The sequence below is a fragment of the Ptiloglossa arizonensis genome, chromosome 3 (genome assembly GCF_051014685.1).
Source record: "Ptiloglossa arizonensis isolate GNS036 chromosome 3, iyPtiAriz1_principal, whole genome shotgun sequence".
NCBI lineage: Eukaryota > Metazoa > Arthropoda > Insecta > Hymenoptera > Colletidae > Ptiloglossa > Ptiloglossa arizonensis.
This window is the reverse complement of record NC_135050.1, coordinates 19,572,604-19,644,692: the sequence shown is the minus strand read 5'-3', so window position 1 is coordinate 19,644,692 and position 72,089 is coordinate 19,572,604.

The following is a 72,089-nucleotide window of genomic DNA, read 5'->3' as shown; positions in this document are numbered from 1 at the left end:
CGTTCGTTTCGAAAAAAAAAAAACAAAAAAAAAAACACACAATTTTCCGCCTCGTAGCGCTTCGAATTTTATTCCGAGGGGAGAAAGTTGCTTCGTAGGTTTGGGTGTTCGAGTAACGCGTGTTCCTCGCGTACGTGTATTTCTTGTAAAATATATCGAAGACGATCGTTGTACGGTTTCGCAAGTATACGTGTATACGTGACGCACATGCACGAGTGTACGTGCGCATCGTGGATTGCAAAATTGTTTTAGAATATCCTTACGAATGTTATTCGATTATCGTTGCGTAACGGCGATACCGTTAAACAACGTTCGGTGTTCAGAGAATGGAAACTATAACGGAAATACCGATGTATCCCGATCAACGAACGTGTCTTTTCGCTGCGAAACGGCTTCATCGGCGCTCGTTTCTAGGAAGTATCTCGCGCCTCTACCTGGCCACCTGTGTAAAAACATGACCATGAATAAACGAAGCAGCAGTCTTGGATCGATAATTATACGCACTGTTGTTCCGTTCGACTTCTGTTCGAAAGACTCTCCGTTTCCTTGTCGCGCCAGTTTCGAAGAATATCAAAATCGAGCCTAACCAACAAGTATAGAGATACACCACCGAATTAACCGATACTCTGTTCTCGAGTAAAATAAGTATCATCGTTTTACGAGGATAGGTTCGAATACGAAAGAATACGAAAAATTTCATCAGTTGTCGATGCAATGTTCACGTTATTAATTCGTATTTACCACGAAACGGAAAAAGTGATCGGTATATCCATCTTCTCGCTTGTAACTGTGCAAAAAGATCAACTCGATTTCGATCATCGATGGAATATCCCTCCTTGCGATGCAAGGTAACGCGAAACGGAGAAAGTGGTCCGTGTTTCCGTCTTCTTCGTTACTTTCGAGCCGTACGAAAATATCGACGCGATATTCCCGTCGATCGAATATCTCTCCTCGTGGGAGAGTTCCACTCGCGATTCGAGATTCGTACGCAGTCCCTGCAACGCGATATGTGGGTCGAGCGTCCCGTGGGTCACCGTGTTCGTAGATCTCGATCGGTATCACCGTATCGTTTCGAGTCGACGCGAGTATCGCGAGCAGCTCGCGAAAAGACGAGGACGGACGACCGAGTTCGGTGTGTCGTCGCGAACGATAAATCGATCGAATCCACGAGAGGCCGAAGCCTCGTGCTCGATTAATCAATTTGCAAAGTGTCAGCCGTCCCGGGGTTCACGTTTTACGATCGACGCGCGACGATCATCGAAGTGTCGGAGCGTTACATTTACGACGCGGCTTATATCGCGCGATTAAGAGGCGAGCACGAGCGAGCGAGCGAGCGCGAGTTGTCGGTGTTATCGTCGCGAGGCCGCGAACGGTCATTACAGCTGGCAGGGAGCAATAAAGATCTACGAGAACGGCAACGTCAGTCCCCTGCATTACGTCGCATTGTGAACGTTGCTTCGTTCATGCGCTACTTATGCCGTGGCCTCGATGCACTTAATCCTTTCGCTGGCCAGATTCTCACCGACTTTTCTCCCGGTTTTGCGCCAGTTTCGTCGCAACTTCGTCGCAACCTCGTCGCAACCTCGTCGCGCGCGGACCGCGATGATTTATCGCGCGATGGATCGATACCGCGCCAAACGACGAACAAACACCGTTGCGCGTGTCACGGGACCGTATCGGAGCGACGAACAAAAATATAAACACTAGAGTTTCTTTCACTTACGCACTAAAATGCACGGGATCGCAACAGAACTACTTAAATGAAAACGGCTTAACTAATTCTTTACTCCGTAGAATAATTGAACAGATACCGAAATTCACTGCTTCAGGCGAATATCTCCGTAGAGAATATGCGACTGGCGAAAGTGGCTGCTTTAACGAAATACTTCCGTAGAATGTATAACGGCGACCCGGCGTAATAATTAAAAGGTGCGTAGCGGGTGACGGACAGAGATTCACGCTCGACTAAGGTGGAACGATCGATGCTAATTTATTCAGAGGGCGGCGGCTTGTATACACGATTTTTGGTTATCGGTGATCCCGGTGTTTAGGCTTCGTGGCGGTCTTATCGGCGTGCTAGGTGGTCCTCGCAACAACGTAGATTATCGGGAGATTCGAAGAGCTTCGAGACTTTCTTTCCGAGTATCGAGATCGCGCGCGGCCATTGTCGTTTCGCGGAGATCCATCGAACGATGGATCGATACGGAAACGACGGACGCGTTGGTACATTACCGAAAAGAATATTTTCATTTGTGTTCGAAATTTTTCTCCCGACGATGCCCCATCGTATCGCTTCTTTTCGACTTTATCGTAGTGTTTCTAACGTTACGATACAACTCGAAAGCGATACAGCTCGTCCAACAGTAACCGTAACGACTGTTTTAATCGCGGGAAAAAGTTCACGTATCTCGAAAAAAGACACAACCGCGATAAATCCAATCGATTTACCATCGCGCGATCCACACGGAAAATCGTTTCTCGCTAAGGTAACCAACACGTACGATCGTACGTTTCGATCTAGATTCAACGTCGTTTCCCTCCGCGAGATCACCGAGGAAAAATTGAAACGCGATCTCCTGGAACGTGTCGCGCGTGCGTCCCCAACTCCCCCGATATTTACCATTGTGTCGAGGAACACGGATCGCCGGACACGTGTGTAAAATAACGATATTTTTGTCGGTGTAAAGGCAAACTACGGCTCGCGCCACGGTACCGTCTAATCTTAGAATATCGTTCGAGCAGTCGAGGACACGCGGAGCTCGCGCGGCTCGGCGCGGCGGTATTTCAAAAAGAGCAACATTCGAATTGGCGACGATCTAACCGCGCGCGAAACTGTACCCCGTTGTCCCCCTCTATCTCACTCTCTCTCTTCTCTCTCTCTCTCTCCCACTCTGTCTCTCTTTCTCTCTTTCTTTCTCCGTAGCTCGGGTTCCGCTCTGCACGAGTGCATGCGTCGAAACAACCGGCGCGCGCTACCACGAGCGAGTAGACGCTGCAACGAGACAGGCGACGGTGTCGGTGGTAGTGGTAGTGGTAACGCGCTACTTTAGGGTCAACGCATTGCCAAGGTGGCGGCCATGTGGCACGTTCTGGCGCATGGCAGAGCGCTTGCGTGCACACTCGACCCGGCTTATCCTCGATTGGCCGCCTCTGTGCATACATCGCACCAGCGTGCTGCGGTTCTGCACTCACCGCTATTATTAATCCCGTTCCGGGGGCGACAAGCGATCCTGAAATCGACCAGAAACGGTTCTCCTCTTACCAAGGAGCCGTTCGGAAGTGTTACGACAGATTCGGTGATATCATCCGGGTATTTTCGAAACGACGATCCGGTGGCCCGCGATCGATATACCATCGTGGAGAGCTTTCGTCCGACCGGCGAACAAATACGAAAAGTACCGACAGGACTCTCGCTACAATTTTGGAAACGATTCTCTCGAGACGCGCCGTGTCGGTGGAATTGTTCGCTATTTCCGAATATGGGAGGAAAATAACCAATGATCCTTTCCGATGAAACGCGTATAAAAAGTACGAGATCCTGCTCAAGTTTTTCGGACGATTTTGTTCGAGAGGAATGTCGAAAGTGAAAGTATCGAAGATCAGAGAGAAAGAAATACGCGAATGGAATATTGTTTGTATCGATAACTATGACGATTCCACGATTGTATTAACGGAGTTTGTCGAAACGCGCCGAGCGGTGACAAAGTTCTCGTAACTGTCGCAAAATATCGCGATTCTCGTAACGCAATTTCCAGCGTTCCTTACACTTTCGAAAAGTTTTGCATCGTCTCGGTAACGTTTCTCGCGAAAATTTTTAAGCGATGTACCATTCGAGTCGACGGTATCGCGCGACAAAAAGATAAAGGAAACTGGATCGGCGTTTAACGCGTTAACGAGCTTTTAAAATTTCGCGCGACGAGAACAATCGTCTCGCGCCTCGAGAAAGAGACGTTCAGCCACCGATCGACGCTGAATCGCAATCCGTACGAAATTGTCGAGACATCGAACGTTTACGAGAGAAGGAGGAAAAATTGATCGAACGGCGTCCGATAAAAGAAAGAACGAAAGGAATATCTTTATTCTTACCAGGTGTAGGAATGCAGTTCAGACAGGAGCTTACCAGAGCTACAAACGCGCAGTGATTCGAACGATTCTGTTCTCCTGTTATCGCTACGGCCGATCCATCGGATCGATCGTCCTTTATCAATTCCCGATACGTAGCTGAACGATTTAAAACGATCTATTTCGTAACTCCGTAAGATCTTTCCGCGTAAGACGCAATTTCGATATCGTTCCCCGACTCAAGTTTCCCCCTACGCGTCGTTGGAAAAAAAGGTTCGCTCCTACCATTGAACACCGTGAACGAACAAAAATCTTATCACACTCGGAACGTCGAAATTTGTTTCAACGTTACGGATTTCCTTTTCCCGCGAAACGTAATTCCACTTTCTTCGCAAACGCCCTCTTTTACATCGTCCGGATGGGACATTTATTTCTACCGTTAAATACAGCGAACTAAAAGAACCGTGTCGCGCAAGGGATACCGCAATTTTTTCACCGTAAATCCCGGTTTCTTCGCCGACACGACTCCCTCTTTCGCATCGTTGAGAGAAGAATTTATCTCTATCGTTGAACATACTCAAGGATACAAAGAAACCGTGTTAACGAAACCTTTTCGAGTAGCGTTACGGATAGTATCGGATCGTAAGGGTGGTTTCTTAGCCGTGATAACGATACGCGAGGTCGAAGGACGAATCGGTACGACCTCGAGCGACGGGTCCCCGACTCGGAACAATACTATTCGGCACGCTTCGTTCGTGCTATCGAACCCGGGAATCGAATCGGCCCCGTCCGTCCGCTCGTGAACAAGGTATGCACGAATACCTGCTATTCGTGTACCTGGAAGTCGGGGCGAGTAGCGCCGGCGAGAGAAACGTGCGAGAAGAAGGCACGGGACAAGAGAGAGAGAGAGAGAGAGAGAGAGAGAGGGGGCAGCTTGGGGAAGCGAGAGAAACACAGACAAGGTTGGGCGAAGGAATACACGGAGAGAGGGGAACCACCTGTAACCGCTTATCCGGCGGTACTTATCTCTCGGTGTTTACAGATCGGGGATAAGATTACACGTTCGAGATAACGCGCCGAGAACGAACGCATTACCGAAGTATCGCCGCGCGTTTCCGACCGCACGCAGATTCGAACGCGGCTGTCGTCGTCGTCCTCGTCATCGTCGTCGTTTCGTTCTCGATCTTATCCGCGCCAAATTCCACCGCGAGGAGAAATTACTTTCGAACGCGAAACCGTGTCGACTCTCGTTTTCCGATCAAGACAATTCTTCCGCACCCTCAAATTCGTGGACGATTTATCCCGCGCGATTCAATTCAACGCGAGCTTCGAAAGAAAGCGACGAATTAGCGAAAGAGTAATTCTACGTTCTTTGGATCGAGTGGAAATACATCGAGGGACGACGAGATCCTGGAAAGAAATCGTCTTCGGCGAAGATTCGACGCGTTTCGAGATTTCGAAACGGTAACGTTTCAACGGGTGAAAAGAAAAGTCTCGAGATAAATATTTCTTCTCATTTTTCTATCCGACTCGATCGGTACTCCGAACGGAACGTTACGCGTTGCATCGGTTCGTACGGGAAATTTTACAATGTTCTCTCACGACGTTTAGGTAGATCGCGAAGAAAAATAGTAGCCCACAATTTCCACTCTTTTCACCGCGAAAGGACCCCCGCGCGTATCGTATATTAGAAAATAACAACGGCGGAGGTTGTATTTCCCGGCGTCGAGTTTTACAACGGACGTTGTCGACCAAGGCGAACACGCCGTACGACAGGTTGCACGACAACCCTGTACTTATCGACCATAGTTGGTACAACTTATCGTACGATGAATCGTTACGCGCTCCCCGGTGTCGATGGGACGCGGTCTTTTGTTTGCCAGCGCCCGATCCCCGTGGCTGACGTCAAATTTCCAAACGTATCGAAACCTCGAGAAACCTCCGTTCCGTCGTCCACGCTTTTGTTCAACCTCCCGCCTTTGTTCCTTCCGGTATTCGTTGCGGTTTTCGAAGGCAAACATTTTCCCTCGCGACCACCCAAAGCGGAACACGAGCTCCGTGCGTTTTAAATTCCACGGTTCCGCGTCGCCTCGCGCGTTATTATAATATCGCGCGGTACACTCTTACGGGCCCGTCTGCCTCCCGTTGCCGGTGCACGGAATCGCGAACGAAAATCGATACACCGAATTCGGTTTTCTCTCGCGTTCGTCGGCCGAAAACTGCGCGAAAAACCATCGCGATTGTGTAAAGTTAACGTCCGGCACGGGGAAAATTAAAATCTCGCGCGTTTCATTTTTCCCCATTGTATCGGCGTTCCGATACAATTGGCGACCGTTTTTCCGTAGATTGAACGGGCAAAGGTACACAAAGGCAGGCGCGCGCAACGAACCGACGACGACGGAGGGCGCACGAGCGAGCGAGCGAGCGAGCGAGCGAACGAGCAAGCGAACGAGCTAGCCAGCCAGCCAGCGAGCCAGCGAACGCGTTTCACCATCCCCCACCATCGCGAGTCTACGTCGCCGAACCCCCACCACATTACCGGAAGCTCCAGCCAGAGAGGAATTTCGAACCGTTTCACGCGTCAACGAGAACCTACTAAACTGTGCACCTTGCAACCGATCGCTCCCGGTACAAATATCTTACTGTTCTTATCGCTGACACAAATCTGAGAACGCGATCTCCCCTCCTCTATCGGTGAACGATAAAGGTTTTCCGTTCCGATGAAACGTTACGGCTTCCCCTCCCCGTTCCCCGTACCTCTCGTTCTTCCCCCACCGGCGCGATCGGTCGATTGCCGGAACGTACGAAAAATCGCGTTTCGCGCGGCCCGAGACGTGGAAACCAGTTCCCCTTGAAATATTAGATAGCGGGCGCCGCGCGGTACCGCAAAAGGACGCGATATTTTTACCGCGTTCTCCCGGCTGAAAAACGAGCGAGCTCGCGCGAGCCCGCGGAGGTCCCGCGGACCTTTCTACGAAGTCGATAACGAACGAAGTCGTTGACTCTCGCGCGGCGTCGTCCTTCGCGGCCCACGCACGGGGCCCCGCGAGGCGCGCGCCTCGTTGTTTCTTCGCGCGAGCGATCACGACCGACCGATCTCGGTGAAGTAACGCGCACGCGCACGCGCACGGCCACCGGCCGCGCACCCGGTGTCCCGGACGACGATCGGGCCGTGAATGAGCGTGTACAGTCGCGTGCAGGTGGGTGGCGCGCGCTGCCCGCTCGTATAATTACCGCGTGCTTGCGATAAACCGCGACAAAACGGGCTTCGCGTACCGCGCCTCCGGACCGCGCCGAATCGCCGTACTTGTTCGTTTCTCGGCGAAACTGGAACCCGATTACGACCGTGCCCATCCGCGGGGACTCTAAACGCGACCGATTTCGCTCGAGGGTGGTCCGTGCGATCAAATTTTTCATAATCGACGCGAATCGAGCTGTCTCGTGTAAATTTCGACCATCCGTTCTTCCCGCTGGTCGGAGACTCGAGTCGAGATTGATCCTACTAAGAAAGACGATGAATAGGTACACCAAGGACAGCGACGGTTCATACGGATCGTACGATTGCAAAAATTTCGATCTAAAAATTTGTCTTCGCACGATGGTGTCGATTGGGTTCTTCCGACTGAAACGTAGTCCAAATTTTTTAAATATATTGAAGAAATTCTACCACTGTTATTTTCGCTGTCCAGGATGAAGTCAAAAATTAAGAAAAAGAGTGAACGATTTTAATATTTGTAATTCGACGGTTTTTTGTACCGTTGTGATATCGCTCGTACCAGATGTTCCTTCGAAAGATTACGATCGTTGATCGTCTCGCTAACGGGGAACTCGGTGCGACATTGAAACGAATAAAGAGAGTATAAAACGTCGTAAGCAAAACGTTAGAACCGTAACACCAGCGACACGTGCACTCTGCTCTCTTGGGCCGAGCGACGGTCACAGTCTCCGCGATCATGGTCGTTAGACTTCCGAGAAAAGGAGCCATAAATAATCTCCGCGCGTCTTGTGGTCATCCGATATCGTTGCTCTTCAACTTGTACGTATGTACGTAGCTACCGTTGACCGGAAACCTTCTGTACTTTGTACACTGGTACGTACCGTATTCGTTGAATAAAGTAGGTCGGGAAAAGGAAAGTGTTGCTCGTGAAATCGTCGAGGAGGCCCTATGGCGTGTTTATCATCGAGCGATAACGTTTCCACGACGTTCGCGAGTTTCTTGCACATTATGGATGTCGCGTTTCCTTGTGTTCTTCTCGATTCTCTCTCTCTCTCTCTCTCTTTATCGAGGATGAAAAGAAACCGAAGCGCGTTCTTTTCGAAATAAGCAAACGACCGTCCCCGAAATTTATCCTCGAAGAAAAAACCGCATCGCTCGAGGGACAACTGTATAGTTTAAAAACCGTGTCGGACGACTATTTACCTCGACTCGGTTGTTTTTCTCAACGTTTCGAACGCTTTCTCTTCCGTGTCACCGTCGGGGCAACGGCCCGAAGCGTTATCCCTTGTGGCCGAGTCATCGACCTCTCCCTTGGCTAAAACTTGAGTAGCATTCCCTGCGCAAGATGACATCGATACTCGGTTCACGTTCGAAGTGCCAGAAATATTTCGTACGACGTTCAAAAATTGTTTCGACGCGTCGTTAAGTTCCGATTCGAATCGAAATTATCGTCGATTCGATCTACCTGTATCTTCTTACGGTCGTCCGACAACTCGTTCGCGAGTACACGCGTAATTGAATCAGTTTTATTTTCGTTACGAAGATTGTACTACGATCCGTTCGACGAGTCGAGTCACGAGCTATAAACAAACGCACGTGGCGGCATCCGAACAGAACGGTGACGAACTCGTCAGATACCGTAACGTTGTGTCGCGTTTCTATGTTTGCTACTGTATTTCGTAGAATTATCCGAACGCGAATACGAATCGAGCGACAAACGGAGCAAGTTACGAACGATTGGCACACTTTTGTACGAAATTCGATTCCGTGCTCGATTTCGCATCACCGTCGATGTCGCTGTTACATATTTACATTCGCGATCGAAGATTCGCTAATTCTTTCGATAACGCGACGCAATTGTCGATATTTGTTTTCAAACTTCGAGTTTTTCACCAACGAGTCGTGAAACAAACGTGTCGGCAAATTTGAACGCAAGTGCGTTTCTCGGTGGAACGCGGCACTTCGGTATTTTTCAGTTTCGTTATCCAGTTTATCGCGCGAGATGGTGCGCAGTTACGAAGACGACCCTGGGATTAACAAATGACTAATGTTCGATAACTGGTTGCAGCCAATACTCGTGACCGTTGTTTCTCGTTCGCGTCTCAACACGTGTATGTTTTATTTATATCTACCGACTCCGCTCGTTGAACGAACTACCGTAGATCGAATTCGCCGCGATGCGTTCGAGTTTCACTTCTCACCTCTCCCTCGGGTCTTTCTCGACCCATCGCAATTTATCCTTCTATCCTCGAAGCCGTTCATCGAACGATCCTGTACATTCGTGGTCCTTTCGCAGCATTGTTCGAGAACAAACTCTTCGCGCATTTAGTCCAAATTTTCACCCGAAGCATCGACCAGCGTGCAATCCAACGAAAGAAAGCTTCAAGGTTGATCCGTGGCAAGCACGCAACTCGCTCGTAGAATTTCGAACACTCGTAGCTCACGTACGTTCCTGGAAACTATCGGACGCAGCGAGAAATCGATTCTAAACAGTCGCACGATCCCCTTCCGTATTGACATAAACGTTCTGCGTTCACAGCCGACGCGCGAGAGCATGAACGCGATAAGAGTCTTTCACGAGCACCGGGCGTTCGAAGGTTTATTTCGGTACCTTGGCTTCGATTGGCTCCGCGAAGTCGAACACCGACTTCGATTCTCAACTTTCCGAGAAGTTAACCCGGGTTAACTCGACTAACATCGCGCGTAAAATTTCCCTCGTCCCGGAGCTAACTCGGTTCTTTTGTAGCGGTTCGGTCGAATTTATACGAAACCGAGTACCGGTGGACGTTAGTTTTTCTTTTTTGTTCACAACTCGTAGTAAAATCGTTGGCGTACTTTGTCTTTTGGGTTAAACGAAACAAACGCATCGTACGTGTGTACGAATAACGTGATACTATTAATAATATAACACCGCCGTATTTGTTTCGCGTTAAAGCGTTACAGAGACACGGCTACTGCTTATACGTCTCTCTTAATTAACACGTTGAACGAAGAAAGTTACGTTCTCCTCGAAATGGAATAAACGTTGAATTTATATCTCGCAATTTCCCCGTTTCGTTATACTTCGTACGAGCTTAACTCGATGGAGGGATCGTGCGATTTTCGGGTACACGATATTTTTCAAAATACCATCGTTTCTGTAATTTTAATCACGATACGGGCAATAATGATCGGTTACCGAATCGATGATAAAAAAATTCGGGGATTTTTCACCGACTTTTGTACAATAAATTTAGCTTCGATGTAATCGTTTGGTTTTATTCGACCGGTGAAAGAGGCGGGCAACCGGGAATGGAGCAACGTTTTAACGAAATTAAATTTTCAATATTAGTTACGGCTCGTATATTCTTGCTCGCGATTCGAACTCACGGAGCGTTTAATTGGCTATTCGACGCGACGTGCGTTCACGCGTTGCGTTAGTTTCTCGACTCGGTTGCTCCATTGGGTCTTTACCGACCCGTCGCGTTATTTTTCTCTCTCGCGATCGAAGCTATCGCGACGGATGCTGACTCGACGTTACCCGTATTCTCCGACCCCTCTCGTATCGTACGATAAAGTTACGAACGCGAGTCGCATTTTCGATCTAAAAAAAAACTTTGAATGTATAGTCGAACGGAGGAACGCATTAAGGTTAAACAATGCCTTATCGGTCTCTACGAAGTAAATACGTGCGCAATGGGTGGTAAGAGAACGAGACGGGATTCTTCGCACGAATGTTACATTGTCCGTTGAAACGCGCCGAAGCGTGTGTCGAAACGAATGGCAGATGGAACGCGTGGTGCGAACAAAGATGACACTCGATTGGAAGAAACGCTCCACGCTTGGTTGCTTTCGGCGAATCGTACCTCCGCTTGGGAACTTTGTGGCCACTTTGTACGCGTCGTACCGTGCACAAACGAAACGGATTTACAAGGGAGAAATTGTTCGCGTTGTAATTGAATCGACGAGCCGGAGAACGGTACCTGTACGACGTTTTTTTCCCATTATTCTGTACAGTTTACGTACAGTTAATTCAGAGATTGTTCAAAAATGCCCAATTTCGGACTCGATTCACGAATAGATTCGCTCGATGGAACGGAATTTCTTTTTTTTTTTTTTACGCCTGGTTTTAACCTCGACGAAGAACACGGCGAAATAAATAGAAAACGAAACGCCGTAACGGTGGAAAAAATATGCGCGCCGATCGAAACATTTGTGAAATTCAGAAGCAACGCAACTCGTTCGCGTTGGAATTCTTTTTCACGCTAGAATTCTTTTACGCTAGAATTTTTTTGCCATTGCCGAGAAACTCGCGCGATTACTTAAATCGTTGTCACTCGAGTGTATCTCGAGAAATTCGCTGTACGGGGTGTTCCGAAACAAGCTGGCTAAACTTCGATACGGTGTTCCAATCTCTCAAAAGATTGAAGAAAATTGCTTTCTTCGAACGCAAAATTACGCTTATCGATATCATCGAGCAATAACCCGACACTCGTTCTGCTATTACGTTAACGAATTTAAATACGAAACAATTCAAGAACCGAGAATTTTCCTTTCAACCGTCACGATCGAAAAACGATCGTGCTTCGTGCGCAAGCTCGTCGAACGTTCGTTTCTCTCTTTCGTTCGAAAGCATCGACGAACGAGTCGAAAGCTCCGTAACTCGATTTCGGGTCTCGAGTTATCGGGATTGGACCGTATCGTTAACGCAAACCGAACTTTTAACGTTGATTTTCCGGATTCGTTCACCGAAGACACGGTACTTTGATTCCACCGAGGGTTTTAATAACGCAACGCGAGACTCGTGCCGCGATGAAACTCGAGCGTCGTTCGAGAGCTTCGGCTCCAGACGCGCTCGCTCGCTCGTCTCGTTATCTCTATCTCTGATATGGTACACCGCTCAGCTGATTCGAGTGCCTCGCGATAAGTCGCCCCGATCCCGATCGAGTTTGCGTATGCATGACTAGCGTAACCTTGAAACTAATTACCCAACGACTCGTAAACAGCGAAACACTCGTGACGGCGAGCGTGCTGCAGGTTTTGCATCGATCGGCTCGTGCGCGCGCTCGGGGCGCGATGGCGGGCGCCGATAGCGCGGGCCTGAGCGAGCGAGCGCGCGTGCGCGTGCGCGTGCGCGTGGTGCACGCTAGCGAGTGAGTCGGCGCATTCGGATGGAAGTTATCGCGGTGGAGCGAACGAGCGCGGGCTGCGCGCGCAAAGATTCCACGGTTTTCGCTCGCGAGAATGTTGACCCGCGGAGAGAGAGCCGGTTAACTCGCGCGCGAGCCAATCGCACGACAAAGATAACCAGACCGAACGAAACACCGATCAATTTGCGTAACGTCGACGTCGGGATCCCCCCAACCGCGTCGCCACCGCGTCGCCACCGCGTTTACGCGTGCTCTTCGAACCACGATTTCTTTCTTTTGTTTACCAGCTGCGTCGTCGCGTCGTTTCACGGAGCTGAGATATATATTCCTACCAACGTTCAGACCGGACAATTTAACGCCGAATGTCATCGAACGTACTGTAACAAGGATTTTTTTTCTAATTAAGCGGTAGAAATGGTACTAGTTCGAAAGTTCGTTCGTTAAAGTTTACCAAGATCTCGAGGCTCTTCTGGATCGTACTATTTGAGAAAAATCGGTCGAAAGTTTTCGAATTTTCTTATCATCGATTCCGGTAACCGATTATTGAGCACGTATTGCGATTGAAATTACAGAGAGCGTTCTAGATAACAAAAATAACACGTACGATGTACTGTAGTACTTTAGTCAGAAACGAATGGTATTACATTTTGGTAGAGTTACGAAGTTTTACTATAGGCGAATAGAAAAGAACAACGTCCATTCGTATCGGTATGGTCGGTTTCGTGTAAATTCAACCGATACACGGTTGATTCGGGATTTACAAAATGTTGCGTACATTTGAAATGGAGTAAACTCGGATACGGCCCTTGAGGGATTAATGCGTGGAGTTCTATTCAAAGTCGTCCCACTCCGGAGAATGCGGAGGATGTCGCGTAACTCGAAGCTAGAGTACGAGCGTGTTGGACTCGCAGCACGTGTATATCGCGCTACTTCACGTTGAGTATAGATCACGTGCGTGAAGAAACGATTTCGTAAGCGCGATTCGTTTCGTGCGAGTACTTTGTACCTCGATAAACATTTTATATCTACGTAACGAAATTTCGAATTAACACGATACAAAATCGAATAAAGCGACGATAACCTTTCCTTTTTTTCTTTTGCACGTTTTTGATAGAAATATCGGTTCGTTCGGAAAGTCGTTTCGTTTTCCAAAATGGAGAATATATAATGTAATAAAATGTTTACACACTCTACAAAAATCCTGTTTCATTTTCACCAAAAAAAAAAACGAAACGACTTTCCGAACAACCAAATATTTATCTCCGCAGAAAATGTCGAACAAAAATTCTTTTGTATTCGGTGTTTCCATTCTTAAGACACTCTGTCTTATATCGCGACGTTCACTGGCCCTAGATCGACAAGTTCTCGGTGTTTGTCCCCCCGAAGAATCTCAATATGTATTTACACTTCCCACTCCGTACCGATGAAGTCATCGAACGATCGAAATGGTCATTTCGTAGTCCCCGAGCACCGTGCCCACCGTAGCGAACGAATAACGCGAGCCTGCCTCGCCGAGCATTAAAGTCCCTTAAATAAGTAATCTTTTCGTTGCTTGGCGCAACTAGCTGCGATCACTCTGACCCTGCACCCCGTGCCGCGAACTACGCGTGCTCAAAATCACGGAACACAATCGTACAGAGTTCGATGTCGTTCGTACAGAGTACAAATGTAAATCACGAAATCGTAGATTTCTCCTTTAATAACGGCGAAACGGATACGCTGGAATTTCCTGGCACAAACGTCGCGTCGAACGGAACCCGTAGCTCCGGTTGAATTTTCACACAATAACCGAGAGATTTCAACCTCGTATTTTCATCAACTAAAAATACAGGGGCTATTAATACGTTCGATCCCGTTGCCAGCAGCGAATTCCATTACCACGGCGAAACTATTTTTATTATTTCGCGGCTGCCAAAAAATCGAGCTCCCCCTGTGGTTGTGTTCACTGTGCGTCGAAGAGCTCGTGTACCGAGCGAACTTCGCGCGAATCCGGTCGCGTCATCGTGTAATCGGACTCCCCGCTATCAGCGGATTATCGCGTTTCGTGCTGGAACACAGTGATATCGCGAGACGTTAACACGTACAGCGATCTTACGAACCGTACAAGTGGCTTCGCTAGTTTCTTTGTAGCTTGGCAACAGATTACAGCTTGCATGAAATGATAATGACGTCAATGTTGATAGCATCCGAACGACGATAACAACGGAGCCACCGCCGTTTCCCGTTAACGTCTCGCTTACCTCGTTACCGCCGATGCAATTTTTACCCGCGGCGTTACACAATATTCGAAAACGTTTCGCGATGTCCGGAATTTACCATCGTTCGACTCCCGGCGGCCATCGGTCTCTGTCGTATTTTCCCCCGTAGCAAGAGCAATATTTATTTACGTTCCCGTTCGATATCGAGAATAAGCAACACGGTTGTTTCGTAAATCCTAGATACTGAATTTTTTTGTTTTACAACCGCGTTTCCAACGATACTCGAAAGTAGACCCGCTCGATTCAACTTTTCCGACGCTCGCTCGGAAATTTTACAACACTTTACGAAACACGGGAATCTCGCAGAAGTATCGGAGAAGAACGAAAATATACGTTAATTTCTATCGCGAGGAAGTCAATTTTTGTTCGATCTATCCACACATTTGGGCTGAAATTTATTTTCCACGTTCGCAAAGTACTTCTCTGTCGTAACGTGCAAGGAATCTCGCGACCCGTGAAAAGAGAGACTCGATTTAATCCGAAACTGTACGACGCCACCGCGAAGATCGATCGGTATCGAAACGTTGTCGATTAACCGCGAACGTGGATCGTTTTTGAACGAAATCGAAACACGGTGCTTAAAAATCATCGTTTAAAAAACGACTCGGGGAGTATCGAGCGAATCGTACAGAAATATACAGATACGTTAATCGGTGGAACGGAGATAAATTTGTTCGTTTCGTTACTCGGCGGGGAATTAATTTATCGTTGAAAGTTGAATCTCTTTCGGTGGATTTTTTTTCTCCCGTTCGGATATATGTAGAAATTCGTTACACGAAAACGGTTTCGAAATGCTCCGCTCGAAATAAAACGCAACGCTCGTAACATCGTTAAAGCGTCGAAACTTTCCTCGCGCCATTGCGCTCGCTCAGATACGATTTAAAGGTCTAAGGTCAAACGCGACAATGAACGAATCGGTAATGAAAACTCGAAGACCGTGACGAGAAACGGTCGAAAACCATGTTTCAACGCAACTCGATCGATCAGTTTTATTTACGGGCTCGCGCTTTCTTCGAATCTATTTAACCAATCTCGTTCCCGACTTTTAGAACTTTGGTCCACTTTTATCTCGACAGGGAGGAATATCTCGCGAGTGAACGACGGGTATCGAAAAAATCTTCTTACGAGTGTTACACAATACGAAGAGAATCAGAAGAATTATTTACACGTCCGATCGTCCCGCGGTTAATTTGTGTCGCGTTGAAATCGTGTTTAGCGAAACTTAAACAATGCGTTGAAAACGCGCTACACGAGCATCGTCGAAGTATTATGAAAAGATCGTTGCAATTTTTGCGCTATATTGATATCGAAACCGTGTTTTCAGGGTACAGTGTTATAAAAGGTGTACGTAGAATGTAACGTATTCGTAAGGAACAATTTTTTTTTAAAAAACTTATTTTCGATACTTTCGGTTCTTCGCGAAACATTCCACCGTATCGAGATACAACAGACATCCTGTATATTGCATTCGCTGACCCAAAATTTCGAATCGTAACCGAAAGAGTTCCTCGTCCCGTAACAGAATAGACCGAGACAAATTTAAATTCGATAGAAAATGAGCGAATATCGTTCCGTCGATATCGTTACGAGTTCGTTCTAGCATCCAGCAATACGGTTACACGCATCGATGTATCGACATCGTTCCACCGTTGCATCGATACCGTTACGGCGATATAACGATCTCGTTAAATTATTTACCAATATCGATTATACCGGTCGGTAATAAAATATCAATTTAACGATACCGATACGACGACTCCGTTACATCATTCGCCGATACCGCTGCACGGATTTTCATTCGTCGACGTTTGCGATGCGTGTACATCGGTATCGGTACACGCGCATATTCGCGTTACTGTATCGTTGAATTATGTTTACAACATCGACGATACATCGACGGGACGCGCGAATATTTCAACGTATCGCTGTATCGATATCTTCGCATCGATTTTGAGAAATCGTTTATCAAGTGGCCGATATCGCTGTACGCACCGATACCGATGCATTTGTTTCGTAATGTACCTAAACCAACGTCAACTTCTCGGTGGTCGGAAACGGATACGTTAAGTAATTATCGTATTATTCGATCGACGATCTTCCATCGTTATTTATTACACGAGTATCGCCGTGTACACCGATACAGGTGCACCGTTTTAAAAAAAAACATACGTAGACATCGACATCGACTCTTTGGTTATTAGCGACAGGCACGTCAAGGAATTATATCGTATCGTTCGATCGACGATTCTCGGTCATTTGAGATTGTAAATCGTCGACGAACCACGAATTTAACCTACTGGCTTATTACCGCCAATTTTTACAAATCGTCGAGTTCGACGTCCCGCGAACCGAACCGCTCGATTTCATCCACGAGAAACTATATATACAAGACCGATCGAATACGCCCCGTGGAAAGTAGAATATCGATCGTTCCTACCCTACCGTGGGGCTAATTCACCGCGAGGGAAAGAATACCAACGAAAACAACGAAATATCACCGTACGGAAAGAGCACGAACGAGACAGAGACTAAAGTGATTCTAATTCTCGAGACGAGGGCTCGCTTCCTCGTTACTGGTACGATTTTGTCGAACGAGCGACTCGCGAAAGGGACAATAACCGAGAGCTACGGGACCAAAGACTCTAGGCTACACTCTCGTGTAACTCTCTCGCTCTCTCTGTCTCTTTCTATCTCTCTATTTACGGTTCGAGTTCTTCCCGCTTACCAGATGTAATTTTCTCTCTCTCTATCTGGTTCGCGTAGCTATCCTAAGCAAATTGTTGCACGACTCGCTGCGTTTCGACGATGCACCAACAGAACGAGTTGTATATATCGTTTACTCCCGCGATACGTCTCCCGGAGCTCGTAGATTTTCGCCGGCGTGCGAAACGTTCCCGTGAATTTGTTAACCCCGATCCCCGGTGTCGCGCGCGAACACACGATGCGCATAATTAGTTTCGAGAGGATTCGAAACGGCGCGTCGAGAATAACCGCGATCGTTCCGCGTAATACGGTTTTCCTCTTCTTTTTCTTTTTTTTCTCTTCCTTTCTTTCTTTTCTTTCTCGCAACGGCTGCACAGACACGAGGGGCATTCCGAGATCGTGAAACCGCTATCGCGTGCAACGCGAATTCTAGTGGCGCCTATTGGCGACTCCCGGTTGCTTTTCGAATAATAGTCCCGCGAATACCAGTTTAACGGTTATCGAACCATTTAACGAAGACCAGTCCGACGAGTTCTAGGCAACAACCGGCGTACGCGGAAACCACCGTGCGCGCGGCGTCGACACGCGTCAGAATTTAATCGCGGCCGTTCCGAATGCTTTTATTTCCGCCGGACGATACATTACGAACGTACACGAACCGTTCGCGAATCGAACGTCGTCGTCGATCGGTGATTAAGCTCGATCGACGACTCTGATCGACCGTGGATCGCTTGGGCGGTGTTCGAGGTTTCCACGAGACGATTGCCTCGTCCCCCCTGGAGACCGGGGGGAAAATAACCATAGACGATATTCGACCTTTAGGAACGCAGAGAAGTGTAAACGGAAGTTGAACACGTGTTCTCAAGCAGCGTGCTCCGGTTTCTTTCGCTTCGAGATCGAGAATCGACGAAAGATGTCCACGTGACGTAACTCGGTTCGTTGTTGACAGTGATCGGTGCCGGAGAACGTTGAATCGACGATGCAGGATAACTTGTACAACTTGTATCGTAATAGCGTCGAGTTTGGATAAAAAATAGAAAAATTAATCATCGTTAGCGAGTCCCTTGGCGGAGAGTGGCCCGGATAAGGTCGTGGACGCGTTTTGGAAATTCAGAAGAAAACAGAGAAGAATCGAACTCTCGTCGAATAGACCACTGCGCTATCCGTTGAGTTTGCAGAAATATAAAAAAAAAAGAATTGAATCGGTTCCTCGGGAACGGTGATCGTTCAAGAATATGTACACCGTGTGTAAACACTCTACCGTATTTCACCGGATATTATTTTTTCATCTCCCCGTAGTAACTCGGGGAAAATATTACAGCGCTTGAAATCGTTTCTTTTCGGTCTCTCGGCAGGAGTAACCCGGGTTAAGATCCCTTGAGCCGAATCTCGGCACCTTTGGAGATTCGCCGCTCGAAGAAAAATGCAACTCGACGAAGGAACACCGTACTCCACGGAATTCGAATAAACGCGGACGAATGAACTTTCGCGATCCCTGAACGGTCCTTGGTCCTTCGCGAACAGTGGTCCACCGTGTGTAAACATCTCTGTTACACAAACTATCCCATCGAACACTTCGTTGTTCGTTCCTTTCCTATTGTTTAACCGTAACGTTATTCGGCGAGAACCGTTGCAGAGTTTCGAACCGTTGGCAAAAGTCGAGCTTCTCTCCATCACGCTGGAAAAATGCGCGCTGCTTTCTCCGTAAAGTAGAGCTCGACGAATCAGTGACGCGACTCCGCGGGAAACGCATCCATAATGCACGAGCCGGTTGGTGTATTTATAAAAATTACAACCGTTCGATCGAGTCTGGCTGGTGGTAAGGTTTAAATTATGAAGCGTAACGGGCGCTACGAAACGGGCGCTGATATTTCAGTGGTACGCTCACGGAGCTTCTACGGATTTTACCGACTTCAATACCGGATAAAACGACGCCGAAACGGCCGGGGACTATTTCCGCGCACCACCGACGCGATAACTTCTCGTTATTCTTGCGAGAGTTTCCACCGGCTCGAACTTTAACGAAAATCGATCGAGCGGCCCGCTACTACTCGATCCGCTACTCGATCCCATAAACCGCCCGAATCCGAGCAAAGTCGATCGATTTTACGCCCGCGGAACCCGTTTAAAGCGCAACCGAGCTAACGAAACGATGAGGAAACACGAGATCGGGACCAATTCTTCCGACGAATTTTCGTTTGCGAATCGAACGAATACCGAGCCGCCCACGACCCGAATACCTTTATCGGAAGTCCTACTTCGAGCGCGGTTAGCTCGCGAGCAATTTTCTATTTTTACGCGTACACGTTGGAAATCCTTTCGGAGTGGATTTCCCCTAACTGTTCGCGAACGCTTTTCGACTTGTTTTTCGCCGCGTAACGTCCACGAGTTTAAACGTCCCCGCGATTGTAATCCTTTCGCGCTACGAAGTTTCTTCCGTGACGAAGAATTTCGCTCGACGATATTTCTTTGCAATAAAAATTGCACGCTATTTTCGATGTTAGTTTCTCGCGTTAATATTTCATGTATTAAATGTTAAATATAAAATTGAAACACGATTTTTTTCGAGTGTACAAACATTTATTAAATTATATATTCTCCATTTTGGAAAACGAAATGGAGGATATATAATTTAATAAAATCCATTTTGGTCGTTTCGTTTTCCAAAATGGAGGATATATAATTTAATAAAATTCATTTTGGTCATTTCGTTTTCCAAAATGGGGGATATATAATTTAATAAAATGTTCGAATACTCTAAAAAAAATCGTGTTTCATTTTCACCAAAAAATAACTTTTCGGACAACCCAATATATTACATTTTTAATTTTTACATTTCACGAGACGCGACGTTCGATAGCGAGGGTTTACAATTTTCAAGCACGATGAGTTTTACGCAAGTTGCGGAATCCCTCCTATCTACGAATCCATTTTCCACATTCCGATGTTCGTAATTATGACGCGTCGTGGTTCGCGACTAAACGTTTCTAATAACCGTACAAAGTGTAAATAACGCGTACGTAAAGTACGCGCGTTCAGCAATGACAAAGAAAGCGGAACGCGTAAATTGCGTCGGCCGTGTTCGTAAAAGTTGTTTTTCCATTTGTTAAAACGAAGAATGTTTAAAAGAAAGTAAGTTACCGTGCGAAGTTTCACGCTCCGGCGCTGTCTGGAAAACCGTCGGATACGCGCGAAAGTTTTCGTCCGAATATTATCGTACGGTTTCGTTTCGTTTCAAACTTACAAATATCGTTCCAAGACGAATCGCGAACAAAACGCGCTCTCGATTATCCGAAAGAAACTCAACGACCGTCTGTGAACGAAAACGACGAACTCGTTAACGACCTTGCGACACTGAACTGTGCGTTACGAAAAACAAAAACGGAATAATCAATTTACCGATCCACCCTCCGTGTTTCCCGCCAAAAATCGTACAAAACCGAAAGATTTTCCGTTCGAAAACGTTACGAAATACTTTTCGACGAGCGAAACTTTCCGAGATGTACAACCAACTCTCGAGGCGCAAGGATCGAGAAAAGTGTGGAAAGTTTAACAAAAATTAAGGGGCAACAGTTTCGCGAGGTTACTCGATTCATCGACGAACCGAAAAACCTTCCCGACGATGTCTAATTATTGCTCCCGGGTTCGGTCGGTATCGGTTCGCTCACGACGATGCATTAAGCGAGCGTCTCCAGCTCGCGAAAGAAGCTGGAAACGCGTAACGGGTAAAGAGGCAGCAACGAGAAATAAATAACCAGATAAAACGAGGGAGGTGTGTGCGGAAAGGGTGGCGGCGAGGAGGTGGGAAGAGGAGGGTGGCGCGACGAGCAGGAGGAGGAGGAGGAGGAGGAGGAGTACGGTAGGAGTTTATCTCGGTTACGGAGCACGTAGTATATACAAGAGGTAAGGAGGCGGAGGAGGCGAAGAAGAACCTTTGCTAAATCGATATTACCATCGCCATCGCCATCGCCAGCGGCACGACCGTCGTCGTATCCTTTCGGAAGGCCGGCCCTGAACCAGACCTTCGAAGGATACGTACTGGCTTGCCTCCGTCGATTATCGTTAATTTTTTTTCTCCCCCCACTTCCATTCCACCCCCTCCACCGCTCCGCTCTCTGTCCCGGCTGCCCGATAAAATCTCCCTCCGCCCTCGTGCACGGTGCCGACTTGGCTCGTTCGACGGCCACGACGAATCTACCGTTACATTATCAACCTGCTCCCGGTTACGTTATTATTGACCGAACTTCTTCCAACGTTCCGAGTTTACACGAACGGGTCGCGAGAAACCGATCGACCGAATCCCTCTTGGGTTCCAACGCGCCTGGAAAACCGTGTAGGATGAAATTTATCGTTCCGTTAGATCCCCGACCGGTGTGTGTTATACGTCATTGCCGGATATAGATCGTTCGTTCGCTTTTTAATTAAATTCGACCTAACCTCGCGGGGTAGATTCCACGCAGGTAGACGGTGCACGCACAGCTCCGTTCGAAAATATTTCCGTTCGCACGATCATTCGATCTCCGTTTCGACCGGGCGAAAACGGATCTTGCTTGAACGAAAACGATCGGTCACCGACACTTTCCGCGATATCTCGATTTCGATCGAACGTAATTTTTGTCGCGTCGAACATTACCGAAATGTTACAGTTCCCTCGATATTTGATTTTCTACGGTACTAAATTTCCACGATAGAAACATGCGATACTTGTCGTTTTGTAAAATACGCGTTCGCGCATCGTTGTACGACGGGAACGTTTCATCGATTTACGAACGTGATTAGTTTTTCTATTTCGAGATTCGAGTATCTCGGCAAAAGTGTCGTTGATAAGCGATCGATTTTCGACGGAAATTCGAAACAGATAAAATCGATCACCTTGATAATTCCGGTGTTTATATCCCGGGTCTGTGTCGCGTCCATGTCGATGCGTTCCAACGGTCGTCTGTTGTCGCTTCGTCTCGCTCTGTTTCGATGCTTCTTCCTCGCGACGTTCGCGGCGCTGTCGCCTCGACCCGTAAGAAAATATGCCGCGATTCGAAACGGGACGACCGATTCGAATCGTCGACGAGTCACGATCCACGGCACAAAACAATTTTCGACACTTAACGTTCACCGCACGAAACAGAGGCGCACGCGTCCCGTTTTCGAACGATCTCGGCCGCGATAACAACTCCCGAACGAATTACCGCGAGAGAAAAGTTTCGTCGCGCGGCCCATTCTCTTTCGCCGAAACCGTTGGAACTTTATCCAACGACGTTTCCCCTCCCCGCCCCCGCGCGATCCGTGCTAGATACTCCCGTGAGCTCGACTTGCGAATTTAAACACGAATATCATCGATCGCTCGAGTACGTCGAATTACGAATACGAGCAACGGGACCACCGGATAGGTATAAATAAAACATTCGCATATAACGACGCGATCATCGTTACGTTCCGAGAATAGATTTCACTTCCGACGTGGCTACACATCTCGAGGCAAATAGAAACTCGAGCTCGATATTGTACGCACGGTCTCGCGTTCTTACGTATTCGTCGTAATTAACCGTACGATTTCGCGGCACACCGGAACATTTCCGTTTCGATTTCTTACGATTCGCGGAATAAAAAGTTCTCGCTCGTCGCGAAAGGACACGCAACCGACACCATCTTGACGACTGAGGGGGCAGGGTGAGGGGGTGGGGGGCAAGCTTCTCGGCACTGCCGCGCGACTTCCCCCGACTCCTCCGTCCGTGCGAATCTCCTCTCCCCTTCCCTCCTGTCCGCGCGAAGCCCCCACCGATTTGCCCAGAAGGTCCGAAGCAATTTGCCGGCGGTCTAGTAACATTTATGCGGCCGTTGGATCGTGACGTGGACCGATAATCCGAACGGGCGGCGTGGGCGGGATCAAATTAGAAAAAGTGTGATCGGGATGATTTACGAGTCGCGGACGAACGGTCGCCCGAACCGAGGGGAGAGAACGATCCCGGCCGCGCGCGAGAGGGAACGAAAGGTGGCGCTGCGAAAACCGGAGTGGAAATTTATGGCCCAGCAACAGATGCGTCCCCGAAGTACGATATATTCCTTTTCCCTAAGAATATAATACGGTAAGGTGGCCGTGGCGCGTATACGGAACCGGCTGAACGCGAGAAACACATTAACCTCCCGTAATTCTAATTCGTTCGGCGAGCGGCGTCGCGCTCGCGTCGCTCGAAACGCATTCGTTTTCGTTCCGTTGGTACCGCGGAACGATTAAATGCAAAGCGCGCGTCGCTTTCGCGGAACAAGCGTCCTGTGTACGACCGTGTTCGATATTCGTTTCTTGGATGACAATTCGACGGGTCGTAAATTTTTTCGACAGGAGGAAACGAGATTGGAACGGAAACGATAAGATGCGCCGATAAGAATATTCTAGTGTATTTTTCGGCAGTGATATATTTCGGTACGACGGAACCAATCGGGAAGCAAATACATTCGGGTAAGCGGTTTTTCGAACGATCGATCCGGAACGACTGTTTTCGCGAATTTGTCGTAGAACGACCGGAAATTAAACTATTTTCGAATAACGGGACGCGTTTACTATGTATTTACTTGTACTATATTACGAACGGATGGAATATCGTCGTTTATAATTCAACATCCCGGATCACTTTTGCGACGTTTAACCGTGCTTGGGTATTGTCGTGATCGTGTACGGCGGTTTAAACGGTGACTCGTGTCGTGCCGGATCATCGAAATTCGGATAATCGGCGTTTAGGATGATCAACGGTTGCAAAGTACACTCGTTGGATACTGGATACTCTACACGGTAAGAAACGATTTCTCTATTACGATCTCTGTCGCGAGAACAGGTAAAGTTTCGAATTCGACATTCGAATCTAGAGATTCAGCATCGCGTATGTCCGACAAGGACGATATACTTAGTACTTCGAAAATCGTCTTTTCCCCGTACCGTTCTCGAACCCGTTCGTTCGGGTACACGGCGGAATCGAAACGAAACACCCCGACGCGGAGAAACAACACCGCGGAACTTTCTCGAAATCCGATTGCACGTTTCGAAATTATTCGAGTCTATCGAGCGCAACGTTCGCCGCTACAATTTCAACGGTAATCGCGTGCGTTCGTCATAACGGGACTCGATAATGCTGGTAACAGATAATTACGCATCGGTTATATAATCTCCCGTTCTAGTAACCGTATAAACGCACGGACGAGCGTACTTCGTACGAGTAGGTGTGCGCGCATGCGCGCGCGCTCGGCCAATGAGGGTGCGAATCGAAGCGTAGAGAAAAAAACCGGACTTAGCCGAACGCGAGTTAGAAGTGTTTTACTTTCGATTCGTTGGGCTCGCCCCTACGACGGGGGCGTTCGTCGAAGAAACTCCCGAGTTGGAAGTTTCGCCTCTCGTACTCGACGCTCGGGCGTTACGTCTTTTCGAAAAAGAGAATAAAAGCGGGACCCACCGCTAACACCGTGAACGATCGATCGACGACCACCGCCGCGATTATTATTCCCCGAAAGGCAAACTTATAAAATCCTTCCTCACGGTCGAACGATCAATTCAACCCGATGAAACTTCTCGCAGACTCTTTGTGAAACTAGACTCTCCCTGCCCTTAGGTCGGCGTACCGATAAAAATATATGCACTCTCTTTTGTAAAAGTTTCGCCTTATCGTTGTAAACCGAACACCATTAGTTCGCACGTAACACGAACGATAATTTTACTCGATAATTATTTTTACTTTCGACGAACCAACGATAAGAAACGTCTATCCGCGCGCGCGCGCGCGGGTTCACGGGGTCGATGTTATTTTCTCGAAAAACCGTCGAGATGGTTTTTCCTTGCGACGCGGTGGGCCGGTAATTCGAAACGACTCGAAATCGACGCCGCGCTCCCGGTAACTCTCGCAAGAAAGCGAGAAAACTCGTTCCTCTTATCGTTACGTTGAAGTCTACCCGGGTACCGAACGTTCCCGTGGAAAATTGCACGCCAGCTTGCACATCGATGAAAAAAGAGGAGATCCGTTTCGCTCGGACAACGATTTACGTCGATAATATTTTCTTAAAAGAAAAAAAAAAAAATAGAAAAACGTCGAGTCGGAACTTCGATACGAAACGACTCGAAATCAACGTTGCACGGGTTCGCGGTGGATTCGATCGGGTTCGAGGGCGTCGCTAGCCGGCGTTGAAAAGGGAAAAAAAAACGGAATAAACAGCTCGGTCGACCCCGCAAGGCAATTAAGCTCCGGGATTTTTGGAATATCGGTCGGAGGGCCGCCAAGGCGGGCTGGAAATTTCGAAGATAGCTTTCTCCCTTTTCGTTCGATCCGTCTCTCTCGTTCGCGCACGGTCGTCCTCGTCCCTCGTACGGTCCACGGGATCGCTCCGAGTCGTAAACCTAGGGATCCCTCTCGTAAACGAGAAGCATTGTGCTCGAGCAAAGTTCTACGAACGACACACGCGTGCACCGACCGCGAGACGAGACGAGACGAGACGAGGAGCAGGAGGAAGAGACGGCCGTAAGATCGAAAAATGGAAAAGAAGAAAGTACCCGTTCATGGAAATCCGAAACGACGTCGAGCGAGTTTTATCGTACGAAAATACTTACCGTGAACGGATCGCGACACCGCCGGAAGACAGTGGCGACGTTTATCCGGTGTATCGTCACTGTCTTCGTGACAGACGCTACGATGTCCGACGGCTCGATAATTTCGCGCGAATCGTACAATCGGGCGCGTAAATAAATCGAATAAAAATACACCGCGCACGATCGGTGCTGACCCAGCGTTCGATCATTATCGTCGATCGCGCGGCGTGTCACGGTCTCGGTCCCATAATTGTCCGTTTAATTACACTTTCCCTCTATCGGTTACGAACTCGAGGGTCTTTAAACTCGTTCGCGATACGTACGAATTTTCTAATTTTCGACGCGCGAAATATTCTCCAATTCGAATCCCCCGCAAATAGAAAAACCACGGGCGTAACGATTCATTGTGCGTTGAATCGCAAGTAGGTTTGCACGAAAGATCGTACGAGAGCCACGCTTTACGATCATCGTATAAATGATCGAGAAATTGTTTATATTTGGTTGATCGGAAAGTTTGGAATTCGTTTCAGGTACAATTTATTTTGTTCGTCTACAGGAGCAATTTATGTAGGTATTATTCCCGATACGATGGTTTATTGGGTTGTTCGGAAAGTCATTTCGTTTTCCAAAATGGAGAATATATAATTTGATAAAATGTTTACACGCTTTAAAAGAATCGTGTTTCATTTTCACCAAAAACAATGAAACGACTTACCGAACAATCCAATAATTGTAGCCTACGTCTGCGAGAAAAAGGCTAACGAGTGTTTACATTCCCACTTTACTGTACATCGGCTCCCTCACGTGACAACGCGCGAAGAGTGGGGATATCGAACGTTCCGTCAGCCTTCTTTTCGCAGGCGGACAGTACAAACTACAGAATGAAAACTCGTTGGATTCATAACCTCCCCTAATAACTTACAGAGCGTTCGAAGCGTTCAAATAGTTCACGATCTCGTAACTATATTTCGTTACTTCGAAAGATGCGTTTATCAATGGCAGAATCGAGCGAACGGTGAAAATTAAAAAGAGGACGGTGAAAATTGAAAGAAAACGCGACGGAGCAGAAAATATTGTTTAAATGTTGTACCCATAACCCCCTCTAGTAACTTACCGAGCGTTCAAACTGTTCACGATCCCTTCTCGTAACTATAATTCGTTAGATCGAAAGATGGGTTCGTCGGTGTCAGAATCGAGGGAACGGAGGCCGGTGAAAATGAAAAGAAAACGCGACGGAGCAAGAAATATTGTTTAAATGTAAGCCAAAGGAGAAAGTCGATGTTCGTGCACGCTCGTTGGCCAGACGTCCGCGGGTATAAACGCATTTATAATTGTATGCGGCGCGGCGAGCGGCTGTGTGCATTAGCGCATGCCAACTAAACTCGAAGCAACTCGAGACCCGGTGACAAGTGCCCTCGTGGACGGCGCAACTGCAACGCGGGGGACCAGTTATTACTGTCATAGACACGCGCGCCCCGCCCTTCCTGACCCCGTCCACCCCCGTGTTCGCTCCTGCTGTCTCCCGTTCCGTTCGAGCTCCTCGCCGGAATACGGAATCAATGGGCCGTTCGCCCTCGCCAGAGCCCTCGCCCCCGAATAAACATTTTATCCGAATAATCGTCCCTTTCTTCGTCCACCGTGCCGTCGTACGCGAACTTCGCGACGCCGTCTGCATTTCTAGCCGTTCGTTCTCGAATTTACCCCGCACCCCCCGTGTGTCGTCGAGAGAGAGAGAGAGAGGGAGAAATGGTTAACGTTTTGAAGAAAAAAAAAAACAGATCGAACGACAGGGTAAAGCAACCCGTACGGTAACGCTCCTGATACGAGACCTTGGCTTATCTCCGTTACAGATCTCTCGAACGTCGTAGCGCGGCGCTCGTTTCGTAACCGATCGCGTGTTTCTCTATTTTGTCCGCTCGTTGACGTCGAAATCGATTCAGCGTTTCGGACGGGTTGTACGCGAGGAGTCTTCGCGGAGAAAGATGTTTCGCCGATGCGAGCGGCGAAAATCTAATTTTTAGGGGGTACTTGAATTATTTTTATTGTCACGTGTTGCTGTACGATCGCGATAATGTAAACGCGTTTGGAGAATGCGTTTCTTGAGTCGACGATGCGCGAACGTCGCGAAACATGTACGGTATTCGTGGAGAAGTACGATTCGCGTTGATTGTTTTTGCATTATTGGATTATCAGCGCGTACGCGTATTTTCCGCGAGGCTCGAGAACGAAAGGATCGAAAACGTTAACGACGATTCACGCGCGGCGAGATCGTCAACTTTTTTCAAATCGAATCGCACGTTTCTCAATACGCGTACGCGTAGTCTATATTCGGACGAATTCGATTACCATAACCGCTCGAGGTTAACAAAGGTCGCGGAGAAAGAAAACCGGTTAAACGTTCGATTGTCCCGCGCTTTCTGCGTCTCAACGTGCAGACACTCGAACGAAACGGTGATTAATTTGACGTAAAGCATCGAAGACGTTTCTGAATCGTAACGGAGAACGATAGACATCGTGGTTCTCGTCGGTTAATTAAATAACCTGTTTCCTTGGTTACCTTGGATTGTTCGAAGGTCGCTTTTACGTAGCCTCGTTGATATTTTTCCTTTTATTTATTATCGCGACGATAAAACGAAAGTATTCCTCGAAGAAACGAACACGCGTACGCGTATAGAAAGAAGGTCACCTTCGAAAAATCGATGACGGAAAAATTCTTTCAACCAGATTTGAATTAACAAACGACGACAGACAACGAGAAGTCACGTAGACGCGAACACACCTAATTGGACACCTTTTCGATACACAGGGTTGTCTCGGTCGAATCGACCCGTCTTTCACATCTCGCATACTTTTGACGATAGAAAGAAAACGTCGAAGAAAAATATTATACGCTCGGAAGGAGGAAATAATATAAGTAAAAAATTTGTCTGAATATTTTCCAACGCGTCGATATCATCGGTACATCAATTTGTACGTATATTTGTATATTTATATATTTGTATATTGTATATTTTCATCGATCTCATCGATACCAAAAAATCTAGAAACGTATGGGAACGAACGCAATCAACGAAACAATTACGACGAAGTCGCGACAATTGACGTATCAAAGTTTAGCGAATCGTCAATTAAGAAACGTATCGACGACGAGTGTGTCGTTTGAAGAATTTGTTAAAGTGAAAAACGTTACGCTCTCGCGATATCGGCAATCTTTCAGCGTCGTCCTCCGACGTTCTTCCTATCATCGATAAACGAACCGTTCGAGATGGTTATGGTATGCGGCACGCCCCGTGGATAACGAGAGGTGTTATTTGGCGCGGAGCGGTCGAATAAAAATGTGGAAACAACGTCGTAAAACAATCGACGATTTGAGAAACGCGCGGAAACTTCCATTAAAATTCGAGCCAGTTCGCTCCCCGTTCGGAAGGAGTATCCTTGAAAACAGGACGTGAAAGGAACCGAGCTGAAACGCGCGAAGCGCTAACGGTAAAGTTACGATTCTCCGTGAGACGCGGCAAGAACAATCGGAAATAACTTCGCGTTATAGATTGTCTCGACCGGCAGACAATTCACACGGAAAAACGTGAGAGAAAACAATGACACAACGTACTATTATTCACCTGAAACACACGCACGGTCCGCGGGCGAGCTCGAGCGCGCTCGCGAGACAAGGAGGAGAGATCCGACAATTCGAACGAACGAAACGAAAGTCTTGGGTCGAGGGCAAAGACGAGATTGAAAAGCAAAGAAAAATTGTTTCTCCTACACGGGTGAACGACGAAAGAAAAAGAAAAGGAAAACGTCAAATTTACGAGACGAAAATTCCGTAGAGAGTTCGATGCTCGCGGAGGGACGCTCGGTTACAATTATCGAGCAACGAACGAAACGTCTCTAATTACGAGAGTGAGCGAGGGGGTGGGCGGGAGGTGGAACTGTGAAACTCGTAATCTTGTAAATTTGAAATAACGATGTGGAACGCTGAGAAGATTTCAGACGTTTCCGACAACCGAGAACACGAAAAACGGTCTCTACGCTCGAGGCGGGAGATTGCAGATCCAAACAAAACTTGAAATTAGTTTTCGAAACAACTGCGTTTAATTTCTGGAAGCGAATTCCTGTCGCCGCTTTTACTGTATATGTATTCTGCACGAGGGACCGTAATCGAAATCAGATTCGTCTCTTAATTGGTGTGCAACGGTGGCCCGTAAACGCCGCTGGCGTTCGCGAAAGGTATCGCGCGTCTTTGTCATCTCGTGCTGTAAGCCGATCGGGTTTGTCACGCGAAAGGAGAAAAAGAGACGCAACATTTGCGAGAAAGAGAATAAGAGAGAGAGAGAGGGAAGCAACATTTTCATCCGGATAAAAGTTCCCGAACAACGAACCAAACGTCGAACAAGTTTTTATCCCTAGCTCGTTGAATAATAATTGGAACTCGAATCGTACAACGAAACATTACGAATAAATAAAAATTGAACCGATCGAATCGTTGCGCGGTCTATTCGTAGAAAATTTAATCTCTTCCGCGATAGAATCGAAAAAAGTCCATCGAGGAAATTGTAAACCGAGAGGGAGAGAGATCGAAGATCGAAGTTCGTTATTGTATTTCGAACAATCACCTCTTCCACTTTTATTACATTTTCTCCATAAATTAACCAGTATCGATTAACTTTCTTTGCTGTCTACGATCGTAATCTTAAAAAATGGATTATTATTTGGATAATGACACGCGAGGACTTATCAAACTCTACTTTTCGTAACGGCGACTAAAAACCGTGATTTCACCGTACAAAGTAGTTTTTTCCTTATCTTTGCCAAGTTACGCGCGTAATTATTTTAAATTCGATTAAAAGATAGCCGGACTATATTGGACAGAAGTACATAATTCACCCCAGTGGGGGTCTAGTAGACCCCCGTGCGCCTACTTAGGGGTTAAACGATGGGTGATCGAGATCGAGTCCGAACATTTTAGACGTTACTTCGAAATACATCTACCATTTTTTCGCGCGTCTTTGTCGCTGTATAACCCGCTTAAAGCGAGTTAAGCATAATTTTACTGTATCGTTTATTCGTTTCTATTATCGTATTCTCGTTCTCTTCTCCGTATCGTGGTAAATTAAACTCGATATCGTCTGTTTTCTTATTCTCCGATGTAACAAAGAAGCTACGGTTACAAAATTATTACTTTGGAACGGTGTAAGAGAAACACCACCGTTGATCGTTATCGTTCAGTTCCCAGTTACCAACGGTTACATCGGTACGTTTCCTCTCGTATCCGAGCAACCGATCGACCGTTTTGCGGGAATCGTTCGCGCAAATTCGTATCGACGGGAATACCGGGAACACGCAAGTTCGGGGAGTGCATTAATCAGCGAAGTTCGCTCGAGTGAACCGCGAGCGGAATCTCCGTTCGCGTTAATTACGCGAAGAACGAGCTAGGCTCCGTACGGTTCGCGCGACGCGGTGTGTAACCGGCGCCCGTCTGCGCGGACCGGCCGCGATGGAATCGTATGTAAATAGAGCGGAAATGTTCTCTCTTTCGAGGCAGCGAGCGCGCGAACTTGCACGTGCACGGCGTCGATCGACGCGCCGCGTTCTTCTAATTAAGGCAATTTTCGCGATCGTCACGAGTCACGAGAGTCGACACGCCGATGTCGATGCATGCGACCTCGAGCGCGCTATTTACGACGATTTACGACCGACCGAGGAAACTGGCCGCGCGAGAGGAAAGGATCGCGCGGGGAGGGGAGAACGGAGCGAGGTGGGAAAGGAAGAGAGAGAGAGAGAGAGAGAGAGGAGCGGGGAGAAACGGCAATTCGGCGGCCGGGTATTTTCCCACTGCGTCTGGAAACCGCTGTAAGCGGACCGAAGCACGAGCGAAAGAGATTCCCCGAGCGCCTAGCCCGACTGTGACATTTGAGAAACGAGGATTCGGGGAACGTGCATGCTTCGTAGCGACCGAGTAACAGCTACGTGTGTCCACGTGTGCGCCTGTGTCGAGGCGAGTGCGTTTCTCCAATGAGGTCAGTGTGATGCGAGAAGCGTAATACGGTGAGCAGCACACCGAGCCGAGTCGAGTCGAGTCGAGTCGAGCGTCGGGTGTTTTTAGAACGACGTTCGGTGAAAAAGTATAATAGATGGCGCACCGTTATCGGATCGAACTCGATCGGCCGCTCGAGACTCGCGGGCTAACCGAATCGCGCGCGACGACCGGGGCCGGTAGTGGTGGTCGAATTCGATGCAGTGAGGACCACGCGGTGGCCTTGAGCGGCCAATTTCGATCCGAAGTCGTCGAATCGGGGACGCGTTTCCAGTCGATCGCGACCGAGGTTTATTTCGCGTGGAACTTTCGACGAGGGTTCGATTTTACTCGCGATACCCTCGATTCGATCGGTAATCAGTAGCGAACCGAATTTTCTCTTTCTCGACGAATCTTCGGAGCAGATATTCTTCTTTCGACTCGAGCGTAGAAAGATTTTTCTCAAGTATGGTTGGAACACGCTTTGGCAAATTTCGCGACCCCGGTTCCGTATCGCCTTTACGGATTTTTATTAAAAGCATCGAAACCTTTCGCCGACCTGAATGGTTAGTTAGCGTAGAGGTAACTAAAAAAACACCTTCCACCGTAATCATGAAACGGACGTTCTCCATGCGGACGTAACGCTTGTTACAAAGTCCAGCGTTTAGAGTTACACGTTCATCCATTTACGGTATAAATTCGCGCGCGGCAAAATACCCAAACGACCCTCAATTAAAGTTTCAGTCGCCGGTGCAGGGAGGAAAAGGGAACAGAGGAAAAACACGAACGGTGGAGAAGCACAGTCGAGGCCGCGGCAAAAAACGAGGGAAACACACCGACGAAGACCGACTCTGTATTTCACGCACGGAGATACACGAGTGGCGTACGTGCATTTGCGCGTGTTTTACGAGCCGCCGGTAAGGAGTTATCGATCACGCGATGCTTCGGCACACATCGTCGATGCATAAATAGAAAATTCGAGACGACGTTAGAGAAAATTCGAAACTACGGCGGTGAAAAAACATCGCCAATGAAATCTCGATCCGGGATCCCGTTTCGACGATCCCGTAACGAATCCGCGAGTTTTAACCGCGCGAACGATCCAACGGTTGCGCGAAAATTCTTTCACCAAACGTGCGAGAGTAACTCTTGCGTCTCCGGCCAATTATTAAGAATCAATTTAGGTCAAACGTTTCTCTAAACGTTTTAAATTTTTATTTCGATAAAATGAAAAATTGTTCGTACCCTCGTACAGTTTCTTCGTAAAAATAAATTTCGAATTGCCCGTCCCTCCGAGATACACCGCGGTGTTAACCTTAATACGTTCATCCGTTCGACTGTACGTTCAAGGCCTTTTCACGAAAAATCTCCTCGCGTTTCTATCCGTATAATACAACGACAGTACTCGAAAGATACAAGAGCGTCTATCGGGACGGTCTCGATTCTAGGAAAAGAATGTATTCCAAGTACGCGACCCGAGAGACCAGAGTCGGAGATCAACGATTTCTATTCGCGCACGATCGAAGCGTTCGATTCGCGAAACCTCGCGATTCCCGTAAACGCGAAACGCGAAACGCGGCGGGGTTTCGTTTCGTCGGTGAACGTCGTCGCTGCCCGGATTGCGAACGCGCGCCAACGATTCTCAGGAGGCGAGAGAACAGAAAACGGGGAATACGAATAGCTGAAATTAACAGCGCGACAACACCGCTGGAAGGTGCGCGCGGGCGAACGGCCGAGCGGGCGAACGGGCGAGCGGGCGAGCGGGCGAGCGAGCGAGCGCCCGCGATCCGGTGGTCGTCTCGAGAGCACCGTTGCGCCGTTAGTCGTCCCACTTACGAGCAAACTCGATTCGCGCTCGTCAACGGAATCGAGACGCCGGTAAATTTCATTATCTCGAAACCGCGAGAATTGAAACGACTTTCTCCCGGGCCGGGCAATTTGCGTCTCTCCTTTCCGCTCCCCTCGCCGCGTATCCCCCTCCCCGTATCCTCGCGCGCTCTTCTTCCTCCCGTCTCGCGGAGAGAAACTTCGCTCCGCGAATTCCACGATTCCGGTTTACCTTGCCCGGGCGAGAACGTCGCGATCCGACGACGATCGATCGCGCGCGTCGACCGACGAAAGGCGCTTTTCGCGTCGCGTCGCGTCGTAGCGCGAGCCGTGGCGAGACGTAGCGGGACGACGAAGCGACGAGGCGGCAGATCTGAGGGGGAGGGGGAGACGAAGAGAGAGAGAGAGAGAGGGAGAGACGGGACGAGACGAGACGAGCCGAGGCGAGGCGAGGCGAGGCGCGTTTCCACGAAATTGGACCTGCTCGAGACCTCGAACGCGTGTGCTTCTCTCGATTCTCGAGTGCGCGCCACGGCTCGCTCGATACGCGCAGGAATTCGTCGGAGGCCCGTGCGGATACACCGCCGGGACAAGCCGGGCCCACCCATCGAGATCGAAATATCCTTTCCCTCTAGATATATGACGTTTACATCGTCACTCTTGGCACGCGGTTCGCCGTCTCTCGCTCCCTCTTTCTCTACGCGCGACTCGCCTCGGTATCCGATGAAACGGGTTTCGCTCCCGTCCGAGTTCTACCTTCGGCTCGAACCGTACCCGCGTCCACGTTCCTCCGATCTCTCCATAACCGCTGCTCCCTCCCCCCCTACCCCATTCCCCATTCTCCGCGTCTCGTCTCCCTCTCTCGAGGAATCTTCGAAGCCGCCGCGCCGGGGATAAGGATAATTGAATGATACGGAACTCTCGGTGAAGCAGCTTCCGTGAAAAATCGTGGGACCGGTGGTGCTACGCGCGCCAAGCGAAGCGAAGCGAAGCGCCTCCGACGTTGACGGAGCGGGGAATACCCGGCGGCGAGCTGCGTACCGACGATCGAAATTAATTACGACCGGATTAGCGAATTCAATTTTTCTCTCGAATTAAACGCAACCGGAGAACGCTTTTCGGTTAAATATGTACGTCGCGGACGATCCTCCGACCGTATCGCGTTTAATATCCACCTCGCGAATCGAGGTAAATTAAAATACTTCGCAATTGGAAACACCGATAATCGATATTATTCAACGTTTCCACCACGTTTCGCGGTATTCGGAAAATATTCTCGAACGCGTTTTCGGTGAATCGGTCGTACCGAGCGAATACACACCTCGGTACTTTTACGTTCGAAATACGTCGTTTCGTCGAAATCGAACATTACGAAATTACCGTATTCCTTGCTTACTCAACCCTTTCCAATCGAGAGACGATCCCCGATCGTTGCTCAATTCGGTGTACTTTCTCCAATTTGGAAAACCATCGTGGTTTGGAAATTAAAATTCAATCGCTCCTTTCTTCCAAGATGTAAACATATATATACACGAAACGTTGAAACGAAAGTGCTCCGTTTTGAATCGAATTACACGATTCGAAGGATTTCGTTAGCAGAAAAGGGTCGAACCCTACGACTTTCGCTAGTAACATTTTCGCGCGTATTTCGAGACAACGATATTCGGATGAACGGAACGCGCGGAACGAATACCGTGCCGTGCGGAAAAGTCGATAAACGGTATACATTGTACAGAAAGGACCGTTATATTTGGAGCGTGGCTAAAATATGTAGCCGGGGTTCACCAGCGTGTCCTGTTAATCGTTCGATCGTTCCGGGGATCGATAGAGAAGATTAAGATTGCGGAAAATACAGCACGCGGAAGAAACAGTTCGAGTAGCTCGCGCACGAGTTTTCCTTTGAAGCAGTTGACTCTCCCGAGCGAACGTTAAAGGAACACGTTCCCCCATTGGTGAGCAGTTTGCGGATAGTTGGGTGAACTTCGACGCGGCTACGGGGTTTAGGAGAAACGCGAGAGCCTCGTCCACGCTAACGGACGATCGAAGCCATCCTGCTGTTACGCTAATTGTCGATACCTTCTCGTCTGTGCAATCTCTGTACCTGTAATTTGACCGTGCTTACGCAACGCGAAACTCTTCGGGGATTCGAGGAAACGCTAAGTGCGAAATAATTGGATAATCGATCGTTGAAACGGGAGAATATTTCGAATAGAGGAGAAACGTAAAAATCGTTGGAAGACGAGCGCGTTCGATTCATCGAACGCGAACCAACGATCTTCGTTCGTGTATTTTAACACTTTTAACGTTACTCGTCGCATTCGACGGATATTGTTCTCGAACGCACGGTATCCGATTCCACCGGCCGATAATTTGTTTATTCACCAGCTACGAGGTTCTGTAATTATTTCACCAGGTACGCGAACCGTCTCGTGACCCTATCGAGCGCGGTTCTCTCTTTCGGACAGGGAACGAATATCGGGACGAGATTCTCGAAAATATTATTAATTATACGAAAAATATTACGATAACGGGTCGCGAAACAACGGCGGTTGTTGCGCTAATAGCGGGACGATTAAAAAGAGAGGAGAGAAAAAAGAAAAAAAAAAAAAGAAAAAAGAAATCCACGCCCGCGTTTTAATAAAACATCCCGTAATTCGGTGTACGCGCTTCGAATTCTACCTCTTTCGTCGGTTTCGTTGCGGCGCACCGCGGTCGATTTTCCGCGCTCGCGTTTTTCTTCTTTTTTTTCCTTTTTTTTTGTTTCGGTCGATCGCTTTGTGTCCCTCCCGGCGCGATATTTGTCCATTCCTTTTTTTTCGACCGAGTCGCGGCCTCGAATTACCTTTTACCGGCGAAGTTTATTTATTAAAACATTACCGTGCGCGACAAACTATCGATCATTCGTACCGGGAAACGCGCACGCGGTATTAAACCATTCGTCGGTGGACGTTTCGAATCGCGAGGGTTACGTAAAACGCGGACGGAGAGTAAACGCGTATTTAATAATCACTTTATCCGGTGTATAAATTTTTTATTTCGATTCGAACGCATCGTTGGCCGCGCGCTCGCCGACCGGGGAATTAATTTTCGTTGATTCGCGGACAGTTCCCCCGATGTGCGTCCAAAAGCGGTAAAAGTACGGTCGAGGGTTCGTTTCAGCGAGAAGTTGGTCAACTTCGATCGGATAAACGTCAAAGTGTCGAGACGTACCTAGAGCGGATATAACGAGGGCGTGTACGGTTACCAAGATTTCGGTTTCGGATAACGGTGTCTATTTTCTTCGCGCGATCTTGGCTCGCGTGTTATCCTCCGCGTTCCGAGCAGGGGAAATAATATTCGACCGATGTTTCAACGGTTGTATCGATGAACAGTGATGGATAGCTGTTTTACGAGAGTCTCGAAATTTCACGGTAAAAATACCAACCGGGACGAAGGAAATATTATCGTACAGAAGGCATGAAAAACGAAAAAAGGAAAATTACTTTAACGAATTGATAGAATTGAACTATGCGTTAGAGAATTCCCAAGGAGGTATTAGTACCCAAAAGTCCAGTACCGTACGAAAATAGTTAATCGATTGATCCGCGATGTTTGTAAAAATAAATGTTTTAAAATATTATCGTGCGTGTAAGTGTCTCTTCGAACGAAGTACAAGGTAAAGCGATGGAAGAATAATAGCAGGTTGCAGGAACTGTAATAAAACTTTAAGAGAACGACACATCGGTGACACGTGCTAACTGCTTCGTGGCCCGTAGTGAACGGAAAAAAACAACCGAGCAGAGAAGTCACGCCGTGCCACCTCACGGTCCTTTCCACTGCATCATTCGTCATAATTCCACTTCCAGAAACTATAAACAGATCGATATCGTTGCCCTCCAACGGAACGGGTCGCGAGAGGGTCGAATAGGAATGGAATCTATTTTAAAAAGATCCAGAATCAATTCGTACGTCCAATGTATATGGATAACGTTGCACAGTAATCGGAATGTGATCGAATTGTTTCGTACAATTGAATTCGGAAACATTCCACTTTCAACAGAAGGTCGAAAGTTCTACACGAGGGATTTGTTTCGAGGTCTGTCGTCGCGAAAGGGTCGAATAGGAGTGAAATCTATTTTAAAAAGATTCAGAATGAATTCGTACGTCCAATGTATATGGATAACGTTGCACAGTAATCGGAATATGACCGAATTGTTTCGTACAATTGAATTCGGAAACATTCTACTTTCAACAGAAGGTCGAAAGTTCTACACGAGGGATTTGTTTCGTTATCTATCGTCGCGAAAGGGTCGAATAGGAGTGAAATTTATTTTAAAAAGCTCATACGAATCAATTCGTACGCCCAACGTACCCGGATAACGTTGCACAGTAATCGGAATATGACCGAATTGTTTCGTACAATTGAATTCGGAAACATTCTACTTTCAACAGAAGGTCGAAAGTTCTACACGAGGGATTTGTTTCGAGGTCTGTCGTCGCGAAAGGGTCGAATAGGAATGAAATCTATTTGAAAAAGATCCAGAATGAATTCGTACGTCCAACGTATCCGGATAACGTTGCACAGTGACCGTGAAAGTCCGTTGTCCGGCGTATCCGGGCGGAGTATTAAAATCGAGAACGGCCCCGAGGAGAAGCGCAACGGTAAAGGCGAGAAAGGAGCGAGTCGGAAGAAACATCGCGGCCGACGGAACCATTGGCACCGATGAACGCATTACCTTCGTTCCAGTCAGCGACGCGTCGACCGTGGTAATAATTCCTAAAGGGAGGCACGAAGCTGGAAGAAAAGGCAGACGCGCGGGCGGGCGCGGGCGCGGGCGCGGGCGCGGGCACGGGCGCGGGCACGGGCGCACGGTCCTTCGGCACGGAGAAATTTAAAGAGGACCAACGGAGACGACGACAGGACGACGGGGCTCGAGTGGAGCCGTATTTGCATTTACATTGGCGCGCTCAAATCGTCGGAAAGGAGAGCGTGGTATAAAGGAAGCAACCGGGTACCCGAAGAAAGAGCTTTATCACGCCGTGAAATCGATTTCCCTCACCGCGGTTCTTCCGTCACCCGAATCCCAGATATAATATAAACACGTTTACCGAGCAACGAAACAAAAGCCAATTTTCACCGATTCGTGCTCGGTCCTGCGCTAAATGCTAATACTCGGGGCAAAATCGAACGGATACAATTTGTACGATAGTTGCGGGTAATGCCAAATCTTTGTCGATCGATTACGCGTCCGATTTTTCTTTCTCGATATCGAAGCGGATATGTAGAATTTGTATTTTTAAAATTCCGTTAGCATTGATTTTGCCGAGTTTCTTCAAAGGAGCGAATAATTTTGTTTCGATCGACTCGGTTGCGTTCGACGCAATTATTTCCTTTCGCGATGAACGTAAACGTATAAAAACGGAGTCACGGGAATTTTATCGGATTCGAATCGATCCGCAAAGTTTGGAAACAATACCGTTCCAACCTTGGATCCCCGAAGTTGGCGAGTTTTTCGTTAAAAAGTGTACCCGCCGATCCGAGGAACGAAACAACGAACCGAAACACGGCGAGCGAATCCCCAAACCACTTGGCCGCTTAACGCGTACACGGGGTTCGGAATCGGGTACGACCGACACGTTCGTCCCGCGATGGTGGGTACAATCTCGCTGAAATCATCCACAGAGTCGACGACGAAATTACAGAATGCTCTCGAGAATATAAGTAAAAGACTTCCGTCGTGAAACGACAAGCAACGAAATCGTACGACAAAGAGCGCGACGAGCGGCAGATACGACGAGTAAAAATAAAGTAAGCCCCGGCTAGACGAGGAACGTATGCGTTCAGAAACCAAGAACGAAAGCTCTTGCTACGGGAATTCTCTGTCCCGCCATTACCGCGAGGAGTTGTGCCGCACGAACGAAGACGAAACGCACAGAAAACTGTGGGCGGGAGAAAGATGCCAGAAAGAAAGAAAGAAAGAAATAAAGAAAGAAAGAGGTAGAGAGAACGGTTACAGATCCCTCGAAACACAGGACAAAGAGAGATCCCGGCAAAGTTACGAGGGCGCTGGAAGAAGCGCGGGAGAGAGAGATTCCAGGCTGCGAGGCTGCGAGGCGTGCAGTCGTCGAGAGGCAACCGGAAAAGCGAGTAGTGAAATTAAAAGCGAAAGCGGAAATTGAAACACATCTTCCTTCTTCTCTTTTCCCTCCTCGTATTCTTTTTCTCTCTCTCTTTCTCTCTTTCTCTTTTCTTTTTTCCTTCTTCGCTGCTACTCCCCCTTCCACGGATTCTAGACCGGTCGCTATCGGTCGTTAACCGTTAAGCGTTTATCTTTGCCCGAGCGCGGGCACGGTTAAGCGGTTAATCGAGTAAATCGTTTAATTGGTCGTGCACGGCCGGTCGACTGCTCCGGCGACGCGGCGAATAATTGAATTCGAACGGAGACCGGTGACTTTTCAACGGAGGATTACTTTTCCGCGGTTGCGGTGACGTTTGCGCAACGTTCCCCGGGCCCTGGGAACGACCGAGCGCGTTTCGCTAACGTCGCGATTCATTTCGGCGAACGCGCCAAACACGAATCCGCGACGAAAGAAACGAGATCGCGACGATGGTGCTTTTCTTTTTTTTTTCTTCTTCTTTTCTTTGTTTTTTTTTTCGAATCGAGACTTTTTCGCGCGAAAAGTTCCTCGCGAGAACAACGCGCGTATTACGGAGAGTAACGACTCGAAGGACAGCTGCTCCGAACGAGATCGATTTTTTATGCGTTTGGCAGCCAGCGAGACACGGTTAGCGTTTGATTTAACTTCCGTTAGATTCTCGAGAAAAACATCCATCATCCAACTGTCGATAGTTTTCAAGAACTGGAATCGATATTGTAAACCCTTTTCGAGCCTTGGATTTGAGAGTTTACGGGCAGGGGGATACTTCGCGTCTCCGAGTTCGCGTTAAAACGGTCGAGCAAAGACTAGGGGAATTTTACTCGAATACACGGTAAATGTAAATCCCGGTGTAATTATTTACTAGCAGCTTTTCACTCGATTAAACGATTTTAACTCGTTCCGCAACGAACGTCCAATTTTTATCGAACCGAAGCTATGAAGTTACAACGTCGACAACGGTTTACCGATATCCACGGAAACGATCTCTTTGTTAAGGAAAGTATCGTTAACGTATATTGTATTGGTTTATAAAGTGGTTTCGTTTTTTTCGGTGAAAATGAAACACGATTTTTTTACAGCGTACGAACATTCTATTAAATCGCACAGTCTCCGTTTTGGAGAACGAAATGACTTTCCGAACGGTCCAATATTTCGAAAAAAGAAATCGACTAGGGAAGAGAGAAATTTACAAAGTGGATCGTGTGGTATAGAAAAAGTCACATCTTCGGCAAAAACGTGCTATAGAATTTCTAGAAATAGAAGAAAAGTTCCGAAGTGGAATGATCTTAAAGAACGATTACATTGCGTTGTTCCCGGTTGGAAATTTTCATCCGGGCGAGTGTTGTTTGGTCGGTCTCGAGTCGTTCCGAGCACTCGAATCGATCGACGAGCGTTCGAGTAATTCGATCGTAACCGTATAGGGCACGTTTCTCGTTCGAGAATTTCGCCGTTTGACTCGAGACGCGCGTTTTCGCGGACCGTTGAAATCGGTGAACGCGATTCGCGAGGTATACGTCTCTCGTCGACGTAGCACGAGAACGATAACGTCGGATAACCGTTCGACGTATCGATAACCGACTCGAGACGCGATCTCTCGACCGCGAGAGAGATCGCTCGCTCCTCGAACATCCCGAGTCGAATCGAGACGAACGACGACACAATTATCGTCCAGACTCGGCTCGCGATTCGAATCGTCGATAACACGACGCACGGTTATCGTTCCACGGTGTTCGCCTAACGACCGTGGCGCGGCTTCCGTTTCGACTCGACTTCCGCCAAGTGTTAACGAGCGAATTCACCCTCGATTATTAAACTTTGTTTCGTAAGCGTTTCGACGGATAAACAGGGACGATGGGAGTTCGACGAGGCTAATTAGTACACCAGCCGGCAGAGATGCGAATATTTCGATGCACGGTGGGCGGTGGGGGGAGGAGGGGAGGAGGGTGTGTGACGAATTGCTCGTACAACCAGTTGAATCGAGCGTAATCGCTCGCGGAGAGAGAAATTTGTACTTTCGGGGTGGGGCTCGCGTGTAGCGAGCAATTCGGTTAGCATCGTAGCGCTAACGAGAACGCCAATGTTTGGCACCGCAAGGAGAAAAATAATGGGCCACGAGCTCGTTTCGGAACTCGGACTCGTATCTTTGCACAGCAGGACAACCGGCCCGCTAATTGAAATACATAATAGGATAGCGGAACCGAGAATCAGTTGGAAATACGAAACATACCGAGCCGGTAGCAAATAAAAACAAACATCCACGGATATAATATAGATTATAAAGTACAGTTATTACCGTTATTCGAAAAGGAATATCTACGATGTAGAATCTGACTGTTGCTAATATTTGAAAACAAATATCTACGATTGTGAAATTTAATTGTTGGCATTTGTAACTTTCTCTACGATTCGAGCGACACTTCGAGGTAAAAATCGTCGAGTAACGTATATCGCGTTGTTACCACGGGTCTCGTAAGTGTACGGATAACTGTATTCCAATGCCGGCGGGACGCTTCTCGTTCCAGGTAGAATAACCGGTGAAAAGAATTGGTATTTGAACTTTTACGGCCTCGTTGTAAAGGGGAGACTTCGATCCGCAACTTCGTGGTAACCTTGAACGCGTGAAAAATTTGCTCGACGATCGGCAGCGGTTTCAAATTTTTCCATTTTTTTCCGGAAAATTGTTTTCGTTTCTTCGATCGGTCCTCGAGGTGAGAGGATTTCCAGAGGAATTGGAGTCCGAGGCGCGAAAGCTGAAGGTTCGTTCTTGAAAACGAGTTCACGATGAATATTGTACGACCATTTTTCGCCAAGTTACGTCAGTTCGAAGATCGATAGCGTTTCGGTCGAGGGTCGGGAACTTTCGAGCTCTCGTGTGTTCGATGGCCGAATAATTATACAGTCGGGGAAAAAATCAATTCTCTTGGCAGTCGCGACGATTGTTGCCTCGATGTTTCGTTTCGCGTATCGCGATAACGAGGCTCACGGTACATTATAATTTCAAGGCTCGCGAAAGGAAGCTTCGTCGCAAATATTTGTTCGTAAACGAAAGAATTTTACCCACCGGCATCGACCTTCCCGTTTCCGAATATAATGTACGAAGATGGCTCGAGAACCGTGGTTAATGTCGAAACCACGAGCAAAACGTTCGAAATAACACGAGAACCGAGCTCCGCTTCGGAAAATTCTAAGGAGGAAGAGGATCGTTTAATCCGATTACCGGATCGGGGCTCGAACAGGATCTTTTCAATCGAGTTACCATTCGGGTCATCGGGAGATTCCTCTTCCCTAGCCCTGATAGTCGAATCGAGTATAAACAAGGGCTCGCTTAACTCGACACATGTGGCCAAGCACCGAAACTAAATTGGAAATCACGTGAAAACTGCAAAGCGAATACCGGTTCTCGAACTCGCCGAGGGAAAAGGAATCGTTCGATCGTGTTCTCGAAACGATCGCGAGATTCAACTCGAATCTTTTATTCCCATAAACGTTAGAGCGATCGAGCTACTCGGATCGTTGACGAAATTCTTTTCCCTTGGACGAATTTTCAAACGACCGTACCCTTTGCACCGCGATGCTCGAAACAATTAAGCGGAGAATAATCACAGTAGAGGTTCTCGTATTCGAACGCTCCGAGGTACAATCGCGTCGTAATCGTTCATAAATAACATTTCTTCGAGCGTACTTAACACCGTTACACTCGACGAAAGTATTTTTGTTTTTTCGTAACGAACGATCTTGCCAAATTCAAAATCAAACATTGCTCGGGTGCGTCTTCGCGGCGGCTGTATTGCGCAAACAATCGTACACGTTAAAATATTCGTACACGGAAAGCTTCGCTGTACAGCTGTCGCGTAGGCATAGAATTCTTAAATATTCGAACAAATTGTCGATTCCCTTTGTCTCCGTCCGAACGAACAAAGTTCGATATCGGAAAAACGATCGTTCCATTGGAACTTCTATCGGTTCGGACACCGGATCGCGCTTATTTTTCACATTTAGCGGCTCGAATCGCGCATCGGGCCCCCGGAGAGCGCGAATCGGTGTCCTGGCGGATACGCGGCGATGTTTTTGCGAACGTTGCGAGTTTACAACCGGAGACCTTGATAGATTGCAAAAACTCGAACAACGAAGTTCGTAATGGCACGTTGAAGCTTCTAGAGCAGGGTTTCGCAAACTTTCGCGGCTCGGTTACAACTTTCGAAAACGGTAATTTTTTCGCCTACCGCTAGCTCGCGATGCATATTTTAACGAACAGGTTGAATAAAAAATATCGCTTCGCGGGACGAAACTTTTCTTCTTATTTTTTTTTTTATTTTTTTCCTTTCGATGCGCTCGTTTCGCGTACAAATTCATCAATCGAACACAACGTGGAATCCTCGCAACGAACATTTTAACTACTCTCGTATTTTAATATTTAACGCGACCTCCCCCACCCTTCACCCCTCATCACTGGTGATTTCCCGTACTTTGGGTACCTCCGTTCCCGGAGAATCGGTCCCATTACGGAGCGATAAAATCACTCGTGTGGGTAATCCCGTAATTATCTCGGACAGGGTATCGCAACAACAACACCGTTATTAGCACCGACGAACCTCGTAAAAGGGACCGAGAGGTTCCTTTAGTCATCGAACGATTCATCGATACGATCGTAAGGAACGACGCGACGCGACGCGACGCGATGAATCACGCCGCGGCGAACGCGTTAAGCGGACTAATAGAAAACACGCCGATACGAGCGCGCGGACGACGGTTCGTTGAGCCAATCGCGCGAACGGAACGAAGCCAGGGTGAAGGACCGGCTCGCCAAGGGACGGAAAGGGACCGAGTGGGCGGGGACCGTGAAAAGCGGAGAGAAAAAACGGTGAGTCAAAGGACACGATCGCGTGGCAAGGACTGCTCGTTAAGCCGGAAAACAAACTACGGTGGTCTGGCCGGGACGAAGCTCCGAACCGCGGGCCAGAAAAACCGAAACGATACTCCCGTACGCGCGCTCTTATATTTCAAGCGTATCTCGAGAACCACCAACGGTCTCGTGAAACCTTCCGTACGAAACTAGTATTATTTTTAGAGGTTCGCGAGAAGATACGAAACGATATCGAAGAAACGGGAAAATATAGAAAGGAAGAAACGAGAAATTTTGAACAGTTACGCAACTATTATAATTCAACGCTCGTGAACGCATGTGCACGGTTTTACGTGTACGTTCGAACCGCTGGAACCATCCACGGATTTCGGAATATTAAGATGTACGTATGTATCGGGTTTTTCGGAAAGTTGTTTCGTTTCTTTCGGTGAGAACGAAGCGCGATTTCTATAGAGCGCGTAAACGGTTTATCAAATTATACATTCACGGTTTTCGAGAACGAAATGAATTCCGAACGATTCGATGTTTCGAAAAGGGAGATTGACGAGGGAGAAGAGAAATTTGTCGAGTGGATCGCACGCGTGTTATGGAAAATGTCGCGTCTTCGAAAAACATGTTACGGAATTTGAAGTATACTTCACCGCGAGATCGGGAACCGATCGTTTGGAAGCGTTGGTAAGTCGAGCGTCGATCGAGCTCGCGACGATCTCACGCGATTCGTGAACGATAGTACGATATATCGCGAAACGTCTCGAACGGAACTTTCTACCGCTCTCCGTGATCGGCGAGCGAAGAACAATTTGAAGAAAAAGGAGGAAGAATTTTGAAAGGTTTCTGTCCAACCACGCCGCCTCGACGCGAGAGTTCCTCGCGCACGGTTGAATCGCGTTCGACTCGAAAAGCATCGGCAACGAGTCACGGCTGTGGGCTCTTAGCTCCGAGCGAGGAACGTTTCTGCGAAGTTTCACGAAGATCGAGCGTAAGAAGGGACGGTACGTTCCATGGTCTACGCCACGCTCGAGTTTATTTTCCTCCGGTCCGCGCGCAACGAGTATTCGTCGTGCAAACAAACCGGACGCGATCCGTTGGTTCGTTGGTTGGTTGGTTGGTTGGTTCGCTGGTCGGCCAGCCGGCGCGATTACCGGAATTCGTGAAAGATTTCACGGGCACGAAGTCGTCGCGGAGCGGTTCGCGGTACGCTGAAATACCGCTTAATTCCAACAAATCGTTCCACCCCGTAGCCGAGTGTGAATATGGACGAGGAAACGAGAAGGGAGAGCACGAAGCCGGTAAGATGGGTCGAGATAACGCCGAGGAGAACGGTATGGGTGCCGACTCGTCGGAGGAATAACCTTATTTACCGAAGGACCCGCGATTATCCTCCCTTGCTCCCCAACGGGCCCTCCCACCGCTCTTATCCCCCTTTCGTCCGTTCCCCTCGCTTCTACCCTGGAGCGCGGTGATAAATCGCGGTAGTATCAGAGACGTATAAACAAATCTCCTCGCCCACTCTGTCTCATCCCGGGCCGTTTTCCCGTCTCCCTTTCGCCGCTTCTTTCTTGCTCGTTTTTCTTTTTTCTTTTTTCTTTTTTTTGGATTTCATTCCGTGGTCACTGCTCGCGAGGCCACGGTACGGCTGCGAGCGGGACGAACGGGGGATACACCGATCGATCGATCTTTCGAGCGTGCTCTTCGTTAATTCATATCGGTCTTCCTCGACTTCGGTCCGCGTTTCGAATCGCGTACACCGCCCCTCGGTTTACGCGGGTCGATCGATTTTAACCGTGACAGCCCAAACGGGGAAAGCTTTTCCCTTAAAAGCGGAGAGAGACCCGCGAGCGACCGTAACCAAAGGAATTACGCACAGCTGATCGATACCGGACGGATTCGACCCGTAGCTATCCTTCTCCAACCGATTTCCATCGAATTGGACGCGAGAGCACCGGGACCGTTGTCGGCTACCACGGATCACTTCCAAGAAAGACGTTCGAACGAGTTACGGAAACGTTTGCACTCGATTTCCACGCGGCGAAGAGTATTCGATTTTTCGTCTCGTTTTTGGTTTTCTTTCGCGCAGGATAATTCTTACCTTCGCTACGGGATAAGTAATAACGCGTCGAAGAAACTGGCGAGCGAAATTGGTGGATAATTTCAAGAGTTCAACGAAGATCACACGCGCGATGCACGAACCAGGGTAATATGGATTATTTTCTATCGCGCGCGATGCTTGTAAACGTTCATTTTCTGTAATACCGTTCTACGTACGAATCTCCTCTACAAACGTTTCACCAGCGATATTAAACCCTTCATATTTAAACATCTACCAAACCAACCTACGGTTGGGCGATTTTAATCTTTGGAATTTTCTTTGAAAATTTCCGAAAAGGAATGTTCCTTCTTTTATCGAGTATACCCGATAAAACACAGTATACCCGATTACGAGAAAAGAACTCGAAGCGGTCCCTTTCTTTATTTTCGCGCAAAATTTGTGCACCTCCCTCGATAAACCGATCCCAATGATCCTCGAATTGCTCGAAACGTCGCGAGAATTTCTACGCGCTTTGTTTTCGATCGAAGAGACCGCTCCGAGAAGGAGAAGAACAATACCAATGAAAACGTTCGAGGAGAACGTGGTTTCTGATTAGGTAAAATTGAGGAAAACCAACCGGAACGGGGACTCGTACGCTCGCGCTTGGCGGAGCTGATAACGGAATCGTAAATTGAAATTAGTTTCCCGGAGTATTATTTTCCGCGCGTGTCACTTGCGAGGCGCTCGACATTTTTTTCTTTTCTTTTTTTTTTTTTCCGCCCGGTCCCGGTCCGCTCCTGTGGGAAGGTTTTCCAGGGTCGACGAATCCTTTATTGCGATGGTTTGTCCCTGCCGCCTTCTACCCAAACCGCCGACCCTTCCCTACCATCCACGGAATCGTCCGACAAGCAGGATTATACCGCCGGAAATATCAATGGGCCTTCCTCTCTCCTTTATCCCTTCACGGAGCACCTGTGTTTCTCTTTCTTTTCTTCTCTTCTTCTTTTTTTCCCCTTTTTTCTTTTTTTTATTCCCTTCGCGGAAAAGACTTCAACGGAATTACGCTCGTTACGAATCCCGCGAATCATCGGTACGAAGATATTACGAAATAATACCGGGACGAGCCGCTCGAGCGCTCGTTCTCCTTCCGCGACGATCAATTTTCAATTATCCGTAATCTGTGTTTCCTCTCCGCGCGGACTTCGTTTTCATTCCGCACTCGTTCCCCCGGCCGACGGGACGGAGACAATTCGAACCGTGGAAAGAAGAAAAAAACAAACAAACAAAGTACCTCGTACGCGACTTACGCGTTTACTTGGATCGATCCGTTGCGTAACTGTGATCCGGAAAATTGAACGATGCGAGCGTTCGCGAGAGTTTATCGAGCGGGAGCGAAACTTTGGATGACTATCGGTAGCGTTGGAGCGAGATTATTCCAACCGGAATCGAAGAAAGAAGAGCATCGGTAATCGTACGGGAGTACTCGATTAGTTTTACTCGATAGTCGTCCGGGAAATGTGAAACATTACGGGCTATTAACGTGTAAATAACCGAGGATAACGTGTACGGAATAAGAATCTAACGTAGAAAGTCTGGACGGGCATTCGGATAACTCGTAAACGTTTTGTAATATCGATGCGTCAACAGGTGTTCCATGGTAAGCGGTGTTTGTTCGACGATTTTCAGCAATGAAGAATAATCGTAATCCTCGTGTAATTTCCTGTTTGGAATCAGGCGTGGTTAAGAGGGAAAGGATCGACTCGGGTTAGACGGGCAAAGTTTCGGGCGCACAATTGGTATAACGAATCGGATACGACGAAAGGACAGTGTGATTCATTTCGACTCCACCCTTGACCGAGGGGTTGAAAAAGCTTCGTCACTTTGGCCGTACCGGGCCGAAAAAGGTTCTCTCCAAGATCGTATCACGCGGTCGATCGCCTCGAACGAAAAAGTTGTAACAACCGCGAGGACCCACAAAGTAGCTCGTTAAACCGGCCGATGCCCGGTGCTCCATTTTCCACGGCCACGTCGCCGACACTCAAACTCCGAGACCACGGTATCGCCACGGGTATCGATCAAATTTGTTGCTCGGATCGGGGAGTCGATCCGCGCGAACGTTCGCGTTTTTACCCGAACCGATTCGCGACCCTCGTTTCCAAAAATACACGATACACCGAACGGTGTGTGTACACCGTGAGCGAAAGCTCGCGGTACAAACGGGCGACAAAAATATGGAACAACGAAATTGCATCGGAGGTTCCGTTTTTCGAGGAAAATTTCGAAAAGCAATTCGGTACGCGTGCACTCCGAACGTGCACGTGTACACGGTGGATCGAAATTCGTGGTGGGAATGGGTCGTTCGATGGCTACGCGCAAGACGAAAATACGGAGATGGAAAATTGCATCGGTGGATTTATAAAAATGTTCAAAACCGATTCGGTACGCGTGCATCCTAACCGTGCGCGTGTACACGGTGAAAGAAAATTCGGTACAGGGTGGTGTTCTATCTGGTTCGAAGCGGGACGAAAATACGAAGTAAGAAAATTCGATCGATGGATTTACTTTCGAGGAGAATTTTGTAAATCGATTCGGCACGCGTGCACACCGAACCGATGACTAACCTTACGGATTTCACCACGGACGACCACTGTTATTGTTTTCGTACAGGATACAATATCGGGCTTACCCGTCGTTGCTTACTTATCGATGCGTTCGTAAGGTGTACCGAAACGCTACAAACGGTTCAGCTGGAACGCGTAACGCCGGTCATAGGGTTTGGTGCCCGCGTACCGGATCGATTTTTCAAACGCAATCTTTCACCGAGAACGGAACGCTTCGACGCGATTTCGTTACGTCGGATCGATCGACGCGGGAAAAAATAATCCTCTTCGAGAAAATAAACTCGAGGTTCGTGCGTCTTTCGCGAGCACGCTCGGCGAATGAAATTAAACGCCCCTGTGTAAACCGTTCCACTTGGAAACATTTTTCGATGGTCGCTCGGGCCTCGATCGAAATAATTACTCGGTGCGTAAACGGGTCAGATCCGTTTGACCATCGATCGAAAAATGTTCGAGGATAACCGGTTTCGGTTTCCGAATGTTGCGTTTCCGCATCCACCGCACTTCGAGTTCCCGTCTAATCGTTCTGCTCGGCGATCCTTTACGCAAACTCTTTTCAATTCGCTCGATAAACGCGTTCACGGTAAATATGTATATCCGACGAAGAGAGGGGGGAGTGGTGTAGTCGAAGGGAGAGCAGGAGGGCGCCTCCGCCTCGTCGAGACCTCGTTTCACGTCCGCTCTCTCGTCGTTGTTGCTCGTCGCGTGAGGCGAAACGCTCACGGAACGATTTTTCACGGGCGTTCTCCTCCGACGATAGACTACGAATATATCACGACGCGGATAGCGGCTAAGCAAGCATTGTTCAACGTCAAACATCCAACCGACCCGACATCCTGCCGCTCCGGAGGGAATTCGAGGGATGTACAAGGTGTCCCTTTTATCGCGACCATCTCCGGGAGGGATCCTCGTTATCTCGGACGCTGAAAAACCGTGTCGGTGGAAAAAATCGTTCAAAAGGTCGAACGTCGCCAGCGATCGATCGGTTTCGGCCGATGCGGAAAATTTTTTTTTCTCGACCACGACTACGACTACGACTACGACTACGACTACGACTACGACTACGACTGTGTTCTGGAAGTCAAGGTTAACGTTTCTTTCCTTTTTTTTTCGTAATCACGTAACATTATCGATAAGGTGTCGTAGATAACGTCGAAAAGAATCCGATGACTCGTTACAATACGAACTTGTGTGCACAGGTGTTGCGATAACGTTCGAAGCGCGTGTTATTAAGACCCGTCGAGGTGAACGATTCAATCGAAGGGTCGTACCGTACCGCGTCGAATCGATCGCTCTCCGTATTCGATTCGTAGTTATTCGAATACACCGATAATTGGGGCGAAGATTAGGGCCGCCTCGAGTCGTTTCGTTCGAAACTCGCGATCCTCGTCGGATTGCTCGCATCTCTGTTCGCGAGTTGCGTCGATTTTGTGCTCGTCGGGGCGAACGTAGGTTCAATTTCGGTTCGATTTAATTCAGACGGAGTAACCTTGAAACTTCCAACACCTTGACCTTGGAGATTGTTATTAACCGATGATGGAACACTGGATACACAACGGCGCTCGAGAATGTTCGATCGCGCGTACGATACGATAGAAATTTATTTTTACTCGTCGGGGGGAACGTAATCGCCCCTTTGGACTCGAATAGGTTTCTATCGCGAGTATTTGCTTTCGAGCGAAATTACGTAACTGCGTAGAAATCGAACTCTCTCGTCGAACTTATCGACAACGATCGAATACTTTCGAGCGGTAGCGTGGTCGCACGGTAATTCCAGCGAGTACTCGCACGCACCGAATGGATCGAGATCAACGCGTGGCGATCCATTTTACGTTCGTTCGACCGGATTCGAAACTTACAAGGAGCAAATGGAGCATACTTTTGGTACGCAGCCGTAACTTCGAATAGCGAACGAACGTAGAATCTCTATTAACCCTTTACGGTCGTATGTCTGCTCTCGGCCAACACAGCAAGGAACCGTACTGATCTTGTACTTTGTTCAACTATGTATTAGTTTACACTCTGTCCGAACGAACCTGAATCCAGTAAAGAGGAAAGGCTCAATGATTTCCCTTAATGAAAAACTGCACGTATTGCGGCGCTACGAAGATGTAAAGAGTAAAGATCGTTCTGTACGTTCAAACGGAAAGATTAAGGACGTTGGTTGAGGAAGACGCGAAACTAATTATTTTTGCGATACGTGTAGTCGAAAAGGACATACAGGTCTGTACGTTGGAGACTGTTTTGAAAGATACTGTGGAGAACTATGAAATATAATTTTTACATGGAAACGTTACATTGAAACACATTGTTGTACAAACATATATCTAAAGTTCACAAAAGAATTTTTCAAGGGAAATTAATTCCGACCAGTACGCCACCGTGTCCAAATTAAATACGACCGCAAGTTTCGATTTATTCTCGATAATTTTGAGCCGTAGTTTCGAGCGACAGAATGACGACTTCGATCGAAATTTTCGAAAATCGAACACTTTCGAGCGATAGCGTAACCGCGATACGATTCTCAGTGAGTACCTGTACGAACCAATTGGATCGAATTCGTGCTCGAATAACGCTCGATCTGTCTATCGCGCTGGTTAAAATCGAGTATCGTCGGTATTCGAAACTTAGGAGCGATCGAGTACCGTTAAGTAGTATCGTAACCGCGATACGATTCTCAGCGAGTAGCAACCAGAGCGAGTAGAACGCTCCGCTCGGCTCCGCTCGGCTCCGCTCGGCTCCGCTCGGCTCCGCTCGGCTCCGCTCGGCTCCGCTCGATCGTTTGTTCGGGATCGGGTATCGGTACGGCCGTTTTCGAAACTTACGAGTCGTTCCGCGCGAGCTTAACGAGGCCATCCTTCGAATTCAGCGAGCATCCGATCGCTCGAAAGTAGCGTTCCGTTCCATCGGCTTTCGATACGACTTGCGATACGCTTGATCCCATCGCTACCCGTGCTACACGCGTTATGTACGCGCGCGTTACCGTCCCGTACCCGACGATAAATCTGCCCGGTTCGATGTCTCCATTTCTGGCGATCGTTCTATCCGCTCGTGTTCATTTTATTTCGCCATTATGCGCGCTATCCTTCGAAACTGATAGCGAGACGCTCCGTGTCCCGGTGGCGTTCGCTACGGGAGAGACGATTCAACGGAGGAACGTCTGTTACGGTGTACGAGCGAATTTGCATGGAGAACGTTCGCGCGGAGTGGAGAGCGAGCAACACGGAGTGTGAGAGAGAAAGAGAGAAGGGAAACGAGGGGGGAAAAAGTAAGGGAGGGACGGAAATAGTACGACCGAGAGAAACGGTTAATGAATTGACACGGTGGATTGCAATTAAGTTAACGGTCGAACGCTATTCCCGGATTATTTCTGGCGGCCTGAATGGATTATAAATATCGGGATACGAATTCAGTTAATGCGACTCGACGCGACTCGACTCGACGCGACGCGACGCGGAGTAGGGTGAGCGGAACGCGAAACGTTCGTTCGCTCGCTCGCTCGCTCGCTCGCGGTGTTTAATGCAAGCAATTCGACCGAAGATTAAGCGACGCGAATACATTGTCGGGAATAAGCTTCGCGTTAAACCGTACGAGTAACCGCCTCCTCGACCGCGAATCTTTATCGTACACACGATACGAGTACACACAGAGAGCGGTACGATTTCACCGAAATTTGTTTGTTTTTCGACGTCGAAACGCGAAAACGAACCCGATTGTACGTCGCGCGATCCCGAATCGGATTCTTCAAATGGTGTACTCGGACGCGTTTCGCATCCGGACGGGAAAAAATTTACGAATCTCCGGATTCGCTAATCGTCACCTCGGTCGATCTCCTGGCCTCGCAGTTGGCATCGAGGGTCGAGTCGTAACTTTCCACGGAGAAAAATTAATTTCGTCCCGTTGGCGAGGGACCATCTTCCAGAATATTAGTTCACCGCTCGTAAACACCGATCGAGCTCGAAACGCGAAAATCGAAGCGAGTTCGCGAGTTCCCGCGGTTCTTCACCGACCGGTTCTCGTAACGCGTTCTTTTCTCCACGCTCGAAATTATTACGAGCGGTACGATGGAATTTTTGCTGCCAACGGCTCGAGTACGCGGTAAAAAGTAAAAGAACATCCCGAGGTCGGTGGTATGAATTTTCCTCTCGCGGTACCAAGTTCGATGTACACGTGTACGCGCGAATAAAGCGCGCGTAGTACGAGGAGGTACGGGAACGCGATAGCTTTCCTTTTCACGCTACGCGCAATTGCGGACGCGTCCTCTCGTCTCTTCGCGCGGAAACGTCGCGCGAAATATTAGCAACGCTCGTGAAATAATCGCGCGTCCGCGACACGGTGACGAGCGCAAATTGGCGAGACCCGAGTCGAAAAAAAAAAAGAAAAAACACCGAATTCGACGCGTCCGATTCGGACGAACGCATCCCGGTGGTGATCTCGACACGCGCAACTGGAATATCCAATTTGTCGAACGTTCATCGTCGTCGTCTTCGTCTTCGTCGTCGTCGTCGTCGTCGTACTACGGTGACTGTGGGATTTCCTCTCCGATAAACGCTTATCTTTCTACAACCGCGGCGCGCCATTGTCGCCCGCGACGACAAACCTCCGTGTAATCTTCTCGTATTCTAAAAGGGGTACGGTTGAATGGACCGAAAGGAAACGGAATCCGCTCTATTTTCTATCCGGCCTACCACCGTCCCGCCTGGCTTGGGATTCTTTCTTTCTTTCGTTCCCCTCCACGCGGGCCCGATACGTTCGAGAAACCGTCGAAATAAATTCCATAAAGTCGGGACGCACAAACGCTTTTCGAGAAATTTCAAAGAACCGTAAAGACTGTGGGCGCCGGTTCCACGGCTGAAATAGGCAGCGAGAAACGGAATACAATGAGAAAGGAACGAGAAACGCGCGCCCCGTTTATAAACCGCACCGGGGGCCCTGGCTGCGAGACGATAATACCGTCGCGATTAAATCGACGAATATCGTTAAGAGGGTAGAGAGAAGGAAAGAGAGAGAGAGAGAGAGAGAGAGAGAGAGAGAGAGAGAGAGAAGCTCGTTGATTCGCGCAAATTCACCCTCCGATTCACCCTCGATCGAGGCGTTGCACGAGAGAAACGCCGAAACGAATCTTCACGGATTGGATATCCGTTCGCTCGGAGTTTTCCTTCTTTTAAGAAGTCGTCCCCCTCTCCACCTCCTCCTTCTCCTTCTCCTTCTCCTTCTCCACCTCCTATCCAGAGCTCCCCACACTCTTCCAAACTACCGGCCGCGTATCCTAGTTGGGCTTTTCTTGCCCGACTTTCGCGTAATAACCGGAAGCGAGAAGCGAGGGCAAAGTGGATCGCATCATAAATCTGCTCGGCGCTCAACAATGGAGAGCCTTCGTCTCTCGTGAGTACGATCAAAAGAAGTTTCGCGGAACTGGCTACCATTATGATAATCCGTCTACCATCCTGGTAAAGGCTGTTGAAAAAAAAAGAAAGAAACAAGAGAAAAAAAAAAGAACGAAAAAAAGAAGGAAAAGAAAGAAAAACAACGACTCTGTATTTTCGACCTCGACGCGTTTTCTCCGCCACCCTTTTGTCCCGTCACCGAGACACGTTTCGTACGATGAATTCTTCCTCCGAGGGGTGGTCGGGGTGTACGTAAATTATTCCAGCCGGAGAGACAGGCGGGGGTGGTGTGAGTATCGATCCCGCGTTGGATGTTTCGTCCCATTGAGAGGAGCGTGGATTTTCGACGAACCGCGCGCAAAAGAAACGCATCGAGAATCGTGGGCGTTTGAATCGATACCGGGAACGTGTCTCTCTGTTAACCGTAAACAAATGTTCGCGTTTAGCGCTGTTAATTCGACCCATTGCCACCGAGAGTGTCCCGTACGAGTGACGCTCGAAACGGTTAGGTTTCGTTGATCGATCATCGTTCGTATTCACGAGACGGTTCGCGATATCGTTATCGTCGTTTCGATTATTTTCACGACGCTGTCGAGAATACGGGAGCCTATTGTGCGTCGTTTCGCGATCGATCGACCCCGTCGAATCGATCGCTTCCATCGGAGATCAATTGGCGCGATTTACGATAGGCTCTCTCGATGATAATACCGCGGGCCGATTTCTTTTCTTTCTTTTTCTTTTTTTATTTTTTTTTCTTTCTTTTTGCCGAGAAATATCCGTTGGAGGGCAACGATACTGGAAGGAAACCAGACGCGCCGTAAGTTTAAGGTTCGCGGTGTCGGGACCACGTCGAGCGACACGACCAGAGGACTGCGACGTTACGTTGCACTACGTGGGCTTTTCCGGGCCTATTGTATTTTCGAGTTCTCGGTTCCGTTCGAGCAACGGAACAGTCAACGCGCATGAAACAAAACCTTCAAACGCACAATTACTTTCACACAACCGTTCCCGTCTTTGTACCCGACTAACTTTCTTATCGATGAATAGATTCTTATTAGCGAAGAAATATCAATAATGTTAGATCGGGTCAGTATCGTTTTTATTTGAACACGATTAAAGGATTTTCGCGCGCAGTTACGGCGCAGCTTCAAGAACCTGTACTTTTACGGAACTTTTACGAATTCTACGAGAATAATGTTGTTTCGAGAATACATTAGAAACAAATTGGACGCCTCGATCGGTACGATTGTGCTCGTTTTTTGATAAAACGTATAGGTATTCGACGACAAGCGCGATACCGATCCAGGACCCGTGACACCGAACACGAATTAATTAAACGGTGCGGACACAGGTATCGAGGGCATCGAGAACCCGAATAAATCGTAATCGATTTATTAAACCTACGACGCCGACAAGGTTAAGACCTTAGTTGGACGAGCGTCTTTTCCTCGCGCGTTACGTTTTCCTCGCTCGAATGGCTCTTTTTACGCGCGGCGTAAAGAAAGAAAAACGAACGTTCGCTTAACTCGAGCCTTAAACTCGCATTTTCAATTACGAGAAATATAATTAACTTCGCGAACACGCGACGCCGTCACGACGAAAGATATTGTTTGTCGTTTTAAGTTACAAAATAGAAAAATGTAAAAACGATTCGTTGCTCGCTGTGTAACGTTCGTTTACGAACACTGTAACCGAACGCAACATTCGGTACAAAAATCATTGTATTCTGTGGAAAAATTTCTTTCGAAAAATTTATAACCTACCCGTTATAAATTTAGACATTTAATCGTTCGAATTTTACGAAAATTTTAAACCGCGTAATCGCGTAAAGGACGTACCAAAAGATCGTTGAATTACGAGAGAAACGCGAGATGAACCGTCCGGGCGATAGTTTCGATTCTGTTAGTATTTCTCGAGTGTTCGATAACAACGTTTATACTGGAATATTAATAATTTTTTGTTTCACCGCGCGAACGCGGTATTATCCGCATTTACGTCTCTTTCCGTATTTAACGCGCGGCCTTGCCCATACGAAAATGAAAGCAACACCGAAAAGGCCGACATTACCTCGCTAAATACGCGAACGCATTATGCTCGGAGAACATTAAAGAATACCACCGTTACTCTATTCGAAGCGTCGATGTTGGATCATGAATCGCACCGAAAAGCTCTCAAAGCCATTCCTCAAAGCGAATGCAACCGAAAGACCCCGTACAAAAAGCATGACCGCTCGAATGCTCCGTTCAATTCCGTTCGTTCGGAACTCTACGGAAGAACAACGCTAATAAATACATGCAACTCCAAACGAGTGTAAAACACGGACAAAGGGAGCCATTTGGTCGCAAAAATTCACATACACCCGATAAACGAACGATATCGTGGAAAATAATTTTATTCTCGTTTAAAAAATAATATTCATCAATTAAAATTCAATATTACGGCGTAAATAAAATTGATCGATTCGGGGCGATTCGAGCTTCCCCCGGGGAAGGGGGGAGGGACGCTGAATATTTATTAACGTTTTCGACTGTAGTCGACTTTCGTGATGTAACATTATCCACAATTGTTACAAAAGCGAAGTTTAATATTCGTCGAGAAAGAGGTATACGACGAGAGTTTTTTAATTTATTCGATACGCAAAAATTGTTCGAATCGACGTTAACAAAATTTGTTTGCGACAAAGTGTGTACGTATTAAGTTTCGATATTTACAAAACTGTTTCAAAGTATTTGAAATTTTCCAGAAATATTCCTGTTTGAAAGTATTTCAAATTTTCCAGAAATATTCCTATTTGAAATTATTTCAAATTTTTCACAAACACTCGCGTTTGAAAGTTTTTCAAATTTTCCACAAACAATCCTGTTTGAAAATACTTCAAATTTTTCAGAAACACTCCTATTTGAAATTATTTCAAATTTTTCACAAATACTCGCGTTTGAAAGTATTTCAAATTTTTCAGAAACACTCCTATTTGAAATTATTTCAAATTTTTCACAAACACTCGCGTTTGAAAGTATTTGAAATTTTTCGAAAACACTCGCGTTCGAAAGTATCCGAGATTTTCGAGAAACACGGATGCCCGTTTCGAAGTACCAATTTGAAAATTTCGCGAAATACAAAGATCCGGGGACTCTTCGTCTCGATGCTGAACTTTTTTTCGATGCCGAGACCTAACCCAGACACGGACGAGTAAACACCGCGGTTGAAACAGTCCGCAGTGGCTCCGGGCGGATTAGCTGGATTCATTTACGCCGAACCGATCGGGTAACCTTCGAGAGCCCGACGGCTACTCAAGGTTAGTGGATACGAGAAAGAAGAACCGCTTCGACGATCTTCACCGAACGGCTCGACACGCGGATATACGCGTATTATCCCGATATCCACACCATCGGTCGCCGCTTCGATTCAACTTCCGATAAGCGCGCAAGGACGCCCCGACGCTTTATCTCGTCCAATTCCTTTCGCGAATCGTAAAAATCGAATCGTAATCGTAAAACGTACGATTCGCGTGCCCACCTCAAAGTATCCGATCGATGGAAAACTTTCCGTCGTATTTTAAATTTAACGCGATTATGCGTTCAACCGTACGCTCGAGATCTTTCGATGAAAAATGTTACGAGTGTACCGGTGTTTCTAACTCTGCGATGCAACGAGAGAGCTAACGAAATACTTGAGCATCCAATTGTATCTATTACGATAGGTTGTTCGGAAAGTCGTTTCGTTTTTTTTTAGTAAAAATGAAACACGATTTTCTTAGAGTGTATAAACATTTTACTAAATTGTATATTCTCCATTTTGGAAAACGAAATCACTTTCCGAACAACCCAACACTGGAATCGATACAATTACATATCGGTGGTACCCCGAGCGATTTGGCGCGACAGTATTGAAGTGTCTATCGGAAAGGTACTTTAGTAGCTTTCATTGTAACGGAATAATGTACTGTATTACGAGGACGCGTTTGGTCGAAAAAGATTCGAAAAACGCGCCAAGGTTAAAGGAAAGATTAACATTGCGAGTAATCGACGAAGAGTAACGAAATTAATCCTTCCGTATCGCAAGAGGAACACAGATGAAATTACAAGCCCCATTTACGCATTCTGTCTGTTTATTTTCAACCGATCGGTAAAATTACCCGTACATGTTTAATCGCGATAAAACTTTTCCATTAACGCGACGAAAGATCGCGCAAAGCGGATCGAAATTTTCAAAATCGAGGCTCCAACGATCGCGATACCGTTATTTATTTATTTTCGCGGGAGGAATCTTTAGTGCGCACGTAACGCGAGAAGGGGAAAACGAGGTAGCGGAGAGGTAGAGAGAGAAAAAGAGAGAGAGCGGTATACGATAACATCGACGTAATAACGAATAACGACCGGTGATTTTTACCGAGATAGAGCCACCTAGACGCGGCGAACGCGTTACTTCTTTTTTCTCGTGCGCATCGGTCTGCTCGATCGCAAATGTAATTAGAAAAAAATAATACCTTCGATGATGCAGGAAAAGTGTTATCGCGCTTAATGTAACTGTACTAAAAGTTATTCGAAACGCATCGAATACGATGGCGGTAAGTGTGCTCGACGATTCCGAGAATAAGTAAATATTATCGCGGTACGAGTCGGTGTTGTTTTAAATGGAATTCGCGTGGCTATTATTATCGACCGATTGTTCGGTCCAGGGTAATTATTTTGCACCGCGCGTAAAATGAAAATAAAATTCCGATCGCGATCTTCGCTACGCCACGCTGAACGATGTTATTCGAAATTCGACGAATTTCGTTCGTTCGTTCGTTCGTTCCCAAATGGTTCATTTCCGAGGACAAATACCTGCTCCTCTGTCTCGTTCGCCAACATCCCTCGTTTTCCACGAAGGGGACACAAAGGTCATCGACTTTCCTTTCCGTTTGAAAATTTAGCAAGCATCTCGGCACGGTTCGTGCACTCCCGTGCGTTCGTGTGCAGAAATAAGTATAAGGATGCGAAGATGTACGTTCCAGTGTGCGCGTATACACGTTCGGAAAAGGATCCTCGGTCGCGTGTTCGGCATTGCTTGGACTAAGCCGACGAGATTTATGCCGTGAGCCGCGAGGTGACTTCGTCATAGAAACGTTTCGTCCTTACCGCGAAATCGATATAGTCCTTTCTCGGTCCTGCCGCGTATTCGCGCCCCTGTTTTCACAGAGCTTCCGCGCAATAAATAAAGATACCCCACACCCCCCTCCCTACCGTCCCGAGTGGTTCGTACTTTTCCCCTCGTTTACTTTTTCCCCGTGTTATCGTCTCTATCTCTTCGACCGGATAAAATAACGTCGACGATTGACCTCTTGCACTCGACGATTCTTCCGTCACGTAGAAATTTAGAACGAACTTCAACTACGTTCGACCGAAACATTTTCTTTCTTGTGCGAACGAATGAAAAATCTACGAATCGAGAAATCTGACCAATGGCGTTATCAGTCACTTCGTTGCGCGTCTTTAAAAGACGAGGAGATACATTAGTCGATAATTTTTCACTTTGTTCGTAACATTTTTACCGACGCCTCGTTCGTGCGTTTTACTTTTTCTACTCCCTCGTTTCTGTTTCTTATCATTTCTTTTCGCTCGTTTGAAAATAAATAAACAATAATACAATTTTCGAAGAGAATTCATTTAACTGGATATTTCGTAAATTTGTACATTTTACAGGGTAGAACGTTCGAACGCGAACTGGCAAGGGGTTGCGTTACCACGGCCAAAGTCCGCGAAACGGGAAAGAAATAATCGGAGCGATAAGAGGAGAAGTGGCCGAGATAAATACCGATTAGCATTAAAGATCGAAGAAACGAGGACCGGTCGAGCAGCCGGCGCAAGGAAACTGGAATGATTTTCTGTCCGTTTGAAGTCGAGGCGAGGGTTTCGGGAGAGGCGAAAATACGGTTTCACGGTAAAAATTCAACCCGATAGAAAACGCCATTAACGTTCGCCGTCTCGGCGACGATATTTCTCTTCTCTTCTCTTCTCTTCTCTTCTCTTCTCTCCTCCCCCGGTTTTTTTTCCCTTTTGCGGAACTTTACGGGGAATACTCCACCGGCGAGCAAGGAACCGTTCCATTGTGTCGAACGTGTACGTATAATAAAAGGTTACAAAGGTCAGCGAACATTCGAGAAACCCGGTTCCCCTTTGTGAATCGAAGAGCCGAGCAGGGAAATTTTCCAGACGCCAGAAAAATGTCCTCACAATCTGCGAGCAGGTGATGGGAATTGTACCTGCACCGGGCTTTTCGAACGAGGCTTCGTCGTGACGCGTATCTGTGTACGAACGCGTGAAATCGTTCGCATCCTGTGTCGACGAAACGCGGAACGGGCCTAACTCTACAACGTTCGTCGATCACGAGGAATCGGACACCCCGAATTTCTTGTTACTCTCGTGTACGAGAGATCGAGGAACACCGTAAAAGTATTCGCGGTAGACGGGTCGAACGGTGTCTAATTAAGAAGACCGATCCTTAACCGATAACGAGAAACGTGTTTAACGACTCACCGACCGAAACCCGCTGATATATAACTCCAATATCTCTTAACCCTCGAGTAAACCTCCCTGAAGTACACACGCTCGGATATAAAAATAAAGTAAGCTACGCGACGAAGATAAGGAAAACCATTCGCGATTAAAAAGAATGAAAGCTGGGTTTCGCGTTACTTAAGAATCTCGCGCCGGACCTCACGCTCAAGGAGAATCAAGAATCGTTCCCTTTTACGAATTCTTTCAACGTTTCATCGAATACGCGCGTCTCGTCGGTTCTACGTTACGAATAAATATAGGTCGTCGGGTCCTCCGTCGACCCGTTCCAGTTACGAACGCGAAAATTTCGATTAGCGCGAAGCTACCGAGCGTTCGAATAAACTGTCGTGCACGTGAACATTATTTAACGTTCCCGGGATACGATAACGGAATGTAAACAATCATAATTAGATAACGAAAAACGATAAGAACGATATTGTGCAACAACCGATGAGACGAGGTTGTACGGCTTGTCTTCGCGCGCTCGACGAGTGTCTACACCTTGAACGCTTTCTCCGACGTGTAACTTTGAAACGTTATAAAAAAAGAAAACACAAAAAAAAAAGCTAGTAAAATTCGCTGGTAAAGTTTGACCGAGCAGCCCTCCCAAACGTCCTGTACACCACTCCAAACTCTCTAGACACTCTCGAATGAAACCGTTTCTCAAAAAACCGGACTGCGCACACCGACACGCGCACCCTCGAGGACTCTCACCCCCGACACGCGCATACACGCGCGTGTGCGCGTGTACATGAACGTGCACACGGACATCGGCTCGGCCACTTCGACGCCTGCACGCATTCCTCGAAACCATAATCCTTAAAACGTCTCGGTCGCTATTTTCCGCCCGGGACGTTTCTCTCTTGTTCACGCAATAGCAGCGTGTCCGCGTCTCGTCCTGTTCCCGCCAAATTGATTTCTCGAGGAATTATTAACGCGTGAACATCATCGCGATCGTCGATAGCGCGTAAATAAACCGATACGTAGCGATAAAACACGACGAGCGATAGTCCCCGCGAACTATATCGGCGTGAAACGGGACGCTTAACTTTGGACCGTGATAACGAAGAATCGGGAGGCGAAAAAGATCAATTTACAATTACAAGTGGAACGTTCTCCGTTTAACATATTGTTCAATTGTGTAAAAGAAATACGATTTTCCAACGAGGGAAAATCGTACGGGTGAAACGGAACGCGTACTTTAAAACCGCGTACAAGTACGGAAATCTTTCTTCTCGAAAGGGTACCGATTTACGAGAAAAATTACATAATTATATTATTCGTTACAATCTCTACCGACCGACTTACCACTTCGTTGAAAATAAAAAGACGCGCGCTTCTTGTACACCGTAATTATTCCATACGAAATTAACTCTCTGGGAAATTGCGTTAATAATTACAATTTTATCCTGCGAACGAATAAATAAGTATTGGAAGATATTTTCATTCTCCTCCAACTGCACGGGTATCCTTTACTCCGGTGCTTGTGTTCCGCTTTACTTGGGGTAACTCGGTAAACGTTTAACAATTACGCTACAACCGGAATGAAAAATCGAGCCGGTGAAACGCACGGTAAGGACCACGGTGCGAATTTAAGATTTGAAAATCGACGTCGGTGAAGTTAACGCGAGATCGATATTTGGACAAGGGAAATCTATCCGATCGTCTCGATCGATTAATAACGTCTCGAGTCTACCGCGAAACGATTCGAGGACTGCTACGAACCGTGATCTCGAGTCGTTCGCGGCTCTTATCTACGAGAAACATTGGTGTACCGTTTTACTCGCTCGTATTCTCACCCGTTTCACCCCACTTTCCCCGATGCATTTCTGTGGAGCGACGCAACGTTGGAAATAACTCCCCGATAAACGTCGAGCACGAGCATCGAAGACTCCCGTGTCCACGGACCGTACACCACCACCCACCCACGGTTTCATATTTTTCGGCTGCACCCGAAATCGGTCCACGTTTTTGAAATACACGTTTCGCGGAGGTAAAAGTTCCAGGAATAGGGCAATGTATCGCTTCGGGTTTACGTGACCGGCACGGATAGTGGCAAGTTGCGGTATCCGGGCGAAGGAGGCGAGTTCTTGCTTCCCACCGACCGAATTTTCATTACACCGGTGCAGCGAAAAGACGGGTCCCGTGTTCTTGCCCGCGATACTCGAGAAGCTCGATCGTTCGCGAGTGTGTCCCGGCGAACGAATATAGAAAATTTCGTTCGTCGTTTGCAACGTTCTGGCGTACTCCAAGACCGAGGGAATTAACGCGGCAATTGAGATTAGGTTTTACAACGGGCCATTTAAGCTCGTATTTTATCTCGGCTCGAGGCACAGAACGCGTACACACCGACTACGAATTTTAAACTCGGAACACTTCTTTTTTACCCAGATTCGGTGCGAGATATATTTAATAGCGTCGAATAAATACGTCGAACGACACGTGTCCGGAGGTGCCATCTGGTTGTATCTTTTACGACGATGCGGCACGAACTTGAAACACGTTTGGGAAAATTTCACCGAATCGCGTATATCGCCCCGATGCCTCCGGAGTGATAATACATATAGTATACATTATACAGGAACACTCGTGTACGTTACCTCGTTGCCTCGAAAGTTACAATACGGTATACATTATAGACGTTTACGCACGCGTAAAAGAATCGTTCGACGATAGAAAAGGTGTAACACTTGTATCCGAGTATCGGCGAGTTCTCGAGTATTCACGTCGGCCGCGATATTTGGGAAACGAAGACTTCGCGAAACGTGGATTCTTTCGAGTGGCTGAAAAGCGGCGGTGGAGTGGCCGAAAAACGTACGTTTACGTTCGCGGTGGGGTGAGTGCGTTGTCAGGGGGAGGAGGGGGACGGTCGATGCGTTGCCAGAACGGAGTTTGTGGATCGAGAATAGCGAGCAGAGGTATCCGGAAAGTTTTGGCGCGAACGCAACGAGATAAAACGGGAGAGAATTCTGAACGGAGTATTTTAATTATTTCGAGCGGCGAGCGGGCCGAAAAACATCGAAAGAAAACACCACGACCGCGGTTACTCTCCTTCCCCTGCCTACCTCCGCGCTGCCAAGTGTTGATCGCGGCCTACCCGATAAAAGTGCAAGGTTAACGTCACTCGTGTATGGAGCTGATAAGAACTACACGCATCGTTTCAATAACTCACACAACTGAAAACTATCTTTAATTACGTCCGCGGTTACACAACCCGGCTCGGCCCGTGGCCACAATGCTTCCCCTTATTCCCTTTATTACGGTGTCGGTACGTAAATCTGCGCGAAATGAAACATTTGCGTGGCGAATTTTTGGTATTTTTTAACGAGAGTTTCTCGCGGAATTAAATCCGAAGACGAGAAAAAATAAGAAGAACAAGAAGAAAGAAAATATTCAGAGATCGGCTACACCGGTACGATTAATTCCTTTTGTTTCCACGAACGGGGCACGTTCCAAGTGTTTCGAGAAACGTTCCCGTAATTTTCGTATCACGAACGGGATTGTTCCGTTACAATTTTCGGAATCGTTCGAACTCTTCGAACAACGTTGATCGTATCGCGGTCGAACCGTTTCCAAGAAAATTAATTGTTTCATTCTTCGAGATACTTTACGAAAATCGATCCGTGTGTCGATATTTCGAACAGATATTTTCCGAATCGAGAACCGATGATCTCTGCGTCGTCATTTTCAACGATATTGTTTCTCATACGATACGCGTTAGCGTTCTAACGATTCTGAAACAATTTTATCGCGATACTTCCCGAGACACGTTTCGCGTGTACGAGTTACTGCTTCTGAATAAAATTCTCTCTCCCTCTCTCTCTCTCTCTGCGGGAAAAAAGGAAGAAAAAATGACGCGCAAGGACGTACGAAACGATTCGATATTTCGAGCAACCGATAAAGTTTTCCAGCATACTGCCGTGAACGGAACATCAAAGAGCGAATTGGACCGTTTGATTCACTGTAAAGTAATAAGCGCGGAAAGCACAGCCTCCGAGCGAAGAAACGATACAGTTGATAATTCGATAATTTTATAGTGTCTGTGTAACGACATCGTTTTACGGCCCGTCTCGCTCGATTCTGCACGTGTAGATCCTTGAAGCGCGCCAGAGAGGAAGAAGGCAGAACGCGAGGCACGAGTAACGAGGTTACCGGGACGTCCCACAATTAATTTGCTTGCAAACGGTTGCGCTTTGCGAATAATTATTCAAAGTTCTAGCTACCGTCTCTGTCGTTGCTCGCGCAAAGTGCAACCGTTCGGTGGTTCGTAATCGATGCATCGACGATATCCCGTTAAAATGCGTTCACCGGCGCCACAAAGAAAACTCGCGATTACGTTTTAGTCGGACCTGGCCTATCGGGGAAATATTCATTGCCTCTGGAAAGGGGCTCCGGCGCGGTTCGATCGCTGAACGATTTCGAGCCGAGTCGAAACGACTCGAAATTCAAACGCGGTAAAACTCGACGCGACCGAAATCGGTACTCGTTGAAGAACGATACCTTCCGAAGAAAAATATCGCAAGCTCGGTATTTTCGCTGTACGAACGTTATTGGTCTATTCGTGAACGAGGACGAGGACAGATCTTACGAATCAATAATTACAATAATACGGTTCAACGATTTCGTACAGCATTGCGTTAACTCTGATAATATTCGGTTGTTCGGAAACTCGTTTCGTTTCTTTTCGGTGAAAACGAAACACGATTTTCTCGGAGTGTGTAAACGTTTCATCGAATTGTACGTTCTCCATTTTGGAAAACGAAATCACTTTTCGAACAACCCAATATCGAATTATCGCAAGGTGCATCGGTGATTTTGGGTTATCACAATTGGTATTATTAGCGATTGTAAAATTCGTTGCGATGAACGTACACGCGTACGCATTGCGTACTCGCGTAACGAAGACGTTGCAACGTTATTAATATTATATCCCGAGGGACTTCACGTGTCCCGAACGGTCGAAAAGGAACGATCGTTTTTCTCCCTCGAACTCGGACGAAAGTCGAGTACCGTTGCTTTTTATAGCTCCGTGTTCGATAAACTCGAAAGTCAATCGATGTCAATTAAAGAGCACGCTAGCTTCATTAAAACACAATTAAAAAGAAAGCCCGTCGCGTAATTCCAGCGGTTTAAACGCGTCGTTAAAATTTGTCGGATTACACGAAACGTCGGGGGAAAAATGGGAATACTACGACGGGTTCGTCCAATTCTCTGTACGCAAAGTAGTTACGTATTAAAAGTTCCTTTCATATTTAATTACAATTTCTGGAATTTTGTCTCGTGTCGCGAGATCCTTCAATTTAATCTCATTTCTATGCAAATTTATCAAACATCCGTGTGAGCTCGACTTGGTTCGTTGAAATACTATATATATGTATGTATATATGTATGAAATAATATATATATATATATATATATATATATATATATAAGTGTGTGTGTGTGCCTCGTATTTTTTCACGGATTCTTCTTCACGTGACATTCCTTCGCGTCGATAAATACTACGAACCTTCGAATTATTCATGTATATGCATGGACTGGGATCGACGACGCGAATACGGTTAACTATTTGAAAAAAAGAAAAAAAGTATAAAATATATTCTTGTATTATACGATGTGAAAAAAATATAGCAAAGCGTGACTTATTTACGGTGAATCAGCCCGTACGGGAAAGATTGTTAAATGATTTAAGTTTTCAATTTTTTTAATCGGTGTCCTTCGGTTTATTATTGAACCGAGCCAACGCATTATGCACTCAACGTAGCGACTGTGTCACTTTCGGTAAGTACAAGTGCAAAAGCTTAATTCGCCAAGGAACGTGCCGTGGCTCCGACATCGATAGCGTTGCACTTGTTGGTAATAATTCTACGACAATGGAACGATATAACGCGTAAACAACGACGAATAAAGGAAACTGAAACGCCGCGACGAGTCTTTAAACGAAGTTTCACTCTCCCGGCGAAACATTCTTTTTCCGATAAAATAATATTTCCACGCGAAGAAACTCGAATAGATCGTCAAACGGGCATCAACGTTCCACGAACTCTTATTGCGCGGCAGGATGACTAAAACCGTTCGTTTCGGTGTCAAATGTAACGATTAGAAAGTAAAAATGAAAAAAAAAAAAGGATTCCATTATTGGCCCGTTTCTGCCCGAAGTAAAAACTTTTTTTCATATTTTTAAAAGTTCCGAGATAACGCGGAACGAAATTATCGCGTCCAGGACATAAACGATACCGATTACTTTATCCACAAAAAGTCCCTGTACGTTGAAATGCGATACCGAGCCGTTTTCTGCGATAAAACGATTTTCTATCAATAGAAGGAATAGTTTTTAAAGGCGGACTATATATAGAACGCAAGGCATAAATGGGTTAACGAGGCAGGCAGTCGGTGGTATCGATAAATAAAATTGTTATTATTAACCGGTACGCGTTAACGGTGAGTCGCCGAACCGATCCGATCGAGTAAAATTACGGAAAGGAAACGAAAACGAAATCGATCGTGAAGGGATACGTTGCCAAAAACTCTAGAAAAATTTGTTTGCAAACACAAGCTGGCCAGAACTCGCAAGGGATAGTCATCGGAACGGAATTTATAGCGAATTTATATTCGAGTCCCATGATTGCTGCCAACAGCCGTATCGAAGCCAATTCAATTTACCTACAACCCGAAACTGACCCCTAACCTAATAATTACTCGCGGAGCATCGATGTTCCGTTAACGTTTAAGAACAATTTCGAACATCGGACACCATTTTTCGTTCGCGATACTCGGCACGACGAAACCGTTGCTCGCGAAAAGCGCTGCGATCGTAGTTTCAAAAGCGACAATGTTTTTCGAACGTCGGTAAAGAATATTGCCACGAAATATGTACAAACCTGTTCACATAGTACGACTTCATCGATGACGCAATTTCTAGAAGGTTCTTTCGATTCGTAGCTACATTCGTTATCCTCGCTCGTGGACGAATCTTAGAGACCGCGATGTAAAAACGGATAGTAGAAAGGTAAATACGATCGAGAGTTCCGTGGAAAACAGCGCAACGATAACCTACCGAAGAGCGGATATCACTCGCGACGTCGACAGACCGCGTATACTGGTATCGATCGCAATCACGAAAGTAACGTTTAGAATAGTATATTATTACTTACATAAATTGTGAGCCGCGATGCTGCGCTCCGTCGGCAGGTCGCAGAGCAAGTGTATAGTATATCCAATAATCCACAGAGAAACACGTAGTACTGCACTGATAAAACTCTCACTTTTTTTTTCTTTCTTTCTTTTTTTTTTTATCGCCGAGTAATCGGCTTTTCTTTCGAATCACTGATTCAAATCACACACGAAACAGTCGCACCACCTTGAGGTTTGAACGAACACACCTTTCACGAAGCACCACAAACAATACGGAATTGCATCAATGAAGAGTACTCGATGCTGAGAAGTCGTTGGTTGAATAGCACCAGGTTTTCAATGTCTGTGCGTGTGTACGTAAAACGCCTGGGTATTGTATCCGTGCGAAGAAAACTCCTTACTGAAAACCACGAACGTTACTTACGACCGCACTCGAGAGAATCTTCGAAGGAACTGCCGCGTTCGCGGTACCTACTACGGACGCGCGCTTTGCTCCGTGAACTTCGTCGAATCGAAAGAACCGAATCGTATCGAGCGAAATCGATTACACCTATCGAAGCGAACCGTCGAAAGCGCGAGACTCGAATCACACTCCGAAACGGCGGCGTATCGCGCGCCGACAGGCGGAAAAGCAATGCGACGCGAAATCCACAGAGCCACTGCTTAACGAAACGACCGATCGGCCGATCCGATGGAACACGAGCACGTACGAGAACGCGATGTACTATCGATGATCGAAGATTCTCGCTTGCAACAGAGAAACAAGAAGGACAGAAACCGAGACGGATTACATATAGAGCGCACGCGCGCGTTCTAACGCGCTTTCGTTACGTAAAAGAAGTGCGCGTCGGTTGAACGTCACATCAGGATGGTACACACTCATGACTCCCGGTAAAAGGCGTAGAGAAGTGGTCGGAGAACCGGGTATATTTTACCACGGACGCGAAAGGCACCGTGTGCTAACCTACTTCTCCTTCCGTTGACTGAAACTCTTCGCACCACCAACGACGACGACGACGACGACGACGACGATGACGGCGGCGACAACGACCACGACGAGACCCACACGGACGGTACGGTACACGCGGCTCGTTGCCTCTCCTCCTCTCCTCGCGACGCGCGCGGGACCCTTCCTTCGGCTTCGCTGTTGTGTCACCGCGACACCGCGAAACCAGAAAACAAACAACTGCCGTCGAGGACGCGTCTTATTTGCAGGAAAGCTCGGCTCTTTTTCACTGGGCGGAACTCGTTGTCGTTGCGAGGGAAAAGGGGAACACAGAGGGAGAACGAGGAACACACATACACACTGTCGCGCGCGCGCGTGCCCACGGGAGGGAATGAGAGAAGATAGAAGGAGAAGGAGAAAAAGAGAGAGAGACAGCGCGGCAGAACGTCACAATCCGACTACAACGGAGGTCCGACTCGAACTGAGCGCCGAGCGGCTGATCGAGGCCGACGTCGGCCGACTCGGCCGAACCGAGGCGCTCGCCGATAGCGCGCTCCTTCCCTCCCTCCCTCCCCTTCCTCCCTACCACCCAACCTTCCTCCTTCCCTCCCGTCGCCCTCCTCCCAACGTCCCTACCTCCCTCCCTCCCTCCCGCCCGCCCGCCTGCTGTTCGCTACCAACCCCCTCCCCTCTACCCCTCTTCCCGCGCACCCTCGCCAATGCTTCACAGCCGCCACCCTCTTGCCTCTTGCTCTTCCCTCTCACGAACACACGGCCCACCTTCCTCGCCGCGCGCTCCGCGCCAGTCCTCCCGCTCGGTCTCGCGTTCCCGCTCTTTCCCCTCTGAAACAAGCTCGCCGCCGCGCCGCACCGCGCCGCGCCGCCCCCGCCGGCCACCGCTGCGTCCCACCAAAGTTTCCGACACACCGGTAACTTATCGGAATTTACTCGTTACTCCGAATTCGTAAGCGACCGCGTGCGGAACGATAATGCTGCGCGCGGGAATACCGATAGTACACGAGATCCCGAACAAACGTATTCAATCTACCGGCGAAAGTATCGTTTCGACGATGATCGGTAGCCAGCCAGAGAGGTGGGAGAGAATACGGTAATTAAGCGTTGCTTTCGATTCCCAAGACGTTGTCGATCGCGCGGTGTTGGGTAATTAATTGCCGAGCAGACGACGGCCTCGCTGTTATGCGACTCGGGCGTTGAAAGTGGACAAGGGAAATCCTTTCTCTCGTTCGGTTTTTCTTTCGCGTAAATTTTCTGCATAGAAACGCGTACCCGGGTCTAGTCGTCGAACTGTAAATATCGGCGTCGAAAGAAGCTCCTTCTAACCGTGGAGTGTAAACAGACGGCGTGAAATCGCGGTAATGAAGCTATCCGTGTTTTCGAATACGCGGTGTAATATTCGAATTATCCGGTCGAGCAGTCGAGTACTCGACTCGGTTCGTTGTAACGAGTTTTTACCGTGCTCGAATTTCTTGCATGTACTCGGACTGCTCTGATCGATAATTGGCAGCGCATCGTCGTCGGGCAAGAAATTACGGCAAGACGTTTCTGCGAAAAGGTTTCGTAGTGTTTGACGCTTACCGAGGAAACTCTGTTCTCGAGAGAATCGGTACGAAGGTTTAGCCACGAATGCTAATGGTGCACCGCTTATACGCTCGTGTCTCTCTCGTTTGCCACGGAATGATACGATAAACGATACAAGGCGGAGATAGGTTATTACACGGGTGTATTATGAGATGCGGTATATAACGCAACGAAGAAGAGAAGAAAAGTGACTAACGGAGCCGACAAAAGCCGAGCGTGTGCTCGCCTATATATCGTAGGTCCGATGTATGCGTACATAATTATCGAAGTATAAACATAACGTAACTCGACTATCCGCCGCGCAACGTAACTGCAAAACTACACGTTGACGGTAACTTTGCCTACTTGTTAATTTCCAACGTTCCGGTTGCTTCGTCGATTAATGAAATTTCACGAAGATTCGAACATACTTCCGACAACAATTTTCGTAATTCGAACGACGATCTATACCCCTATCTTTCGTAAACGATCGAAGAATGCGCTGATTTTCACGGTACACCGTAAAAGTATTTTCATACGGTAATACTGTAAAAGTGAATTACAACGACGTCCAAAGGTATCGCTGCAATAACACTTGTCCTATGGATGCATTGCGAAACAATACAATGCGGAGCGCCTTCGTACGTAAAATATCGCGAACGCTGAGAAATGTAAGAACTATCGAATCGAGAAACATTGGAAAGTTTCCAAAAAAAGAGATCATTACTTTGCTGTGGCTCCTGGCTGCCTCTGGAAACTCTCCAGAAGATGTATAGCGTTGGCTCCTCGTGTAATATCGGCGAAAGTCTGTTTTTAAAAAAAAACCGAAACGAAATTAATAACGTCGTATCGTTTCTTCCTTTGTACTTTGAATACCCTTCGATGTTATCCGATACCGTTCTCGTTAAATTACGTCCAAATTAGCCAACATTTTCACTCGACTCGAAACCGTTCGCTTTCGATTACGGTTAAAAACAAAAAATATCTCGACGTCTCTATTTCTCGGTAAATATCTCGAAAAATTGAGAATAATCGTTGCGGGGGAAAAAAAAAGAAGAAAAGAATCGTCAAAATTACCCCGTGT